Here is a 60,948-nt window from a genome sequence, read left to right as displayed (position 1 = left end):
TTTTGACAGATTGGCTAGAAACACAAAACCTACAGGGAGATCTGACTTACCAAGCAGAGCTGTCAACTTTGCGTGTGATTCGTGTGTGACTGAAGATTCTCAGAGATCCACATAGTTCATTCCCTTCACCTCAGAAGTGAGAATGAGTCTCCCAGGGCAGTTCTCACATTCTGTAGTATTTATGATATCAATCCATTATTGTGCAGTCAAGGTCATCACTGCTTTTTGAAGAAGTTGTTTGTGCCTGGCAGATTCTTTGATATTGCATATGAAAAGGGTACTCCATATGTTCTGAAAAAGTCTGCAGGAGCTGACAAAGCCTCCTTGGTACTACTAAATTGAGTAAGAAACCTTAACAGTAGTAAGCAGTTAGTTTACCCACAGAGAGCCCTGTGTGTTCCCAGGGCTCTACTCCACAAGCATATCCATCTACATCAGCCCTCAGTCCCCTGTCCACGCTGTGCCCTGACTTGCTGCTGACAGGCCACAGCAAACACTGAATTCCCTACTTTCCTTCTCAATCTCATCATATCCTTCTCTTTACCACATCCTTCCCCTCCTCCTGGCTTCCAGCCCTGTTTGTAACAGCATCAAAGACTGCAAAGTCTCAAAAATGAAAAGACGGGGCAATCGCAGCCTGAGGGGGCAAAGTCACAGGCAGTTGAGGGCTGAAGGAAAGGTTAGGGCTTGTCATGGGTGTGCGAAGATGCTCTCTACATGGCACTGCAGAGGTTGGAGCACCATGGAGGCTTGCAGTGCTCATGTTATTCTTGCCCAGGGCACTGCAGAAATTAGTGTCAGTCTCAAAGGAAATGTGCAGCCCTTAAAGATGCAGAACTACATTTTTTGCAAGAACAGTCTATATTTACTATGAATGAGCAATTTAGAAGTGGACATCACATCACTGATTTAAAGCAGATGTTAAAGAAGTGAATTTTAGAAGGTAATTCTGATCTTGCATTGTATCGCTGGGAACAGCAAAACAATGTTGAATTTCCTAATTAAAGCTGAATGAAGCTTTTCCATTTGTAGAATGATGTACCAGGATTATGCTGATACTGAGCATTCCATTCAGGGCGTGGAGCATGCTGGGTTTATCATAATGTCTGCTACTTCCAAGGCACCCTCGTCTCAAGTCCTTCTTCTGCTATGAGCAAAGCAGCATCAGGATGTTCCATAACGTCATGGTTTTATGTTTTTTGTTTTTTCGGGTTTCAGTACTCCACATCAAAACATCATGTAGTGTATGGGGCATAAAACCATGACACATCTACATCGCCAGGATCTGTATCAAAATGGAAATTACACTCAAAGACTATCTAGAGATGAAAATGTCAGTCTTGACATTTTGTGATCCATATGAAAAAAAAGGATTAAGTATAGTGCTTCTGTTGCTTTCTCTCTACTGAAGATGAAAGTAGTCTTGCCATTTTTGAGATTTCTGCAAGGTTTGTTTATATCTAGGTGGAAAAAAGACAAAAAACAAGCAACCCTTGTATGACTTGTCTGGTCTAAGCTGACAAGCATACTGCACAGATGATTTATATTTAGAGCAGAGCCCAGAGGTGTCTAAAACAATCTACTTTTAGAAGCTGTCATATTCTAAATCTGCTCTTAAAGAAAGCTGGACCTCAGTGCTACTCTGTCATTAAAATACATAACAGTTAGAAGAGAGGGCAATGCATGAGAACAAGCACATAATGTCCAGGTTAGTGAGGCACCTGTTTTCACTGCTTTATGCCTGTAGATTAATGACTAACAATTTTGTTCTAAGTATTCAGCTGTACGAATGGTATTTCTGCAACTGATAGACATTCTTACAAAAATTACTTCATTACTGTAGATAGCTGGATTTTTGCAAATTATCTCTGTCTCCTTGTGCTCCTCTGTCTCCTATGTGCTGCTCCTGCAGAGGTGCTGCACTGGGTGCTGTTTTGTAAGCTGATGTCTTCCTCACAGCTGCTGGAACTACACTATGTCCCCTGGGCAAGCTTTCTGCCCAGGCTGCTCTACCAACTCTTTATTACTTTGCTCCCCCTGTCATTTCAAAGAGTTCACATCACAGTGCAAGGGGAAGATGGGAAATGAAAAGGCCTCCTTGTGGGAGACTCAATTGCTTGAGGTGAAGGTTTTTATCTTTCTCAAGCAAATGTTTCTTCTCAACTGGAAGTGTGTTCATAGATGACCATGCTTCGTGACTGAGATATTCTGTTGATCTTCCAGTTACCTTTTCATGTAGATTTTTGAGGATTTTTCTCCACAGTAGCAAAGAAAATGTTCAAATTTTATGAGGATAGGTCAAAATAAATGAAGTTTATTTGTCTCTCCACACTACTTTGTGTAGCAAACTTGTAAGCATTTACAGCTTTCTTTATAAAAGACATGAAGCAGTCAGGTGCCATATCTTTTTCCCCCCAAGCTTTACTCAACACATACCAACATCATGACAACCACTGTGAAAGGTCTTCTTGTCAAACAGGTTCCTCTCCACTGCTTTGAGCTCCCTAGCAGTGAGCATTTGGGATCTATTATGATCAGCTACTGCCCTTACAGCACACTTGATGCTATGATATATGAATATTTGCTCAGAATATGTCTTCTCAAGAAGTCAGTATTTTTTTTTATCATTTCTCATTTAAAAATAAATACATACACATAGGAACAAATGATTTTCATCTGCACATACTTCTTTGCACTCCAACTTTCAGCTTGAAAAGAGAAAGCTTTTCTGAAATGAATGCCATGAGAAAACATCAGAGAATAGATCAAAATATTTTGTGTTCTTCCAGGATTTGGGAAAAGCTGGGGAGAAGCGTGGACTTCCCACTCTACGTCTTGGAAACAGTAACTAGGATTTTGGATAGAAGCCAAAAGAGGAAAATGATATATGTAGAAAAGAAAGAAAATGATATATGTAGAAAAGAAAAATAAATCAGCTATCCTTGGAAGAATTGTGCTCTATACTTATTCAGCTCCTGTGTTTCTGGCCCTTTAGTTTGCTTCCTGTGGTTCTGGCGTTTTGCTAATAGAGATTTTTATTTCAGGAAGGAAAAAAGAGAGAGAGAGTAGCACAAATTTATATTGAATTGCTTCACTAAAATGCCTGAGAGGAGCATTTGCTATGAAAAACAATTGTTTTAACTGTGTTTTTGGCAACACATATTGTCTTTCTGTTATGTTCCGTGGCACTTTTCCATTTACTGAAGATGTCTTAGTTAGACTTGTGCTGTAACCTCCCATCACACATGCCCTGTGTTACCTCTGAGAAACAGACCATTTAGCACATATCCCTGAAGCTGCATTTCAGCAACAGTCACCAGCCTGGCATGCCATTAGGACTCCCTGAAGAAGAAGATACACATTTCTTTTCAGTACACGCGACATCTTTTGTCTGCTTGGATGAATCTTTATGCATCTGGTAGTTAAGGAATTCATTCTTTCGATCATGCCATTTTGAGGTGCCATTACATTCACAAGCTCTGAATTTTTGTCAACATACCATGGAGCACTTCCTGCTATACAGGTTATCTCACAGTGACGCCTTTCTGAGCAACCACAAAAACCTGGCTGCCAGGGTGCTGCTGATTTTATAATCCTCCATGACAACAAAAGGCATAGCAGTGGGAGATGAGGACCGAAGCATATAGCATGAGCTTGCCCCTGCAATTGATGAGTGGATAAGGCTTTGGGGTATGGAGAGAACCTAGAAATTAATGGAAGATAGGATAAAATAAAATATGGATTGAATAAAATTTGACAAAAACAAGCTTTCAAGAAGTAAACTTATTAGCAAATTTGTTTTTCTTTTCTTCTTTAATATACCTGTCAGGGTCCCACATCTCTCACCCAGATGCTGCCACTAGCAAGGTGCCCATTCCTTGAGGTTTCCTTGTTTTGCAGCTGCTTTCATGAGGTAAAGACCTCAGGCAAAAATTCTGCAGCTATAGGGGTAAGCCACAGCCCCCAGGGAAGAAACTGAGGAATGGTGAGCTATTTTCACTCTCACATGTACCCTGAAACTTTCTTCAGCACACTTAAGCCCACCAGTCATGCCCAGACCTCCTCTCATGCCTCCAGCTCTCCTTTTTCTAGTGGATGCCCCACAGACAGGAGGACTCCAATCTTTACCCACTCTGACTCCTGGACAGGAGCAGCCCCATGGTGGCACAATATGGTGAGAGAGGGACCATGAGGACCCACAGACTCTTCATTAGCCAAAAGACAATGCTAAGAAAGCTAACAGACAATAAGAAGTCGTAAGCAAAAAGTTGGCTTAGGACATGACAGCATAAGTGGAAACAGCACTGATCAGAAAAAGACAGAAAAAGACAAAGGTCACACTACCATACCAGGAAGCTAATGCTAAAAAGTAAAAAATGATAATGATAATTGCTTTACAGTTTCACCCTCTGTATGTTGCTTTCTGTAATCTTTTTTTATTTTGTCTGTATATTGACTTCCTCTCTGAGATATTTACTGCCTGTGTTTCTGTGTGTTTTCTGTTTACACAAATAGATCATTAGCCTTTACAAACTGAGCCTCAAATCTATTTGAAAATACTCATTCTGGTTCCAAACCCTGACAAAAGCTACACATTGCTTGACTGGAAAGACAGAATGTGATTGTGCTGTATGCAATGTTCCAAAAAGATTTTTGTAAAAACTTCCCCTCTATTATGTCACAGTAATAGTCTTTTTTTTCTTTACTTCTTTAATTTCTGTTCTGTAACTCATCATATCTCTGGCCCAGTGAGTCCTGAATTCCTCTTTGCAGATGCAGAAGCTTGTAGCTTGTTGCACAACTTCAGAAGCTGAAGGACAGAGCAGCACTGACCTTTCCCAAATTAGTTCTTTTGCCATTAGCCTACTGTACAGAAGGGGAGTCTGTGATGACAGCAACATTTTCACTGAAAGAATATCCAGGTAGCACCTCTAGGAGATATTCCTGAGTTGACTATCTTGTGTAGATTGGAGGGTGAAGTCTCAGGGCTACTCCAGACATCTGTGGTTTGCACCTGTTTACTTTAACATCTCCTTACAGCATAGATTTCCAAGCACTGGAATGAGCACAGGCAGCTATTTTTCTGCCCCAATAACTGCCTCGTATGAGTTAGCCACTTTAGATGTACCCCCAAATGTTTAGCATTATCCATTTTTGTATGTAACTAAATCTCAGTTTATAAGGACTTACCTATAATTAGCAACTCCTACCTTTCTGCAAATTAAAAATAAGTTCAGAGCTAAGAAAATAATTTGTTCCCTAATTTAAAGCCTGAATCCTCATCACAGGTGGAACTACTTGTGAATGGTCCTTTTGAAGTCTCTGGGATTAATTTCATGAGTAAAGTAGCACACACACAGAAGAGTTCCCTTGGGCCTCCTTCTTCTTTTTCTCTATTTGTAGAACATCTATGGGAATTCTCCTTTGTTTATTTTCCAAATTATAGAGTGCTTTTATATTGCAATTTTCTGAATTAATAGTGAACTGCTTGTGTATTAATGTGTGTATTTATTCCTTTGGAAGGAGATTACAAATGATAATAGTGAGTTAAATCTTTCATTCCGTTCTCACATCACATATTTGCCGTTTTACTTCCTTCCATCTTCACACCTGAATACGTACACAGTCACCAAGTATTCACCCAGCAATCTAAGTGAGGGATCAGGTGGCTTAGGGTATTTTCAGACCAAAGGACCCGTAGTGAGGTACAGTGGAAATTATTAGGGAGTTCACTCTTAACTTTCCCCCCCCCAGTGTAAATATACGCTTGCACATCCCTTAATGTTGCTCAAATATCACTGCAACCACGACCCCTTGAAATACTTCTCACATGTTTGAGATGTGATTCTCTGAGCAATTCTAAGGCTCGTTATGGAAGTATTGTAACTATAGTGCATCCTATCCTTAGGAAGCATGGGTAGAGCTTCTCTTACTACACACGTTCAACAGACATTGTCTGCCTTTCCCACAGTGAGTCAGTGTGGGGCTTGCACCCTGTGAAATGGGGAACAGAAGAACTCCTCACAGCTGTCTGATACCTTCAGCTCCCAGCTTGAGGAGAGCTCGGTTTAACTAAGTACATCAGGTCAGTTCTTTTCTTGTTGCCCTAACAAACCCTGATTATATTTTAATGAGAAAGTTCTTTCCCAGCATGTAGCCTTAAATTTGCTTTTCAGCAGGTGGCACATGGTTTAACTCAAAAATCACCACGTAAATCCTGACAGTAGATTATACTAGTTAATAATATGACACTCAGGCCCTGGGACATCAACTTAATGATTCATTTTCCTTTTAATATTAATATATTCTGCCCAGTGCAAGCCTAGGTGAGGAAAAGAATTTAGCTATTTTTTTTTCTTTCTTCTGATTCTGAGTTCATCTGGCCCATTATCTTTTAATTATGTCTCATTTTTGTACTTTTGTGGAGTGGTGATTTAATGCTATTAATAAGCTTTGTTGCAAGTGAGTGAGATATGTAATTTCTCAATTTCAGTGCACCCTATGAGATACTGGGCTCCCTGTCACCAGAGAGTTGAAATCTCTCAGAATCTGATGGAATGAAGTCTCAGTTTCAATAAAACGCTGCTGTGGAGAGTAACTGGCTGCCATAAAGCCTTTAATGGTAAGTGTCTTACAGTTTTACATATGGAATTGCATGAGCAAAGGTTACCAGAGTTTCAACAGCCAGGACTAAGCCTGTGTGTGAACAGACACATTTGAAACGCCCACAATAAGCATGTGAAGGATTACACTGAGTTTCTGTATTGATCTTCAAGATGGTTAGGAAAGGAAGCCAAATTCAGAGAATGAAACGGGGTTTAATAACCTTGTAGTTTCTCTCCCAAATAGTTTGGTAGAAATCCTAATGATCAACTGCGTAGTAATCTTGCAGTGACAGTTATTTTTATAGGATTTCTTCAGGAAAGACCAACACTTGAGCAAGAGCCAGCGGTTCTAAATGATATCTTTGCACTTCTCACGTCTTCCTTCTTTGCATAGCTGGGGGAATGGAGGAGCTTCACAGGTGGGATGGAAGGGTCCACACAGGAAGAGCAGATGGCATGTATATTTCCTTCCTTTCTTGTTCCAAAGGTTTACTTTTTTTCTGGGTGCATACAGGAGTGTGTCAGTGACTAAAAAGAATCAGCGAGATTGGTTGTGTATTAATGCCACTTCACTGACTCCATCAGGATTACTTTGGCTATACAAGAATGGAAAACGAGAACCTTTTCCTCCCATTATGTGTGCTGCGAGTTTACACAAAGGAATAACGTTCTAACGAATATTAATATTAAAAGAATCCAGAAAGGATATAGAAAATAAATAATGTAGACACTTAGAAACCTTGGCATGGTCTGGGGAAAAGGGAAAACATTTTCCTTAATGTGTAATTTACCAGCAGTGAAATACAAATATATTGTGAGATAATTTCCTGCAAAGTAGCTGCATTAGCGTAAGAATAAAAAAACTACCATATGCTTGCAGATCAGAGTATCTTCACTGACCAATAAAACACCATTTCTTGTTTTAGTGTTGCAGTAGATGTAGTGACTTACATGTTTGTCAACAGCAGAAAGAGCAAATCTCTGAGCACAGAATAAAGCTTAGCCATGACAGAACATACACTGAAATAAAGGCCAACACAAATCTGAACCCAGCAAAACGGTTTAGCTTCACATATACTCATGTCAATATGAATATGTACTAGCAGTGATTCTCTGCTTGACTTGTGGCAGTGATTCTCTGCACTCTTGCTCTGAATAACCATTTTTTTATTATTGAAATACAATTTCATTTTAAGTTCCAGGTTGTGCTGGGATTTTTTTTTCTGCAGAGGGAGGAGAGAGGGAGGAATTGCAAGCCTTACTGGTGTACCATGCAGTGAAGAGCAAGTCTGAGTGCTAGCTGAGCCCCTACCTGTGTGCTTCCCATCTGTACTGTTTGCATTAGTAGATTGCAGTATTTTGTTCTCAAGTGCCTATGCTGTGCTCAGCTTGATTTGCTGAAAGACCACATTGTTGTATATTCAGCCCTGCTCATGCCCAAATTATCCACAACACATTAACGAGACCCTGGTGCCGATTATGTTCAGGCCCTTCTGAGGCAACCACTCACTAGGCTTAAGGGTTTTCTTTCAAAATACAGATTACTGGCTGAGAGAACATGCTTGGACCTATCTTTAATTGATGGTGAGACATATCCTAAGTGCTTTAATATTTCAAGCTCAGAATGCAAGGCCTACTTCACAAAAAAAAAAAAAAAAAAAAAAAAAAAAAAAAAAAAAAAAAGGGAAAATAACATATATTACAATGGCTTGGATTCTCCAACATTTTAAAAGAAGCTGAGAATGCAGATTCTCCTTCTTATGCAAATTCTGCCTAGAATGAGAGGATGAGAGAAGTGGGAAAAAAAAAAAAAGAGGCAAGACTTTCTGTGTTGTACACCAGAATATTTTTTCCCCACTTCCTCCATGCCCATCATATTTTTGAGTAGCCTTGCATTTGCTCAGTCTGCTTGTCATTTATCTACAACCAAAATAGCTACCTGTGCCAGGTGAGAACACTCAGAGCATGCCAAGCTGCTGAGCACCTGCTGCATCCGTCACTGTGGGAGCCCCCGAAGTCATCATCTGAGCTTTGGACACGCATGGCTGCCAGGAATTCCCTGGTGGCTGACCACACAAGTATTTGCTAATACCACAGCAGTGAAGATGCCAGGTGACTGACTGGCCAAATTCTCTTCCCTCACTGCATACCAAAGCCCCATATAATTAAACTCTAATCAGCATCACCTTAGAGAGGTAAAAAGATTGACATGGCTGGAGGGGGATGGAGGTGGGGGAAATTCACTGTGATGCTTAGGAGGTTCAGGTTGGATATTAGGAAAAATTTGTTCTCAGAAAAAGTGGTAAGGCATTGGAACAGGCTGCCCAGAGAAGTGGTGGAGTCACTGTACCTGGAGGTAGATGTGGCACTGAAGGCCATGGTTTAGTGGGCATGGTGCTGACAGGCGGACAGCTGGACTAGATGCTCTCAGTGGTCTTTTCCAACCTTTATGATTCTATGATTCTATGATGCAGCGCACTAATAGGACAATTAGATATGAACTGTGTCCCAAGGCACTCTGGCAAAGCAGACCTTGCTGACCCTTCACAGTTTGCTTGGAATTATTATATCTCGGTCACAAGGCAGAGCCTTAATCAAGGCAGAGCACATGAAACACAGCATGCTCTGTACTTCTCACTGTACTAGTGTATTATCTTCAATAATGCATTTTAATGTACTATGTGGGCAGGAATACTGTTAGATAAAGCTTTACAGATATGATGTTTTGTTCTAGACTATTTTGGTTCTTTTCTTCTTCTTTTTTTTTTTTTTTTAAATTGAATTTTAATTCTTACATTCAATGGCTGTGATTTAACCACTTTATTTTTACCGAGCGTTGCTAAGTTTTGTTCTAGAATGCTTTGTACAGTTTATCACCGGAAGGCAATACCTGTAACAGCCCACCTTAAGCCTCATCAGGACAGATGCTTGCTTGCTTTTCCCTTGCAGTGAGCAGCTTTGTGATCCCACCTGCAGCCCAGCTCCTTCCCCCTCTTCTTCAGGTGGCCACTGTGGTGAACAACCTGCGTCTGGTTGACGTAGCACCTTCCCATCTGTGGGGCTGCTTAGGTGCCAGTCTGGAAAAAAACTATTTCAAAACTATTTCTCTTAAAAACAAGTGTGTTGACAACACGGCTTTACAAGACACTTGCACACAGTCCAACACTCATCAATACTCAGTGCATTTATTTCCAATAAAGGGAAGACTGATTTTCTGTCATTAGGTATCAGTTCACACTCCTGGGTGATAAAAGCTGAGGTGGCAGGAAAATGGATCAAAAAAACCCTCATTCACTTCGCCCTCCAACTTCTCAGCACTGTATGCTTTCTCCTGCCAGGTGTCTAATAAATGTTTCTGCCCTGGGAACTAACGTCTGTTGAACTCATCTACAAGTAGCAGTGGTCTGGAAAGTGCTGATACGTTCAGTTGGCCAGCATCAAAAAGAAGAAAGTTTTGTGGCCACTCAGCGAGACATACTTCAGATTCCTGAGCATAACTTGGAATGAAAAAAATTAATCTTTGATTTGTCTTTGAGTATGTAGGCTTTTTTTTAATTATTTTTTTTCCCAGGTCTGTGTCTATGGTTTTGCAGAAGGCTGTTAAAGACATTGGTATTTGCAGCCTAGGTATTTTAAAATTAAATTAGCATGTTCTTCCTCTTTGTAAACCTAAATCCTGCATGGAAGAGGCTTTTTAATTGAAGATTCTTGTATTACATTTGGGGGAATCAAGAGGGCTTTGCCCTCCTTCTGAGTTTCCCTCCAGACTCTATCAGGTAGTACAATCCTTGATAGCAGATGCCAGAATGGATTGCAGATGGGAAATGAGAAAGAAGAGGGAGGCAACTAGGCAGGCCAAGGGCTTAAAGACTTGATGCTGAAAGCTTACCATGCACACAGCTTTAGAAAGGGAATAGCTGGACAGGTACCAATGCAATGTGTTCCCATTGACTTAATTAAGAGGTTGTTTATTACATGACAAACTCAGTTTTTCACATATTTTTCATAGTAGCTGAAGTTTGCTCGAACAAATCGTGTAAAGCAAATTGTGAATGGTGTACCTGACTGGAAGGAGTTTGAAACAGGTTGCAGGCTTTCTCTTATCTTGATGTTTAGGTGTAACTAATCCCAGAACATGCATGAAGATGTCTGTGGTTTCACAGTCAGAGACACACATCCTTTAAGATGGTGTAGTAAGAAATCCTGCAAGCCCTCTGAAGAGATTAATTGACATCAACTTCAGTTTTTCTTATCTAGCTGGAATGTGACCAAGGCTGTTCACCTTCCCTTCCTCAGGATAGCCAGAAAAGTACCTTTTCCTCCTCCAGTCCCTGAATGTTCCCAAGGAACACTGATGCTGCAAGTTATTTAGATACTTTTGATGCACACGTGCTGTTAGTGAAAAGAATGGGAAAATACCAAGAGATACCAGAAAACAGCACTTATAGCCCTGACAGTGAAGGGAAATTCGTGGTGCCTGGGTACATCTGGGGGTTATAGTGGGAAACAAAGCTTGTCTTCTGCTGCAGGGAAGGGAAAAGCTTGGGAGGGTGTGGGCGGGAAAAGGTAGGATTGTTTTCTCTCTGCGACAGGAGGGGCTGGGGAAAGTGTTTATTTCTTTGTACCAGCACAGGAAATGTCTTTGTTTACACATTTATCTGTGATACTGGAAAAGGCAAAGTCTTCCTCTCTGGCTGCGGGGATGGAATTCTTCTCCTCAGGCATAGGGAAAGGGGAGATTTATTTTTTTGCCTTTCTCTGTGGCAGGGGATGAAGAGAGGTCTGCCTGCAGACCCACCGGCTGCTTCAGAAGTGAAAATATACGCGATCCGAACAGATTTCCAAAAGGGTTGAGCGTAGGCAGGAGAGTTCATTTCGACGCCGTCCCGGGCTGAGCAAATGTTCAGCTATCTATTTTTGGCTCTCGTGACGTTCAAGCTGACAAACCAGGAATTCAAAGCATTGTACTCCACGAGGCGCGCAGAGCAGGGGCCGTAACTGCCCCCACCGCGCTCCCTCCCTCCGGCTGGGGGCACGGGGCCGCTCCGGCCCGACGCCCGGCGCTCTCTCAAGGCATCGCCATGTTTAAGTTTCGATCCCCTCGCACCGACCCTCCCACCGCCCGCGGTGCCACCTTTGTCCTCCCGCAGTCGCGGTGACCCCAAGATGGCTGTGGCCCCGGGGGCGACCAACGGCTCGGCCCCCTTACCCCACCCCCCGCGGGCGGCCGTTGGGCGGTTGCCGGGCGGCGACGGCGGCGGAACCGGGCGCGTCGCCACCCGGCGCCCGCGGGGAGCGGGCCGAGGCGAAGTGCGGGCGGACGCGGAGAGCGCACGGGGACGCGGGGGGGCGGAGGAGGGGCGCGGCGGCGGGGAGGAGCGGAGCGAGGGAGGCGGCCGGCGGGGCGGGCGCTGCCCCTCCGTGCGCTGTTTGTTCTCGTTCCGCCGCCCGAGGAGGAGGGCCCTGTCCGGCCGCCTTCTGCCGCCCCCTCCTCCGCGCGAGGGGACCGGGGCGACCGGGGCGGGGGCGGGGGAGGTGATGAGCTTGGGCCGGGGGCTGCGGCGGCGGCGCGGCTGCTGCTGCTGCGGCTGTGGCGGGAGGAGACGGCGGGCCGAGGGAGGCTCTGTCCGGCCGGCCCGGGGCCGGGGGGATGCGGCGGAGGACGCGTCGGGCGCCGGGTGTAGCTGATCGGCGAGGAGAAGCAGCCGCCGCCCAGAGAGGCCGAGGAGAAGCGGAGGAGAGCCGCCCTGACATGCATTTTCCTCTCCCTCCTCTCCAGCGGCCATGTTAACCAAGAAGCCCTCAGCGAGCGCCGCCGCCGGCGCTGCCTACCCGGCCGGTAAGGAGCGGACCGGGCGCCGCGGGGCCGGAACAATGCTGCGGCCCGGGGGAGGGGGAGCGGCGGGGGGTTCCGGCGGTCGGTGCGAGTGCGGGGCCGCGGTGGCCATCGGCTTCCGATGGCTTCTGCCCGAAGCGGGACGGGGCGGCGAGGGACCGCCGCCGCCCTCCGAGCTTATCCCTCTGCTCTCCGCAGGCAGGGCAGGGGACGGCGGCCGTCCGCTGCAGTGTTCCCCGGGCGCCGGAGCCGGGGTATCCCGGGCGGGAGCTGGGACCGGCCCGCCTTCGCCGCTCGCATTGCCGCCGCTCAGGGCCAGCAACGCCTCCCACACGGTGAGCCCGGGCGCGGGGAAGGGGTCGGGGTGGCGGTGTGGTGTGGTGGTGGCAGTGGTTGGGGGGGATCCACGGGGCGCCGCCGCCTGCCCCGTCCCGCGGGGCGCTCGGGGCCGGTTCTGGAAACTCGGAGCGGAGGAGCGTGTGGTTTGCGGGGCTGTAACCTGTAAGCAGCCCGTAACCGCGTTGCGGAGCGGCTCCCCCTCCCTGCGGCCCCGCTTCGCTCAGCTTTACGTCTCGTTGTCGGTAACAAATGAGATTTTGTGCACAGGCACCGAGGAGCTGTTCTGGCAAATGCCTTTTTGGGGATGACATTATTTCGGCAATGAGGTTAGTCACTGTGATTAAAGGGTCGCGTGAGCCTTGGAGAGAAATGCAGGCTGCTCTCCCCTGATGTCTCTGATTAGCTCAGGCCGATAGCCGTCTTCCCTGGAAACAGCTGTCGTTGTACTCAGGGGCGACGATTGGACGAATCTGACTTTATTGCTGCGGTAGTTTACCTAAAGAAATAAGCACCGATGCTATGTAAAGGATGTTATTTTCCGGTTCTGTGATATCTCACATTATCTCCCCCTCCCGGTTAATCTACTAGGAATGGAACTTCCCGAGTATGCCACTATATATGGATGAGAGAGAGTATCTCTGTCCTGAAGGCATGATGGGGTAGACAGAGGGGGCTGTGTGCTGTCGTGTTAATGCAAAATATCTGAAATTTTTATTGCATACATTTCCTTTTAAATGATGAAAAAATTCATAGTGACCCTGAAAAGCATTGATGGCATACTTGGCTTAGAATTAATGAGTTCTCCACGGATGCTCACGTACTATCTTTGTAAACATATGGCAGAGCTTTAAACTGTAATGTGATTATGGGCTAGTGGAAGGTGAAACTATGCATTTAGATATTAGTGTTTCAGTGACTTTCTATATAGCTTCAGGGGTAAAAGCATCTTATTCAAATCCAGTTACAGAAAGAATTGGCTTAAATTAGAAAAAAAATGCAAGTCTATGTAGGGTGTTTTCAAGAGGAATGATGAATATTCTGCAGATTTAAGGTGGAGCTGCATACTTGAGGTCAACATCACTGTGTCTTTATGTAGCTAGGATATATGTCTGAATTGTTTGTTACTGCCAAAGGTAGGTTTTTGCACATTTGCACTCCAGTTAAGTGCCGGTTGATTTGAGAAGTGAGAAAGTGGTCTACTTTTTCTTTTAAGCTAGAAAATAATCACAGTACCTAGGGCCTGGGTATGGATTGTGAAAATGCACATTCAAATGGGCCCCACTAATAGCAGGGGCTGATGTGTGACAAAGCCCAGACTTAATTTAGAATCTGTGAAAGCCCAGCGGTCCAGTCGTCTGTCTGGGACTGATGACTAATTTTGGAAGCACAGAACCATGGTATTTTTATAGATACATTTGTGTGTGTTATATATCTATCTACATACACTGTATATATGTACGTGCATAAAGATGAAGTCTTTATGAAAGCGTGCAAGGAATATTTGAGTATTGCATTTCTGTTTCCAGTATTTTTATAAATGTATCATCCTGTATGTATGCATATGTTGTATATAGCATATATGTGCCTGTGGATAGATGCAGACATATAGACAAAATAGTTACGGAAGCATAGAAAGATGAGCAAGCATTACCACTGTGTTTCAATTATAATTTCATTATATGGCTGTGTTTTGGTCTAGTATTAAATGGGCAGGTTGGTGGCCCTGCGTGTGGCAAGGGGGTTGGAAATTCATGATCCTCAAGGTCCCTTCCAACCCTGGCCGTTCTGTGATTCTGTGATTCAAATCCCTCTGGGTTCTGATTGCTGCAGACTCTGCTGTGCCTTTGTGACACAGATTCTACTCCTCAGTCTTTATTTTACCTTGAGTGCTATTACAGAAATACCTCCGACTGGCTCGCTGAATTTTGTAGGTTATTATTTTGTGGTTGCCTAACATAACTCTTTGTGGTAAGGATCAGATGTGACATCAGAATGCTGGATTTTAACCTAAAACAATGGTTATATATGGTATGGGAGCGTTCTATAAACTTCAGGCCTGCTGACCTCAGCTGACACTGACTGAAACTATTGGTTTTACCCACTACTTCCTCAAATGAAATGTATTTAAAAATAAACATTTCAGTTTTCTTAAACCATTTTCTTCCTCTGTATTCATTCACTTAACCTGTTTTCAACCCTGTTGTTTCTTTGCAACTTCTCCACTAGCTAAAATACAAAATGAATATTTCTCTTTGGTGTTGCAGACTTTCAGAAGGCATGGTTTACTTAGGTGGTTAAATTTCCCATGGCTGCCTGCAAACGTGTGCGTTGTGTGTACACTAATTGTAAAGGGACACTGTGGTGGAAGAGAAATTTTTGGCTAAGCCAGGAAGTTTTTTTCTAGTTCAGATGGAGAAGTCCACTACTTGTCCTATTTCTTGCAGCAGCTGTATAATCCTGCCTCTAGCAAATCTATTGGTTTCTGCTCTTTAGTGTAGCTGAGTTGTTGGCAGATTGCAGGAGCATGGAGGAACATGGAGGGAGAAGCAGGGAGATGCTGTCTTACACAGGCTTCACACAACGGGGCAGACGTTTTGGCTGCAGTCTTTGCAATCACAGCAACCTTTGTTGCTAAGCAGACTATTGTGTATTGTACCAGGGAAAGGTTTTGTTTGTTTTCAAAAATCCGTAGCTTCATCCTAGGCTTTTTCTTGTCTGTTTCCATCTTTGACTTTATCTTTTTGGATGCTTGTGATGGAAAACGTGAACTCTTTTCCAACCTCTTGTCCTTCTCGTTTTCCTTTCCAAGTCATTGCTTTCTCTTTTGAAGCCTTAAGTTTTTGCTTTGATGACTGGAAGCTTTTCCTGTTCACTCTTTCTTGTTTCATTACAGGGTTCTTGCAGCCACTTGACATACTGCAGTAGAGATTTATCTTGCTTGCCTGCTGCTGTGCTTGTGTAAATCCCCGCCCGTCTGTGAGTCTCTCTCCCAGACTTTTGTCTCCTGCCTACCTCCATCTCTGTTCTTTCTTATTTGGCACATATCCTTGCGTTCTGCACTCTTCCTGTTTCCCTTGTAATAAAGCCATCTTAATCTTTTTCTCCTCCTGTGTAGGGCTGTAACAACAGCCCATTTACAGTGCCTGATTCAGTGCCCTCTTTCTTCAAGGCCTTTCCAAGATTTTCCTGCAGTCAGGGCTGTGTTCTTTTGCCACCAATGATGAGTATCCACTTATATACTTTTGCATCATTTAGTCTTAATCTTAAAATTAAATAATAATAGAATGACTTGATAATGCAACAGAGAATCCCACACCCTGTTACCCAAAGATCTGCTCCAAGTTTTTATTGTATACAGCTGCTTTAAAGCACATAAGAAGGAAAATTCCTGCCCACTGTGCTGTTCTCATATAATAAGCTGCCACAGAAACGCTGTCATATTTGAGCAGAAGTAAGTATACAGTCCTGGCCTGGACTTTGCTGTATCTAGGTTTCTTTGTGTGTTTCTTTTTCTTCTTTATAAAACTTCTATGGAGGGGGAGTATGCAGCTAACTTTCCTAGGGCAACTGCAGTCCATCTGAGCACATCTCTTGTACACATCAGTGTATGAAGGTTCGGTTTAATGCGTGCTGACTGTCCTTGATCTCAGTGTACATGAAACTTGGGAGTGTCCCAGAAGTATTTGGGCTCACTGCACGTGCCCAACATAGTCCAGACAGGAGGAAAAGAATTTATCAATCAGTATCACTCTTCAAGCATAGTTCTGTCTCTGGATATATTTGCAATATAAAGCCAAGGTTAACTTTTGAAAAATAAGCTTATATTGTCTGTGTGTGACAGCAGCAAAATATCCATATGGTTTGTTTTTCTATAGCTCTTGTTGAGCACAAGCTCTTTAGGACAAGGGCTTAGTCTTTCTTGCTGTACAAAACCCAAACTCATAATAAAGCCATTATGATAATCCTTCATTATTGTTATTGTGCTAATTAGCAGCTATTTTTAGTTCTGAACAGAGGAATGCTGTTGAATTCATTTATCAAGGAAAAAGGGCCTTTTGTTCACATTTGTTTGGGCTCTAGTCAACAGAATAGGCAACAAAGTGTGCTACACCTGACACTGTATACCTCTAGCATGTTAGGTACAGTGGGGCTGAAACTGGCATATCTACAAGTACTGCAAAGACCACTGCTGTCATGTCCTGTAGTAACTGTAGTTCTTGTAGAAGGCTTTGAGACAGACCGTTGCATTGGCTGAGTGGTACCTCAGGGGAGCTTACCTTCTTTGTTAAAAGGATGGGGTCAGTTTTATGCTACCACTATGTTGTAATAACTTTGTAATCTAGACATGGTACTGTAGACTATTTCTGTCCTTAAGTCTACTTCTGGGGAGATAAAAAAGGAAAAAAATATATATATATATATATATTTCTGATTATGTTTTTGCTGGTGTCTCTCTCTGTGTTAAAATTAGGTGAATGTTTCTGGCAAACCATCTACTTCCATAAACTGAGCTAACTAAAGTTAAAGCAAAATCATGTATCTTCAAAACCAATTATGAAACACTCTAGAGAGAAAAAAAAAAAGCATTGTAACATCTCTGTTTTGCACTGGATGTTGCCAGATGATTCAGGATTAGTTCTTTGAATTCAAGCTTACCTAGTATTTCAGTACATTCTATTTGGAAGTGTATATGCATCAATAGGATTTTGAAGATGAGTGCTATACAAATACGTAAATCTTAGAAGGCATGGACTGATCTGAGCACAGGCAATAAAATATGATAGTAAGTACACTATGTTAGTGCCTGCAGGTTGCTGGTTCTGGAATTTACAGGCCCATGTGCATCAGCAGAAGGAAGATGCGTCATAAACCTCTTGGGTTTCTGGTTCTGGATAACAGTGGTGGAGCTTCTGTGTACAGTGGGCAGTTCGATAGGGGACTAGGAAGGCTTTAGCCCTGTGTAGCTTTCTCAAGCCCATTAGCTGTGGTTCAGAGAACTTACAGCGTCAACAGTAAAGCCTGTGGAGCTATAACAGTACAAGCCTGAACTTGACAGCAATCTTGGACAGCCGGTAGGTAGAAGTAGATTTGCAGAGCAAAGGTCTGGAGAGAATCCAACCCTCTGCTCATCCAGATAGGAAACAGAAGATAAGGTGGTGATTCCTCTGCCGCAGGACCCTGAGATATGGTGGTCCACTTTCTCATTTTGAATTTGTTGCCGTGATGCATCTGAAACCTCTGAAACTCCTGTGGGGGTTTTGAAAGAAAAATGAGCTCTGATCTCCCCCGCAAGTTCTGGAATAGAGCCTGCACTAATTTAGTGTTTTTTCATCTACAAAGAAAACCAGCGCTACTGTCTGCATCTGCATTTGCATTCCCAAGCAGCAGCTGACTGAAACTGGCCAAACCGGTCACTTTGAGGTGAAGCTGGGTAATGCTGGTGATTTCATTCTGCTGCTTGGAAGAAGAAAAAAAAAAAAAAAAAAAAGCCTGAGTAGAAAGAGAAACTGAGGCTGCCTGAAGGCAAGGAAGCAGAGGCACACAGTTTACACTTGAGAAATGTTTGCAAACATACTTTTTGGAGAAGAACAACAACAGACTTCTGCAGCAGTTAAGAGTACACACTTTTTTTTTTTTTTTTTTTTTTTTTTTTTTTTTTTTCAAAATCCTCATACAGAACAAATAACTGAAGTTTGCAGAATCTTGCAGTACATCTATTGAAACATGCAGTGCTTAGGAAGGGCAGAAGATAGGTTACTGTGAAAACAGGTGGCACAAGTGAAAAAGAATTAATCCAGTATGTGAAGTGTCAATGAGCACTTGAGCTAAGAAATTCTTAAAAGCAGTTTTCTCCCTTCTGCTGTTTCTTCCTGTACGTTCGTATTGTCTACTCACAGTTTGTCTGCTTTGCTGCAGAAGTAATGTTTGATTTTCCTGGCTTAGGTACTTGTAGTCCGTAGCATTACTCTGCTGCTTCATTGTGCATTTCTGAATTAGCACAGTTCTGCAATCCTACACATGCCGAGCCTCTATACACATCTTACCAACTAGATATGGTTCTTCTGAGTACGTTGTGTAGCAGTTCTTGGGGCAGAATTCTCTTCTGTTCAGTCACTGCTGCACATATAGGGTCAGGACAGCCTTCAGGAGACTGCTGCAGGAGTGCTGTTCAAACCTGACCCTGAAGGAATTCCCTGTAGGCATGACAGGCTCGTTAAGTCCCCCTGATGATTTAATTCTCAGTGCTTTGGGACATCAAACCAGGAAAGTGATTAATGTCAGCATCCACATATACGTTCACTGTGCTTGAAGGTTGCAAGTGCCTTTGCTCTGAATTGTCATTGTGTGGTAACACTTTCTATGAGATCAATCAAATTTGAGAGCGTGAGCAGAAATTGCTCCGCAAATAAACTGTGCAATCTGACTGCAGTGATGAAATAAAACGGACCAGTTATTCAACGTGAGTCAAAATGGAAACAGAAGAACAGTGAGCTCAGCAGAAACAGTCCTGAGAGCTCTTGTTGTTACACTGCACGAGCTTCAAAGCTGCTAATTTCAAAATATTATTCAAAGGTGAAGCTGGTGTCCAGCTGGCTATTCCTTGGGAATGAGTTACTGGGTTTACAAAAGCACATTTTTTCCATGTCAGAGTGATACCGTAACAGAAGCAAAAAGCGTGCTAGAGTCCTGGCTTTTTCATTAGGAAGTGTGTCTGCAGTTGCAGCACGGATTTCATTGCCTCATCACAGCATACAACTGTCATTTTCTGATTTAATTTCAGCAACCTTAAGTGAACATGGAACGTGTTTTCCTTAGCTACGTAGAAAAAATAAGGTTCAGATTAAATGTGCTCTCAACCCCAGCTTGATCATCTGTCTGAGAGTATTTGTGAACTTTGGGTTAGTAATTTGGCATAAATATTAAGGCTGGTGAATCAGCTGGAGAGACAGCAGGAAAATTCTTCCCACATTTGTATAAGACCAGGCAGAAAAGACAGACAGAGAGCAAATGAAGAATTTTAAGGACAGCTATTTTAGTGGCAAATATATGCTTGTAAATTTCTTAAAAGTAACAGGTTTCATGCAGTAGCTGTTTTCACACCCCAGTACTTCCAGTGTTCCTTTGCTTGAAAATGCTGAATGCTTTTTCTCCCTTGTGAAAACTGTCAAGAACTGCTGTCAACAAATACTCTTTCCATTCTTTAAAATAAAGTTGTGTGCATGATCTTCAAGGCAGAGATTTTTGTTCCATTCAAGTCTGTATCTGGTCCCAGATCTTATCTTGGTTAAAAGTCATTACAAGACTGGCTTGGCAAAGTGCTGGAGGATATACTTACACTTCACTGATTTGAATGCTTTGCCAAATAGTGACTGTCTCAATTGCAAGCAGTGAATGGCATCTCTTGAACTTCAGAAAGGCCCAGGTTCTTTTCCTCCTTGTGCATGTCACAGAACATTCCTTGTTGCTTAAAATTTTACCCGGCCCTTCTGGTATTCAGCAAATTTGGAACAAGTTAAAATCTTGATTTCTGAGAACAGGTGACAAGGAGAGCCTTAGCTAAGAGAACTTGTATAAGTTATACTTATAAAGATATTATATATCCATATCCAGCATAAATAAAAGTGATACTGTGAAGATCTGATATAATATCCCCTGAGCATGCTTGATGTAACAGGACTGTTGCTTTGAAGATTCCTTGGAGGAATTGCTAGCTTATCAGAGTAACACACCATGCTCTCTCTTGTTGCAATTGTTTCAGAGAGTCAGGAAAGAGACATTTGAGAAACATCATTTGAAAAAAGTAATGGCATCTGGCAGCATCGTAGTATAAAAGCTGTATTTTTAAATTGTGTAGATAACTGACTTCTAATAGCACAATTTTTAGGTAGTTTAGGGAGCATGGTGGGTTGCATAATTGATATGAAGCAAGATTCATGCCTTTATTGTTAACTGGGTGTGTATTTATTTTCAATTTTAGGTTGGAGGCAGTAAGCACACGATGAATGAGCACCTCCATGTTGGTAGCCATGGACAAATCCAGGTTCAACAACTGTTTGAAGATAATAGTAACAAGAGGACGGTTCTGACAACACAGCCGAACGGACTTACAACGTTAGGCAAATCTGGATTGCCAGTGGTTCAGGACAGACAGTCAGAGAGTGCTCACAGACGACAAGGGAGCTCCAGCTCTTTAAAATCTACGGATGGAACAGGGAAGGTGAAAGCCTCTGTTATGACACCAGAGCAGGCAATGAAGCAATACATGCAAAAACTAACAACTTTTGAACATAATGAGATTTTTGGCTACACTGAAATATACTTTCTGGGTCCAAATGCAAAGAAGCGGCAAGGTGTGATTGGTGGTCCAAACAATTGCGGGTATGATGATGACCAGGGGTCGTACATACAAGTACCCCACGATCATATTGCATACAGATATGAAGTCCTGAAAGTTATAGGGAAAGGAAGCTTTGGGCAGGTGGTGAAAGCCTACGATCACAAGATGCATCAACACGTGGCACTAAAAATGGTGAGAAATGAAAAGCGTTTCCACCGCCAAGCTGCGGAAGAAATTAGGATTCTGGAGCATCTCCGGAAACAAGATAAGGATAACAACATGAATGTTATTCACATGTTGGAAAACTTCACATTCCGCAGCCATATCTGCATGACATTTGAATTGCTGAGCATGAACCTGTACGAATTAATAAAGAAGAACAAGTTTCAGGGCTTCAGCCTGCCTTTGGTCCGTAAGTTTGCCCACTCCATTTTACAGTGCTTGGATGCTTTGCACAAAAACAGAATTATTCACTGTGACCTTAAACCTGAAAACATTCTGTTGAAGCAACAGGGCCGAAGTGGAATCAAAGTGATCGATTTTGGCTCAAGTTGTTATGAGCATCAGCGTGTCTACACTTACATTCAGTCACGTTTTTATCGTGCTCCTGAAGTCATCCTTGGTGCTCGTTATGGGATGCCCATCGATATGTGGAGCTTGGGGTGTATTCTAGCAGAGCTTCTCACCGGCTATCCACTTCTACCTGGAGAAGATGAAGGAGACCAGCTGGCTTGTATGATTGAGCTGTTGGGCATGCCTTCCCCAAAACTTTTAGATTCATCCAAGCGAGCCAAAAACTTTGTGAGCTCTAAGGGTTATCCCCGCTACTGCACCATCACAACCTTGTCTGATGGTTCTATAATACTGAACGGTGGACGCTCTCGGAGGGGGAAACTACGTGGCCCACCAGAGAGCAGAGAATGGGGTAACGCATTAAAGGGGTGTGACGATCCCCTGTTCCTTGACTTTTTAAAACAGTGTTTAGAATGGGATCCTGCTGTCCGAATGACACCCAGCCAGGCTTTGCGACATCCCTGGCTAAGGCGACGGTTGCCGAAGCCTCCAACTGGGGAGAAGGCCTCAGCAAAGAGAATTACAGAGAGCACTGGTGCTATAACGTCGATTTCCAAGTTACCTCCGACTTCAAGCTCAGCTTCAAAACTGAGGACTAATTTGGCACAGATGACAGATGCCAATGGGAATATTCAGCAAAGAACAGTGTTGCCAAAACTCGTTAGCTGAGTTTAAAAAACCCAATGCTGTTAATACGAGAGATACAATGTGGCTGAGCCTTATTTGTATGAAAAAAAAGTAGCTCAGATATACGTTTTTATTTGCTCAATAACTTTATTCATTTGTATCTTTCAGCACTCATTTTAAATGTAAGAAATGTTGATTTTGTTTTTATAAAAACATGGGGACAATGCTTTAAGTTTTTATACTTATTTTTTAAAATGTTTGTCTTCTACAGTACAAATAGCCTTACTGTAACTAGTGTGACACAGTAATAAACATCAGTGGCTGGCCACTGGTTACAACGTGACTGTCATGCATTGCAGCGTGGTGTCAAAGGTATTACCTTTCTCTTCCATGGTTCATAGTAAGTTTCAACTGGGGTAAATTTCTAAGACTCTAACTTTACGGGTATGGGTCTTGATCCTGCAAACAATAACACTTAGTCCTGACTGGACTCTGGGGAGAATGCAGTGAAGCACCTGTAAACTAGTTACCTGAAGTGGAGCCGTAGCATGAAATACTGTCGTTTTCTGTATGGTAGCCCAGAAAAAAAGTAGTGCTGTCACTTAGTAATGATGCAGAATGTTTCCTCTAATTCATAATAATGGTTTTGATTTAAACGAACATTTAAATATAATGCAAAAAATAATGCCAAAAAAAAAAAAATCCAGAAAAACAAAAAAAGAACTTCTAGGGCTACAGTGACTTTCTCCTTACATGCCATGTGCTAGAGTTTGAAGAACAGGCAGTCTCAGAATGGCGATGGAAGAGTGTCCATTCCTCTAAATCTGAAAGTTGTTTCTTAAACCTGAAGTCAGGCGAAGCAAAGCATTCTGGACTTCCTTTCAGGTATATAACACTGAGCATTCACACTGGGTTTCTCTCAATTTTTTTCCTCTTCTGTTTTCTCTCTTAATACACAGCTTTGCTTCCTAAATCACACAGACAGAAGTGCTTATTTTTTCAGTTTTATACTGTAACTTCCAGACTGTTAATGCTACATGAATTTCACAGGTTGTTTGTATTTCCTCTGACTGTCTGTCTGAGCGATTGTGACCTCTTTGGTACATTTACACTTCAGTTCAAATCTGTATGTGGAGACAAACACTATATTATTGTATGCTTTTCTGTAGAGAAGTACTTGTCATTAGCACAGCTGTAAATGCAGAGATCCTCTTTGGAAAGATGTTTAATTGACGGACACCATCTTAGATATTTACTAATACAGGCAAAGTATCAAAGGAAAGTTAAATGATTGGAATTTGGATTGATCTTTGATATTTGTAGCTGCAAATGACTTAGAAGGAGCAGTTAGAAATACGTGTGGATTTGTTCATGTGTGTGTGTGTGTGCTAATGTTTGGCTTTTCATTTTTTACTTTGAACTGTATTCATGGAAGAAAGATGGTCTTTACTGAGGAAAGGTGTCTAGGCCTACCAGAGATATATTCACGCATTGTAGCATGTTTTCAACAGGAATAGTTGGAAATCTAAGACCAATATTTCATCACATGCAATGGCTGTGGTCTACACTGGATGTCTCAAACAACATATGAAAAGGGAGTCTGAAAGAAAGTAGAATATAATCTGGAAGGGTTTGTGGATGTTACAACAAGAGACTAGAATGGGCTGCATAAAACCTCAGTAACTTTACTATAAGCAAACATTATATGCACAGATCTTAAGTTACATGTACAAATGATTAAAAACACTTAAAGCATGGTCCCCTAAGAGGCCAAGAAAGTTTCCGGTTTAAGTTCTACACGTTCATCAAGTTTTACCACTTACAGCCTGATTTTGTTTGTTTGTTTGTTTTAGTTTGTTTCTAATTTAATGTAAGACTGGGGGAAGGATATAAACATGAAATGACAGGATTCTCAGGAAACATATCACTCAACTTCTTGCCAAAAACTCAACACCTAAAGAAAAAATAGTTTCTGAGTATTTGTTGATTGATAACTGTAAAAAGTAGAGCGTCAATCAACCATTTTTAGTACTTTCTTTTTAATAAAAGAGTGTTTCCTGCCTCTAGTCAAATTAAATTATTGAGTGTTCAATGTTCACAACTTTATACAATGTGTGTAAGTGCAATATATAAACATGTATGAAATCATGTTAAAGATGAAATATAATACTACAACGAAGAGAAGTGGCTTTTGGAATATGAATATCCAATAAGTTATGGTCAGTGAATCCTAAGTCTGGAAAAGAGATATATTAATTTTCGTAACTGACTCCCATGACTGGGAACACAATACTGTGTATTTTTCTACAGTAGCTGGGATTCTTTACTTCCTCCACCAACTACTTGGCTTTACCAGTCCTTTCTACCTTAGATCTATCTGCAAAAGTTAAGAAGTAGGGTTACTAATGTTAGGGATGGAAAAAGAATCACCTCCCACTTACTATATTTTACAGAAAATCTTGATACATGTTCCTGCCTTTCATGACAATTGAAGGCGAAAGCATTCATAATGTTTGTGGGTCATTAACAGGCTAAAACCACTGAATTTTCCACCTAACCAGTTCTTAATGCCAATAACGCATTTATGACCAACCTTCTTCATAAATGCTACCGGAAACTTTAAGGCCAAAATATAGTGTGCAGAGCTATTTTTTTAACCCAGATATAGTGGAGTTTCCTCTATAATAAAGAAGGAGCTACATCAAGGTTTTTAAGTTATGTAGCTGCTTTTTATTGTAGCTTATTTATACCTGTAAAAAAGGAGGGAGGGGGGGAAGGAATGTTGCCTCTTGCTTTGGTGTGATTTTATGATAAGGGCTCTGATAATTAGGCTGATAGAAGTTGGCTTGGAAACAGTGCTTAGTCTCACATGTTACCATTGTCTGGAGATGTCTGAGCTATTTTCAGATTTAGTAATAGCACAGTGTTGTCTTGTCTTTGGTTGCAGTCTCACTTGGCTCAGTTTCTTGCACCACTGGAGTGTTCATTACCGATGAAGTGTATTGGAACAACAGAGTGATGCAAGATGTGTAGATCAACAGTAGAAGATGGATTGTGCCCTTGGTGTTAACAATGTGCCTTTTGTTCCAAATGCCATGTTGTAGGGCATGCATCTTGGCCTCTTTAACCCTTTGAACACTGGATAGTAGGGTTGAAATCTATTTTTAAATGCTATACCTGTCTTAAAACATCCTGTAGATTACTGAGGCCTTAATAGAAACAATAAGGCAATCACACTGCTAGGGTGGAAAGGACACTCTGGTCTTGTAGTACGTCTCATTAAGGGGTTAAAGATGGCCCTTCCACATTGGTTATACTTTAACATCAAATTGATTTTTTTATTTTCTAAGTACATTTCTGTTATGGTGACATTAGACAGAAATCAACTGTATTTGTAAAAATTTACCTCAAACTCTTTAGTTTTATAGTGTGATTTAATCCCAGGGCATTTGGTATGAACCAAAGTGCATTCCTTTTATATGTGCCTGGCTCTTATAAAGGCGGCCAGGGATTTTTACAATTTGGGTGCAAGGCACTTAAGCCACTTTTAACTTGGTGGGTGGTTTGGAGTTATAAATGACTTCATGGGAATGTTGGAAACTTTAGACATAAGTAGCATTGGGCAATATTAGAATCTTTAAGAAAGAGTGTGCATTATTGAATGCTCTCCATTTTTTAGTACTTTTTTTCCATCGATAATATTTGTGGTAAGTACAAAAAGAACTCTTTATTTTTTTTTTTCCAGCCATTAAAGATTAGAATATTGCCCATTTTTATGCTATGGTAGCATTGAAATAAAAAAAAAATAAATAAAAAAATTGTGAATTATTGTTTCTAGGGGCTTGTACATCTGTGCTACAAATTGTAATTACTCGGTTGAACTGCTACAATTACGTCTAAGCAGTAGCTTGGGTTTTTATTGGGCAACGACTTAGACACGTGACTGTAATATGCTGCAACTGTGTGTACTGAAAACGTGAAAAACGATTGAATGTGGACTGTGTATATATGTATGTATAATTTTCTGTGAGATGCTGCTGTTGCCACTTAACATTAAAGATGTTGTAGTGGGTTTTAATCCTAGTGGCCAGTTTTATGATACTGTATGTATTGTACAGCTGATGACAGGAGTTAAGACTGTTCTAGTGAATATTTGTTACATTTTATTGTTGTGGCCAGAGATCATTTCAGAATAAAATTTTATGTCCTACTTCTCTCCACTGTAGTTCAGATTATTATTATTATTATTATTATTATTATTATTATTATTATTATTATTATATGTTTTTCTGGTCATAAAGGTAATGGTTGGGAGTGCTGGCATTTCATTAACATAGGAAGGCCTTATCCCAGCCACTGAAGTCAGTGCCGGCAGTCCCTCAGAATGCTTCCTGATACCCTGTGTGTTATTATTTACCTGTTGCTGGAGGTGGTGTTTGTGCTGCCTTAGCTACCTTGACAGCCAGGAATACTGCCCACAGGCTGCTTCTGACCTCGTGTTTCTGAAGTTCTTCTCAGGACTTAGAAAGTAATGCTTGTTTTTCTTTGCGCTATGCTGTAGAGAAAACCATCCAGGAATTTCAGTATTGAAACGTAGATTGTTTTTGTCTTTAAGCTGCTTTAATTTCTTTTTAATTAAAAGTTAATATTTGTTCCTTTCAAAAAAAAAAAAAAAAAAAAACTTTTTAAAAAAACCTTACCAAAACCAACAAAACAGAATTCTGCACTGACTTCTGAATCAGATTGACCTGTCAGAGCTTGTCTCGCAGTACTGAGAATGTACTGCACAAAGCTGATGGGCTCTATTTTTCTAAACTTGCTTCACATATAAATCCAGAGTAATTTCACAACTTGATGCAAAACCATCTCTGAATCACGTCCACATTCTCTTCCTGGTAATGCCAATGAATGCCCAGAGTAGTTTTTTTTGAAAAGCTTTCTGATTCAAGAGAGCATAGGCCAAAATCAAGGGATTTTAGGAGCACTCCAGTGCCTGCTGCTTAACGCAGCTGGGAGATTTGATAGCACGAAAAGCATCAAGATTAAATGCAGATAAACACCGTTCACAGCCCTAAAAGTGTGGTGAGCTCAAAATTAAATCCTTGTGGATTAAAATTTCTTTGTTCCTCTGAGGAAAAGGGGCAGTTTTAAATTTTATTTTTATCTTTTCAGATGGATTTTTTTCATTCTAATCTGCATGTTCCACATTACCCTCTAGCTACCTGCCCTCTCACCAGTTCTTGTATGCTTCTGTTTCATCTATTTTTCCTTCTGAAGAAGGAAAGGAATTACTTCATTTGATTTCAGTTGTCTGGAATTTGGGCATGGGTCTCTTCTCTAAGTCTTTTTTAGGTCTAAAGTGCCTTTTCTCTAGGATTTTGTTTCAGAAGTGTAATTTATAATGGGAATATACTGCTAGCGTAGTCTTGTGCTTTTCATCCTAAAGTTTTAAGAGGAAGAAGATTCCTTGTTTTTGTCCTGAGTAGACAGCACTGGAAGTCTCCCAGCCCTGAAATATACTGTAGGAGAATAAAAGTGGCATTTATAGCATCGGTTTCTGCTCCTTCACAGAAATCCTCTGCAACTCTTGGAACTGGGGTTTCTCTGTGTCATTTTCCCTATTTGGTTTTGTGTCTGTTTGTTTATGTGCTTGTTCATTTGTTTGTGTTCAAGAAGTGCTTTCCAGCCTCTGACTGTGGCGAGCCTTGGATTTCTGCCTGCTGTCAAGCTCTTAGAATCTGTGATAGAGTACTGTAACTGTTAAAATAGGCTTTCTTCAGCTTTTTCCCAATGCTAAAAAAAAAATATCTAGGTTAGTACCAAACAGAAAAGACAGCAGATACACATTCATCTTCAACTACTGGACTCCAGTGTCCAAGCAGCCTTTAACCAGGTTCCTTAACCTTTGCACGAAGAACAAAAGAAATGCTAAGTAATTCAAAATTAAACAGCTTGTGTCCACCGATTGACAGAGAGAAAAGAAAGTGACTTCTAAAGCAAGGTCATGACATTTTTGTGGAGGTTTGGGACATAGCTGGAGTTAAGGAGAGGTCCTGCTGGGAAGTTTTTGGGCTGGCAGCTCCATACACTGCTGTGGGGGGTGGCAAACAGTGTTCCTGCTAACAGGGCTAGAATTGTTTTTCCCTTTTTGCAGATGGTATTTTCATTGCTTTGCTTTGCTTTGGTTATCTGCAAGTGGCACATGACCATGTATAACTTAACATACCTAAAGATATAGTGTGGAGTAGCTGCAAATGTCAAAGTTTTACATTATAGCTGATGTGAGCCCTGGGAAAATCAGAGGTTGTCATTCAGTGGCTGTCAGACCTGATGTGCCCTGTGCACAGCAACCACAGAGTACATGTGGGTATGCCTGTCTAACTGCAATGCATTGCAAGAGAGATGTGCAGTGAAGTATTAAACCTTGTTAAACATAACGTGGGAGAAAAGCAGTTATCAAAAAATTAAAACAATTGACAATTATATTCTGGAGTCTTTTCACTAAACTCAGCTTTCAAGTATAGTAGTGATGTGTTTTGTAAGAGGTAATACTAAGATTTACTTCAATTTCAATGTGGCAGCAGAGTTTGTAAAGCCCACACCAAAAATAAAAATGGATTTCTAAAGATCCCAGTACTCATCATGCCCAACTGTGATACTTCCAAAGCGGAATAAAAACGTGGAAGACCTTTTCAAAGGTCTTTGCAAACCAGCCTTTGCCCAGGACAGCCTGGCTGTAGTGAGGCAGGAGGCAGCTGGTGACTCTGCCTGCAGACTGCTTGCCAAAGGCTGCAAGTTCCTAGAAAAGGGCTTTGAAGATTGCTCTCATAGGGTGTGCCAGCAAGACCTGCCAGCCTGCCGATGGGAGCTGTGAGGAGCTGTGCACCTGATCAATATGACACTTTTCCTGCTGCCCTCGGGTGCTGCTGTCCCTGATGTGGGCATGGGGCAGGGATGCTTCAGTAAAGGTCAGGTGATGCTCTCACACGGGGGGAGGAAACTTGTCAAACAGGGGTGAGGGGCTGGAAGCATCAAGCAAAGTAGCTCAGAGCTTGTTGGGAGTGTGAGAAGACTGTTACATGCTGTGCTTCTGGAAAGGGTAATGTTTCCTCTCACAAGCGTTTGCAGATGGCCTGTCTTAATTAACTTTGACAAGCACCTAAGTTGCTGTAAGTTACACCACAAATGGGATTCTGAAACTTCCATTTTTGTCACTTCTGACTAAAGCATTTTCCCTCCTCCCTGTACAACATTTCCATTTTTCTTTCTATGTAAGGCTCTGGAGATGAAATGAGATCTTTGCATAGCTGTGGAGCTGTATTTGGATTGACTAAATGATTTATAATTAGGAGGTAACTCCTGCCAGTACTCCTCATATGCAGATTGAGAATTGCCTGCAGCAAATCAATGCAGGCAGGTCTGCCAGAAAGGCAATGCTGGTGTGTTTGCACAGCAGATAACTTTCAGCCCCAAATTTCCTTCTTCCTCTGATACTGACTCAGACAAATTATGGCCAGTGGCTCTCCAGGCATTACCAGGCTGTCTCCTATGAGGACCCGTTCAGTGATTTATGACCCTCTGTGTGGAAGCAGAGGTGCTGCCAGGCTTTTCAGAGCCTATGCAAAGTGTGTGTGTGAAACCAAGGTGAGGGCATGTGGGTTTTTTGGAGAATGTGAAGCAGAAACCTTTCCCCACCTTGTAGAGGCCTCTCAGCCTGCTCCCATCAAGTAGCCTCTCAGGTGGGCTCGCTTAGGCAAAGGTAGGAGAGAGCTGGGTGCTGCTGGGCTTCAAGGAGTTGCAAGAGGATTCTCCTCTCTGCCAAAACCACAGCAAAACAGGCAGCTGAGGTGTTCTGACCAGGCAGGAGCTGGGACCGTGCTCAATCCCCACGTATAGCAGAGAAGCAACTTGAGTGGGGCTGCCCACTCCTGTCTGGTCAGGTCCCTGCTGGCCGAGGCAGGCCGCCCTCTGCCTGGAGCTGAGGGCTTCCTTTGAGCCGTCTCCCTGGGCAAGTCGGGGAGCACAGCAGGCTCTTGGAGATGGCAGTCAGTGCTGAACAAGGGATTGCCTTCTTCTGTCACTGATTTCATGCAACCTGCTATTGTGCCGGGTTTGAATATCAGGGAACTTCCACCTGCCTGAGCCATAAGCACCTTGAAAAAAACAATTCAGGTGGCAGAAACTCCGGGGATTAAAAAAAGTTATCGTATTGCCTTAAGACATCTCAGCTTTCAGAGTTTATGTTTATCTATTTTTTTCCTTCCTTCCAACTGTGACAGCCAGAACCTATCCAGGATCATAAAGCCTACGGGACGCCCACTATTACTGCATGTCATAAATTCCCTTACATAAATTTACTATTTTTCTGCCTTAAAAGGATTGAGCTTACTAGCTCCTACTGCTCCTGTTAAAAAGCTTTTACAAAACACCATTTCTCTGATGGTCAGAAATGTGTTTTTAGCTTAAAATAGTTGATGACTTTTTTTTTTTTTTTTCACGCTATTTGTTCTTGTGCCAACATTGTCTTCCAGCTTCAATGATTCTTCAGCCCTGATGGTATTTGGGAACGTATTTATAAAGCGTAATTGTATCTCTCTCAGCCTGTATTTTGCTAGGCTAACCCCATTAAGCTATATTTGTCTCATCTATAAAACTGACTCCCCAGTCCCATCCTCCCTGGTCGCTGCACCTGTTCCAGTTTGAGCTGAGGCCGGCCTTCATGTTGCACTCCCACTGGGACTGCTTGTAGCACACAATGCGTGTCTCTCCCTGCTGCTGCTGCAGTGCTTCCCCATGTACCCTTGTGTCGTGTGGGCAGCACACAGCTGTTCCTCAGTCACTTTGCTGCCCCTTTCTTCTGTTGTTTGCCAGTGAGAAACAAATTACAGCAAAACATCACTTGGCTGGTTTGCTCTGTTCAGTTTCGATTGTCTTACTCTAAGAAGCTGATCCTCTCATGGGTACCTATCATTTGAGGAGCTGAGGTTTTTAGGAAAACATTGGAAATAATTTTGACTGAGAAAAGTCAGTCGTATTTGGCATTCTGTTTTCAAAGATATGCTTAAAGATGTGATGCAGTTGGCTCTAATCAACACTGAAGGATCAATGGGTTGCCACTACGCCAAAAGTTTTGACTACTATGATACCAGCTCTCATTTCAACTGATGTCTTTCTTCAGTTCCTCACTCCTAGAATTTTTGTGGCCTAGTGAAAGAAGCCAGAGAAAATAACTTTAAATCTAAAAGTGAAAATGCTGCAAAAATTGTGCATAATTTCTGATGCATAGAAAATTCACTGAAAAAAAGATCTGTAAAAAAATGAAACAGGTCTAGATTTGAGTGTTCTGTGCATAGAAGCTTTAGCTGGCTAAAACTCTAGTCCAATGAAGATTTTAGTTCCCATTTAGCTTAATACACATAGGCATTTTCTGTTGTCAGGGTAGATTAGGAGTGATGTTCAAAGTGCTTCTGTGAAGTTTTTAATTCTGAAAGACGTAACGTTCAGGACCCTAAGCCCAGAAGAACTCATCTTTTTGGTGACCAGAAAATATGAGAATATTGAGTCTGGCATTGGGTGAATGGCCAAGGAGAGGACAACCAGGGCCTTTGCTGGATAGATGCACACTTATAGCCAAGTTTTAGCTCTATTTTTTAAGGAAGGCTTAAGGAGCTTGCAGTAAGTTTGCTACCTTGAGAATGACATATGAATTCACTCAGTTGAGGAGAATGCAATTGTTTCTACCTGGCAATGAGCATAGTCAGGTACAACTCTATTCTGACCTGAGGCTGGGATAGATTTTTATTTTGACATTTGCCCCTCCAGACACAGTAGCGTCCATCTGATCTAAGGGCCAACACCAGCAGCCATGCGCTGCCATGGAGTGGTGCGGGGCTGCACTCCCCCCTGAGGGGCTTTGGCCTTACACAGTGAGGGCAGTGACTACAGAATGTCCTTGGAGACCACTGTGCTAGAATGGGGAAAGACACTGAGCTTCCTGAGACAACAACAAAGCTTAAATTGAAAAAATGTCAGGTCAGTGCTCCGTGACTCCATGCACAAATGCCCTTTGGTGAAGCTCCGATTTGCTCGCTCAACTCAAGCTGACTATTTTTCCACATACTGGACTGTAATCCTGCAGCTATTTGTGTTTGGGTTTTGTTCACCTTAGTTTGTGAACTTTAGCTATTCAAATAGCAATATTCTGCCTGCAAGGGGGTATTTTCGTCATATTTGAAAGGCAGTTGGCTTAGGAGTAAGTTGTTATAAGCTCGCGAAAATGGCACGTTGCTTATGCACAGTGTAAAACTTTCCACTCAGGCTCATATTTTCAAAAACTGTCTCTAATTTAGGGGATCCAAATTTAGACAGCCAGTGGCTGGCTGCCTTGTGGATACCACTGCCCACGAGTCCGGGCATGAACACTTCCCAGCCCCCAGAATAGCTCCTTCATGCAGCATGGCCAGCTCTCCCAGCTAAAACCTTTGCCATGGCAGTGAGCTTTGTGCTCCCTAAGTCTAGGAAATTTTGTTTTGTTTTATTTTGCTTTGCTTTTCCCCAGAGTCTTGGATATTGCCCTAGTGGAAAGTGTCCTTCCCACATGAATGGCACACATCCAGGTAACCACTTACAGGTAACAGCTGTGAGGCCAAAAAGAGACACTGGAAGCACATCAAGTGTTTTAAAGCAGAAAGGGCGATCCCTTATCACAACAACCCATGTATGTTTGTTGTGCTGTGACAGGAGTGGCTGGTACCTCACCATACACCGTCTGTTCAATGTTCACTTTGGTGCTTCTTCGTCCTATGTAGCAGAGAAATCCAGAGGAATTCTCCTTTGAACATAATGGGCAGACAAGAACAGGGTGAAAAATAATCAGTATTTTAAATATTTCATGTTTGTTTGTTTGCTTGTTTTTGTGTTAACCTTGCAAAAGGCAGGGAGCTTACTGCTTTCTCACTGCGTTTTCCCCTTGCCTGCTTGCACTTCTTCACAAGGAAGCTTTTCTCATCTTCTGATCTAATAACAAGTTAAAATGTGATATTCATTCTTAAGTGCAGAGGTTTTACTATGATTTAGGAAAAAGTTGTGCATGTGGTAATGCACCAGTTTCCAAAAATAAATGGAAGAACACGCTGGCGAGTTGTGGTGATCATAGGATTAATGCTGTCTCATTACTGAATGCAGGTAGCATTAAAGGGGGCTGAAAAACCACAGGGGATTCTGTAGGGTGTTTTTATGTTCTCAAGACAAAAAAAGAAAGCCTCCTTTCAGTCACACTGCAATTTCCAGAGCCAGATGAGAAGCACTGGCATCATAAGTAAGTGCCCTGTCTCACAGAATAGGGCTGGCAATGTCTGGATGCTGGTACTTCTCCCAGCTGCTCCTATAGTCAGGGTGCTTCAAAATGCTCATAGAAAATGAGGTTAAATGCTTATAATTATTGGTGTTATGTTTGTGGTGGTATAGCCCAGAAAATAAGGACATGGGAAAATCTCTGTACCTCTTTTCAGACTGAAAGAGGAGGTCAAGCCCTGTGCAAGAGACTGCTGCCACAGCTGAGGAGGGCATGTTCTGGTCCACGGATGCAGCAGAGTGAGGAGCAGAGCACTGCACAATGCTGTGTGCTGGGAACACACCAGCGAGCTCCTCTCACATCCTCTTGTGCAACAAACCCAGCACTGATTGACAATTTTGCAGATGTGCATGAGGAAAAAGAATGGAAACTTTCAGCTCTGGTGCCATGAGGCACTGCAGCACCAGCTTTTGCCCATCTCCTGTGATACTGCTGTCTAGTGCTGTCTGCCTTGCTCTCCCTTCAAAGAAACAAGTGATGAGGTTGGAAAGGACTACCTGGTCCTGCTAGGGTATGGGAAGGTGGCGTGACCCTGCTATGCATAGGGTAGGGGCCATTTCCTGTTTTACTTCTCTATTGTTGAACAATCTTTGCTGCCCTCATGGTGGGGACATGTGAGGCTGTTCAACACTTGGTGTTGGCACAGAGATGGCAGCAGGTCCCACTGTCCCCACTAGGGTTGCCTGGTGTTACCCACATGAAATGCCCCTGATGTGAAGGGACTTCAGAGTGTCCATGGGAGACTGCCTATCTCAAACGTGGCAACCCTGCCAAAGAAACCTCCCCTATGGCACCCGTTCTTGCCCAAGGAAGCTAAGCACTAGGGTGTCACAAGCCCTCTTTCTGTTTGTGGTTTATACCAGCTGTCCACCTGCTCTCAGGTAATGTCCAGATATCTACTAAGCAACTTGTTACATATGTGGGCATATGTAGATAGTGACAAGATAGTGACAAGACAAGGGGGAGTGACCTTAAAGTAAAAGAGGGAAGACTGAGGTTAGATGTGAGGAGGAAATTCTTTATTCAGGGTGATGAGGCCCCAGAACAGCTGCCCAGAGAAGCTGTGGGTGCCCCATCCCTGGAGGCATTCAAGACCAAACTGGATTTGGCCCTGGGAAGCCTGAGTTGATAGGTGGTTCCCCCCCTTAGCAGGGGTTGGAACTGGTTGGGCTTCAAGTTTCCTTCCAACCTAAACCATTCTGTGATTCTCTGGTCTTCTGATAAGTAATTTTGCTTGTCTAATTCTCTGGAGAGCAAGCTTCTTTGGTATTTACTTAATAAGTTAGTGCTAAAAATGTGTATTCACTTTGATTTCTGTGTGCTGAGACTATGGCAACCACTCTACAAATTGTTGAGTATTGCAGTAATTTTTATGAATGTTGCTCATGCATGTGTATTTGTGAGGTTAATGTTTCCATGACTTCCTCTGAAATCGAGGATTAACCTGTAGCAAAGTGCTGTATCCAGATTTCACTCCAAAATGGGGATATCTGCTGGATTGAACTGGAATGTGTTACCAGTGCAACATTATTGATCCTGGGAGTGACAAGTTCCAAATAAGGAAGGCAGAGCTTTGAGATTTTAAAGGGTAATTATGGATCCCTTTACTAGGGTTCCAGAATTGATTTCCTTAAATGTTACACAGCATCTCTGATGCAGATCCCTTGAGATTTGGTACAATATTGTAAAATACCATCAATTTCTAGTTCCCTTCATAATCATTTAATGAAGCTAAGGTGTCCTTTGTTAAATGGGCCCTTTCTTCCTCTGGGTGAATTAGGTGCAATTATAATTAAACTTCAGTTTAGAATTTGAACTAAATTAAAATCACACAAATAAGTGAATCTTCAGTATTGCCTTTCCTAATTAATTTCCTCTTGCAGGAATAGTCTTTTTATGACGCATTAATAACTCCCAATTCCTATTGCGTATTTATCTAAGGCAATAGATTATATTTCCAGTGTTTAACAGAAGATTCCCATAAGGAAAGATCTAATAAAGTGCTCTATTAGATATTGAGTGGTTTTAACTGTGCTGCAGATTCTCACAGCGAATCCAGCTGCTTCTGAACGAGGAGACAATAAATCCGTACTGCAGCATGGTGTCACATTTCATCTGAAACTCTGTGAGATTCTTGGTGTGCCATGCAGAATTCTAGTACGCCGGCTTGGGTAACCTGAGTGCTCACCAGCACCAACAAATAGCATCACTTGGTTACATTTTTACCCCAGGACTGGTTTGATATGTATTTTGGAAGCTTTGAATATAATTCTGGTAGGCAGTAAAAGCCTAGCATTGGGGATTTGAGTTGCATTCAGAGTAGTGCAAGCATTACCCTACTATGTGAATTCTTGCCAGCTACAAACCCCAGGTCTCTGGTCCTATGCATTGGGTTATCTTGTTTTCAGAAGTTACTAAGTGGAGGTAAGCTATTAGGAATGATACAAGATTATGAAGTTCATCGTGTTAAATGTTTTCACTGATCAAACCAATTTTAAATAGGTGAACTTCAAACCTTCTTGATGGATCGGTATAATTTAAGGTGATACAGTTCAAAGAAGATGTTAGTATGAATAATGGGTGGAACTGGAACAGTGTATGACACAGTGGCACAGAGCAACTTTTGTTTCTAAGAGCCTTTAATTGCAGAGGAAAAAAAGATGTTCTCATCCATTGAGTACTGTAATAATTTTGGCAACTGGATTGAATCATTTGAGGGTGCTGAATGCAATAAAACTATTCTGTGGTCTGCTTTAACTGCTTAGATTAAGATCCTAGTTAGCTTTCTGGCTCAGCCCTGCTAGAATGGATTTCATCATCTAGGAACTCTTCATGCTGTATTTTGTAATCAAGGCATTTAGTAACCGTAACTCTTTGAGTCCTATATATAATTTCATGTACGCTATTGTAATGCTTGCATTGCTGATCCTTAACTTGGGTTGTGATAGGCACTGACTGTGAGGAATAGAGAGCAATGGACAGTAGGGATAAAAAATCACTTCGTCAAAACTGCATGGCATTTTTCACTGCATGGCTTTCTGCATAGATGTCTATAAATTGTATTTGCACACAAAGGCTTGAATCAAGGCACCATTTGTTTTGTTTGAAAGGGCACCTTCAAAATTAAGTTCTTGTCTCTAATCACTAATGGTATGCAACAAACAGAGTCAGTACATTAGTCACTTCATGTCAAGATGTACCAGACTTGAAACAAATTTTATCATTTCCCTCTCATTTTTAGTAATTCCTTCTCTCCTCCCTCCCTTATTGTGGAAAATGGCAAATATCAGAGTCTGTTTCATATTCTGTAAGATTCTTTTCCAAACTAAATACTACAAGATGTTGATTCTCCAGAGGTGCTGAGTGACTATATTTTGGCAGAATTTGCCCTTGGTCAAATTTCTTGACAATCACTTTGGAGTGGGAGGAAGAGGTGCACACCTTATTGGTGGGTGGCCTGTTAAATGTCCTGTCCTGCAGAGTCCCGTCTCAGCATTCCAAATACAATATCTGAAGTAATTTCCTCCCTTTATGAACCTCTCCTTTCTACTCTTTTTGTAACGAAAGGCATTTCAAGCAATAAATATAACACTGAAGATAGCACCCCATCAGTGCTCAAACTCTATAACAGCGTATTTTAACAAAATACTTGATTCTCTCAAGTGGCATAATTTTTGTTTTACTACAATCATTTTACCACAGACCTTCTCATTGTATAACTGCCTTTGGGATGGATAAGCATTCGCTGAGGCTGAATCTATTAAAAGGAGACAAGGGATGCACCACTATCCCCAAGCATTCAACTTCAAGCATAGGCAATTTTATCATGATTCTTCAAGAAATCCTAGAAGAATCACACAATAACAGAATCTTTTAGGTTGGATGGGATCTCTGGAGACCACCTGATCCAATTCTTGCCTGGAGCTGGGAAAATTTCCATCACAGCTTAGGGCTGTGTTTAGTTGCATTTTGAATATCTCCAAGGAAGGAGACTCCCCAGCCTCTCTGGTCACTTGCTCCACTGTTTGTTTGTACCAGTTGTTCATCGTCATTTTTTTTCCCCCTAATGCCTAATTGGAATTTCTTTTGTGGCAGCTCATGTACACAGCCTGGATAAATTTGCTGGATGAAAGATCTTCACACAATATGATATCAGGCTCCATTTGCTGTTTCTGTGCCAGTGAAATTAGAGGCTTTATAACTATAAAGGCTTCTTGGACGGTTTGAAGTTAATGGTTGGTCTCAGTCCAGTGATGGCACCTGTACCCCAGAGCCGCCAAGGTCATTTGAACAGCTTGTCCAACTTTCTAGCAGGCTGAACAAAGATGATAAGGGCTGCACAGAGCAGCAAAACAAGCCCCTTCTGGGCCAGTAGTGCTCCTTCCAGACAGGCTCAAAGGATGCTGGCCAGTAGCCACAAGTGCTTTGCTGTGCCTGCCCTGAGTTCCACTTCTCACTAAGGAGAGAGGAGGCCTTTGCCAGCACAGTTGTCACAGCACCTTCTGTGAGCACCAGAGACTGGCTCTTTGCACTCACCAAGCTCCAGCGACTGCTGCCAAACAAGTGCTCCATGACACAGACTCCTCTCCCAGCCCATCTGTCTCATCCATCAGGCCCAACACGAGCCCTAAGTTAGCATGGTGCAGGCAATACATTCCCTATCCCATCATACACACTTCTGTGCAGTCAAAGGAACAGAACAGTTGCAGACCTGGTGTGAAAGCCAACTACCCACTAGCCCACCTTCTGCAGAGCACAAGTATTCTCATTTCCTCTTTGGAAGAGTGCCACCAATAACATACCACCAAATTTTGACCTGTTTTAACGATAGCACACACCTCATCTTGCAGGTTATTGAACCTGCCTTCTTGGACCAAACTTCACCACAATAGTTTCACCTTAATCATGTGGACATGCGCGGCCTATAGAGACTCCCCCAGGACGGATGCCAGTGCAGATTCTGCAGTCCGACTGTTTTTTCTCTTCATTTGGGGGCACTCCTGTTGCCATAGACCTGTCTTTAAAGGCCAGAGGGAGACTCGGCTGCTGGCTTGTCAACCTCCAATATAAAAAATAAGCAACCATCTTCAGTCGAAAGAAAAGCATTTTTTGTCTCTGTAAGAAATACTTCCTCAAGTGGGAAGGGGGGAATTTTTCCCCTTATTGAGTGTAATTTTTTCTGACAGCAGGGAGGGCATATAATTGGAGGTAGATCTTTTCAAGATCGTTTTTGGGGGGTGAAAAACCCACTTTCTGTGATGTAAATATATGGCTAGTCTTGCTTGATAGATGCCTGATTTCTCTTTGTCAGTACTTCAGCTGGTGAAATTCCAGCTTCCCCCTTCCTAATCACACCCTCTGTTTCTAGAGTCCCAGGATCAAGTCCACGTATTCATCTGAAATATTAATGGAGAATGAACCCTATGGGCTGATTGGCAGCGGAGGTGGATGTCCTCAGGAAAGCAGGGGCAGAGGAAAGCCACAGCACTCTTTTCACTGAAACGCTTCTTGTACCAGGGAGGGAATTAAAACATGATGGTTGCCCAAGGTATGGCTAGGATTTTCAGCTAAGGCCTCCTGCATGCTTCTGAAACACTGATGAGCATTCTGGACATCTTGGCTGTGCTGCCAGTACATGGCTCCTGTGTAACTGCTCTGACTTCCAGCACACTTGGAATGTGCACCGACTTCAGTGGTGTTGGTAGGTTGACAATCCAGCTGCACTTCTGAAGCTTAACCACAGACTCAGGAATCCAACTTGAGCATTGATTTTTTTGGAAAAGTATGCCTTCAGTCAACAAAGCAGTACAGGACTCGGCCTGGCTTTCCTTAAAAGCTAGCAGCGTGTTATACATCTTGTGCAGCCCGAACTCTGCTTCAAAAGGCTGCTGCTCTCTCAGATAAACAGAGCCTTATCTAATTAGTTATTTATATATCAACTGTAACCACAGAGTGCTGAATGCTGCAAAATTATATCAGAGGTGCAAGAAGGAAATTGAGCTTCATGCTTCAAAATGGAAACAGGCATTAACAATTTTGATGATAACTTGCTACTTGCAATGTTCCTTCACAAGGCTCTTTCTGTGGTGCTGTTTGATGTCGAGACTGAGCTCAGGGAAATAAATGCCAAAGCTCCAGCTCTGCATTTCTAAGCAATGCCTTCCAGTTTCTTGCTCAGCCCTCCAGTCCCCTGCAGTAGAGCTAGCCATGCAGCTTCAGCAATACTCAGAGCTGTCCCTCCCCAGGAATGAGCAAGCAAGAGGACAATTGCAGCCCTTTACAGCTCCTGTAAGGTGCCTGCTGCAATGCAGGCAGCTGCTGCCACAGATCTGGCTGTTTTCAGCAAGCCCTCTGCCTTCATTTTAGATGGCAGTCCAAAAGGTAAAGGCTTCTGTCCTGTTTGCAGTCTGGTGTGCCATTTAAGCTTTCCCCCCTTTCTTTAAAGATCAGAATTAAATTCCTACTTTACAGGCAAATGCTTTGATAATTGAGTGCTCAAAAGCCCTGGGGATGAAAATAGAGCATAGTAAATACCCTGATCGACAGATAAGATTTTTAAAATATAGGATTGTGCTCGCTATATGGAAGGGGAGTTGTTGGATTTGGCAGGAGTGGCTCTCTTCTCTACAAGTTATTATCCTCTGCACAGAATGAGTGCTGACAGTAGAGTCAGGCTGCACAGCACGTGAAGCATTAATTAAACAGACATGCTTGCTGCTCCCAAGCCCCGTCATTCTGCAGTGAAAGCCTTCCCCTTGCCCCAAGCAGGCTGCAGCTGCAGTGCTGACAGCCAGAGCCAGAGGTGAGGTCAAGGCACAGCCTGAGGCCCGCCTGCTCCCAGGTGAGGGAGGCTTCCCAGGATACGTGAATGCCTTTTCCCCTGGGAAGGCTTCTTTCCCATATGTGGAAAGATATGTGTTCCCCCTCTCTACCCACAGGCAGCCTCAATGGAAGAAGTAAGCTCGTCACTCAGCAACATCACAGGACAACTCAAATGCCCTGCAGAGATGAAGGCCTTGCTGGCTTCCTGCCAGACTGCCTCAGCCCTCCCAGAGTCCTGGATTTTGAAAGAAAGAGGAAAGAAAATTGAATTTAGAAAAATAACTGACAAACCATTTTTGTAAATCTAATGAGACGCTTTGGTGCATACGCTAATTGAGTAATGCAGCTGCAAGCACACCTGAGCCAGGCTGATAGCAGGATGTCCGTGAATCTTGCTGGAACCAGCATCACGTGTATGGCTTCTGGAGCCTTGCTTGCACAGAACAGCTCGATGCCAAAGCCTTTATCCTTCCTTTCCCTTGTTGCTTTTTGGAGACCGGGAAAATTCTGCAAGTTGTTTTTCTTTCATTCTGGAAAAGCCTCTTTTCATTCTGTGTAGCCTATAGGTCGGTCACCATACTCAGTTTCTGCACTAAACCATATTTATTGCATTCTACTGTATTGCAATTTACTGTACCCTCCCATTCCTCATCTTTATAACAACAATAAACCCTTAAAATTAAAGCAATTTCATTTTAGATAGAAAAATGTAATAAGCCCTTAAGTGAACCTCAGAAAGGTCACAGTTCTTTCAAATTAATATTAAAATTGATGCGTAATCTTGGAGAATTCTCATGAGAGATTTTTATTAAAACCAGGTCTTATTTTTTAGTAAAAGAATCTGTGAGATTAAATATTGAGTCTAAATATGTGCATACAGGTGAACATACACACATGTGCCACTGATGTGTCATAGCATTGGTTGTAACTTCAAATGCTGAATTTTTCACAGGCACTAGTTAAAGAAAATAAAAATTCTTAATAGGAATTAGATCAAGGTAGAAAGATGATGTAAAAAGCGAGGGGTATTTTTTCTTAGCCTACACCTCTTTACTAGAAATATTCTACCAGCAACAGTTTCACTCAGCAGTGCTTACCTGCAAAGATGCTCATGGTAGAGGACTCATTGTGCGATGTGTAGAAAACCATACACTCAGTCTAGAAGTATGTGCAATGTGTGGAGTAAGAGGAAGCAGGAAGAGGGGCAGCACCAACACCTTCTTCCTCTCTTGGGAGTGGAAGAGCCTGCTCGCTGCATGACCATCCTTCCTCAGATTGTTTCCTCTGGATAGTTTGAGGTGACAGCACGTTCTGAGGCGTGTAGGGGAAAGCTGCCTCAGTAAGCACTGGATGCAGTTTTGCCCACTGAGAGGGGAAAAGGAGGAAAAAGCAAATGAGGGCTTGGGGGAGGAATGGAGGTTTGGGTGACTGGGGTGCTCCTGGTTATGGTGTGGCCATAACAATCCTGTGTGTGAGATAATGTGACAGGGGGTTAGGGAGAGAGGACAGAAAGCTGTGTCTGATGTGGTGGAAGGTGAAACCAGTGAGGTCATTTGCAGAGTTAGGAAGGAAGTTTGGAAAAAAATGGTCCTAGTAGTGATATTTCTTATATTAGTGCTACTATGCTTATGGTGGACATGATATTGAAGGAAGGGACAGCAGTATTCCAGGCCTATGTTGTGCTGAGGTCTTATTATTTCACTGTGCATTTCTAATCAGCAACCTCAAATATTTCTCATTAAAACCGCTCTTTGCCTTTTCTTTACTCAGAATGTTGCTGAAGTAAAATACATCTTTAGTTATCTTCCCTTTCTGATAGCCTTCCTGCTCCTGCAATAGTGTAAATTGCACCACAATTTACACGATATAATGAGGGTTATCACTTGGGTGATTAAATCATTGTGTTTAACCACCCTGTTGGGCCTTAATGCCATTGTGCGGCTGCTGACATTTTCATAATGGATAATGTAAAATTGCCTGGTCTTCCTGTGTTTCTGGTCTTCTAAACCTGTGAACAGTGGATTATGTGCTCAAAATGTGCATTTTGTTACAGGCAAAATAAGGACATCATTCCATCCCCCATAGGCTGAAGAGAATGCCCAGCAATGAGAGATGCAGCTCTGAGGTTGAGTCTTGGAACAATCAGCCTGCATGCAATGGCACATAGTGTGCAGCACACCCCATTACCTGCCCCATATATTAAATTACAGAGCAGAAATTGATCTCATTATCAATCTCTGATTAGGCTACTTGCTTTAGTTATGTGCAGAAGAAGGAGAGTAACTGCTGCTTCTTTATTAAGCATTTCTTTATGGAGCACTCTTCTTGCCAGGAGCATAAACAAAGGACCAGTTGTATCCCTGCTGTGGGAGACAGCTGACCTGACGGATGTATCTGAAGTTCATGTGAGATGTGATTTCTTCCTAGAGATGGGGTGGGGAGTATGGCTCTGTGGCCACACCGTTTTGGGAAAGGGTCCCACAAGCTGAGAGGGGCCTCCATCTGCTTCTCAGCCCTTCTGCAGGGGCTTGCTGTTGTGGGGCAGCAAATGCTGGCCCCATCAACATTCCTCTTGTACAGCTCTTGGTTCCCTTGCTGTTTTCACTTACTAAGAAGCCTCTTCAGAATTGTTTTCTTGCTCTGCTTCTGCCTCCTGGGACAGCCCTCTGACTTGTAAGACTAATTTGCTGAGTCTCTGGTGTCTTGAAGTTGAAGGAGCAGAGCTGATGTTTCCTTCCTTGTACTTTCCACCTCCACTCTCCCAGCAGGGAGCCGAGGAATCTGTCAATAAGGAATGAACCATCTGCTTCAATGTTTATTTTTTTATATACAAAATTTTTGTATATATATATAAAGCAAACCGCAAACTCTTTATTTCTCAATAAGTGGTACAAAATACAGTATAAAAACATAGCCTCTGGTATGACACTCACAGTTGCAGCAGCAGCTTTTAGAACACAGCATCCAAGGCAAGCTCCTGCATGAAGCAGTAAGAAAGTGAAGCAGTAAGAAAGTAAGAAAGTCCAGCCAAGCTAAGGGGCCATGAGGAAACAGGCCTGGGCAAGGCCATTGTGAGCTCTTCTCTTGAGTGCAACAGTCTCATTGTTTTTGTGTTCTTTGGGGAGATATATAAAACAGTTCAGCCTCTCCTTGGAGCATTAATAATTGTTTGGGATGTTGCTTTAAAAAAAAATAAATGGAATAATGGCTAGCTAGAACATCCAAATAACTTCTAAATTGGAGTGATTGGTGCCAAGCAGATCAGTATTAAGCCAAAAATCCAAGCCTTGGAAAACAGATCGCTCAGCTAGTTTATGTATATTCATTAATTTTTATGGGAGTAGTACGACAGTGCACAAATGGAAGTGAATTTTTGGTTTTGGTTTACAAATACAAATATTGAAATGGGGTTGGTTTTGTTTCATTGTTAAATTCCAGGCTTTTTTTCAAAAACACACTCTTAGTCCCAGCAAAGATTTGGAGAAACAATAGCTAACTTGATTTATCATCTTTTGCATGCACAGCTGTGGATGGGAAGGGAAGCTCTGTTTTGGCATCGAAGACCTTGAGCTCTGCTAACTTTAAGCCATTTTAAGAATAATTCCTGGTTACTAATCTGTGTGTGAGTAAATTCAGAGCTCCTCGAAAGTTGGAAAGGTTGAGTTCAGCCTGGGAGTCGCTTCCAACCTTGGGACTGCCTCACTGTGTGTTGTCTTCCTGTTGCTTAGCGCTGCCTTTTTCACAGCACTTCATGGCAGGATTGCAGGACCACATGTAGAGCAGGCTGCAAATAGCAACTCGCAGAGAATAAGTCATCCTCAGAAGGGTTTTCCCTGTTTTCTGAAAGCCTTCACTGCAGAGTGACACACGTGTTTTGTGTAGTGGCTGTACCTTCATCTCCTGTGAAGTGACCATGGGAGCAGGAGGGAGGTTCCCAATCCACCTCGTGTACAGGGAAATGCAAAGAGGTGTGACCCAGCTCTCCCAGGCCTAGAGAAGTGGGGATGCTGCCTTCAGCACCCAGCACAGTCTGCCTCCAGAGCTCCTTCCCCAGCAGCAGCTGCAGGGACAGACAGACAGCAAGGACAGATGCAATATGTGAAGAGTGCTGCTCAGCTCTGCTAGCTTGCAACAGATCAGAAATAGCAATGCACAAAAAGAGCAGGGATGATTTTGGATGCTGTGGGTAGGTCGTAAGAGAAGCACGACCAAAAATTTCCTGATGCTTTTTTGCTGCTTTGAATTTTACTGAAATGTTGTGCACGCCTGGTTGGCTTGGGGCTGCCACAGAAGGAGAGATTCAGTTCCTAGGGAATGCAAGCCATCAGCCCAGCTGTGCTCAGCCTTTTACAGCTGCATGCGTTGGAAAGCAAACAGTGCATCCAGCTAGAAACTGCAGCTGGCAAAAGGCTGAGTGAAAGGAACACTACAGTGCCTAGAAAGCCTAGAAATCCACGTGGAGATCACTGCAGATATGATTTTACTTTCTGGAGGTGGCTTCTTCTTTACTTTATACGGCAGGATATGGGTAGCAAGAGGTAGCTGTTTTGTTTGGGACGAAGCTGACTAGAAATGAAAAGATGAGCGGGAGAACTGCAGATTTTATTTCCAAGAGTTTTAATCATAAGTAGAGACCTTTGGATAAAAACTAAACACAAACATTTGATATTGTGGGCTATTCTTTTTCAATACTCTTCAAAATATTTCTGCTGAACAGATTCCCAGAGCTGTGTCCAGATCTCCTTCGGTTATATTAGCAAAGGCTTTAAAAAAGAACAGACCAGTTATTATTTAATAGTGTTTTAATTGTGATCTCTTTTTAAAACTGTTTTAAAAGCTGATTTGTTTATAGTAAAGAGAACCACTTACTCTGTTTCCACCCAGCAGCATGATTCAAGAAAGCACGAAAACAGAATATTGTATTCCAATACAAAGTATTTATTAGCAAGGCATGGGAGTTACGTGTTTTTCCTTCAGAAGCAAAACCAAATAAATCAGTAGAACAGGGGTGTGAAACCAATCCCTGTGCACTGCAGATGCCCCAACATATGCTGTCCAGGCTCTGCGATGCTGTCCCATGCCTCCTCACTGTCTGAGTCCATCTACCCTTCTGTAGCTGGAGGCTGCTGGAAGGCACTGGGAAATGATAGCTGTGAACACAGCAAGCGGGTTTCCAGCCCATGTGAGAGAAGGGCTCCATTTCAATTGTCTTATCCAATGGTGCAGGTAAAAAGTTTAGCTTCGCTGGCAGTTTAGCTTTGTGTATGGAGGGAGCCAGGTGGGAGGAACACGGTCTCTAAGTGACTACATGACCTTAAGCTTCCTGCAGGTGTTCAGAACATTTTCCTCAAGGTTCTCCCTTTAAGCTAATGCAGAAGCATCCAAATAATTTCAAGGACTCTTTGCACAAGACTCTACATGTTGTGCTCATTCTCATGGAGAGGAAAATCTCACTTGAAAATTCCTGGGGTTCAAATTGTCCTGTAATGATATTCAATTTTTTCCCCTTAGACCTTCCTACTCTTGTCCTGTTTTTCACTACTTACCAAACAGACTTTTGCTGCTTTCAGAAGGAAGACTTCAACCTGTGATTAAGTGGCTGGCTTGGGATGGGTTATGTCTATTGCATGCTGCTGTACCTGAGATTTTATGCAAACCAAATGCTTCAATGAAATGGCAACTCTGCAATAGGGTAAAGAAAAGGAAATTATGTTATTCCAGGGAAACCAAGTCCACAAGATCTTAAGGACTGATCTGACACCACACTCAGTTGTTTATGTAATGCAAACAATGAGGTCGTGACTTCATAGCAGGGCATTTCTGTGCTTGCTAATCTCAGGAATGTTTACCAGCAGCTGGAATGCTATCCACCAAATCTGCGACAGTGTTTTGTCTGTGGACGAACCAGCCCTCCTGTATGTGCAAATCTGTACCTTCCTTGCACAGGGATCTGTGTGCTGCTATTCTCAAAGTGCCTCGTAGAGGCATGAGGTTTGTGGGTGACAGTTGGTGGGGAAACTGTGCACTGTTACTCTTCACTGTCTGTCTCTGTTTTTGCGATGAGCTCATATTTAACCACCTCCGTAATCAGTTGTTGCACTTTCACCTTCAGATCCTCTTGGCCTGACTAAAATAATATGAACATGCTATACCAATAGTCTTTTTTCTGTTCCCTTTTGATCCTGGACTCTGATTTGCACTTAGCTAGTTCCTAATTTAAGGTTTATTCAGCTACCATCTAGAAATTGCCTCCTGCCTGCAGTACAGTTTTTCTAATCTGCCTGTCATTTCCTGAGCCAATCTTCAACAAATTACCCAATTTTTATTCTTGTAGCTAGTGGATACAGTGCCAATTTAAGTTGCTTTTACCCATTTTTTGTGTGAAATGGACAGCTTGTGTAATCTGTGGAAAACAATTTTAATCGGCTTGTGCCTCATTTTTAAAAACATATCAAAATGTACTTTTAAAACTGAACCAAATGAAGATTAACCTTCTGGTTAAAGTAATAGCCTACCTTTGCTGCAATGTAGTTACACTGAAACAGATTAAAAAGTGTGTTCTGGTCCTTAAGCCTCGCTTGTGTTGATATTTTTGCATATGGCAAGAGGAAGCAGTTATTACATCCAATAAATGTAATGTCTGTGGCTTGGTACAAAAGAGCACTATATTTACAGAACTTCCCTAGAGAGCAGAATAAAATAGGGAGAAATCTCTTATTACTTTCTTATTCATTCAGTTACATCATTGGTATTTATACAAATGCCTTAAGCTTATCTCAAATTCTCTTTTATTAAAGACATTTTTGAACTCACCCTAAGAAATGTTTGTTTGCTCTTCTTTGGAAGCAAAAGTTAGTTGTGATGAGCAAAAGGGTTAGCTGGAAAGATACATTACTTATCAGCATGTAAGGACAAATACAAGGTAGGCTACTCTTCTATCAACAGCCATGCAAAGGTTTACTTTTGAATGGGGCTTTAAAAAGTTTGTAATGAGTACAAAACAAACATTTTTGAGTATGAGTACAAAACAAACAAAAAACTCAAAACAGTGTATGTTTGTTGGCCCTGCTAGGCAGGGGGGTTGGAACTACATGATCCTTGAGGTGGTCCCTTCCACCCCGGGTGATTCTGTGATTCTGTGATTTGCCCTTGCAAGATTTTCTGTTGGGATAATCCTTTCAGCCAGCCCTGGAACGATGTTGCCAATGCCATACAGCAATACTCTGCAGATCTCAGGAGGTTTTCTCAAGGACAGCCTTGTTCCTTGGAATGAGCCCACAGGGTCACATTTCCAGGTTCTTCCCAGCACTCCTGATGGCAGGAAGGTTTCCTTGCTTTTCTAACAGTTCCAGCAGGAGCCATGTATCTTGCTTCTCAGGGCGTTAGTGGGTGCCAAACAGGGAGTGCCGCCCTGTTTTACTGCCCTGAGCAGATGCCAAGCATGTCCTCACCCTCTCTTAGACCTTATTCATGTAGTATCCACCTTAGAGAACCATTTGCATAAGGCTTTGCATGGCTTTGAACAGCAGCACTAAGTTTTCCAAAGGAAACAGGAGGGCCACTTGCATCAATCCCAGTGCTGGGCTGCCTTGGCTGACGCCAGCCCCACTGCCTTGGTGCCTTGGCTGGGACAAGAACCGCTGCTCTGCACCTGGCCTCTAGATCTGCCTTCATATCATAAGAGCAGCACATTAGGGCTGCTGAGAGGACGGCATTGTTTGCTCAAGAGTCTGAGGTAAGCTTGTACACATGTAAAGTAGCAAGGCGTAGTTTTTAATTGGGATTAAATTTAAATCATGTATGGATGCAAATTCAAAGTTTTGCAGTGAGTAACACTCTCATTTTTGATGTTAAAAATGATTGGCCTGACTGCATTAGGGGAGTAATTTGAAATAATCTTTCGTATCTACAAAGAGAAAGTACAATTCTCTGAGCTCCTCATACAAAAAACAGTGCCTTGTATCAGCTATATGAACAGCTGCAGTTCCTCTGGTCCCACATCTGCCCATGTGGAGTTGCACAGCCAGTTCTCTGAGGCAGCATTCAAACCATTTTGATCTGAAGTCTAGCATGCACAGAAGTCATGCCAGGTTAACCACAACAGTCAGTCGGAGAGAGAGAGCCCAATCTGTGCTGCTGCTTTTTGCCGCAAAACAGAATTACAGCATCACTCGTGGCTGGAAGGGCTCTGGGAAAGGCACCTCACCTAAATGGCTGCTGTGACTGGCTCTGTCACCAGCATGTGCTGAACTGATGGTGCTGGTGAGGGAAGAGGACCTGCTGCTCCTGAATAATGCATATCTTAGACTATGGACTAGAGCCCAGAGGGTGAAAGTCCAAGTAAGTCAGGTTAGTGAGTTCCCGGTCACTGTGGGTGGTTTTTCCATGACAAAAATAAATCACATTTGCACACATGGAAGGCAAATGTGCACTGCTTGGTGCCATGCTTCACTGCCCTGTAACAAGAACTTGTTTACAAGGTCTTTCCCACAAACACCATGCTGCTCTAAAATGAGCACAAGCAGAAAAAAACAGCCTGATGAGTGTAAGTTTTACAAGTGATAGCATATGAAGGAGAGATCTGCTTCATCTTGTAACTGTTCTTTGAGATGGGAAAGGAACAAAGAAAGACCAAATTAATCTCTTTAAACTACTTTTTTCTGTTGGGCTAATTGGAAATTGTCAGACTAACTTCCGCAAGATTGTTAAACAATTGTAATAGAACAGTGATATAGCACCAAGCACGCGCACACGTGCTGGGGTCTGTTTCTCTTACCATACACTTTAAGACTCCTTGATTTACTCTGTTCATGACCCTGAAGACTGAAATTAGAGTGATCAGCTATAAGGTTAAGTGTCTGCCAGTCCCCTGTCTCCCAGCTGAGTCTCATCAGCGAATACACTGGATTTCTCTTCATTTATGAATCCCAGAAGTGAGACTGCCAGTTGCAGGCTGTGAGTGTATGAAACAATTTATCCCTAAGATGGTAACAAGACAAACTGGCACCTTTTTTTCTAGGATTATCTACCTTCATCAGTCATATATCTTACTTGCAAAATAAATGAACAATTTTCCATATCAACTGACTTCTTGTTGCCCAAGCTCAGCTGTGATCGCAGAGAAACAATGGAAATATTTGCACACATAAACACAAAGCACCTAGGCAACAAAATAGAGGAACCTGACCTACTTGTGCAGGATGTGAAACCAGCTATTACAGAGAAGACAAACACGACGGAGCAGCTAAAGATACTAGAAGACAAATATTAGAGGGTAAGAATTTCTGAAAATTGGTGTAAATGCAGAAGTAGTGACTGTCAATGAATATCATGGATATGAGAGTAGAAGTATTAACTAACAGAAAGTTGATTTGATCCAGATCTTTCGAAGGAAGTAAAACCTCTGTTGAGACGGTGTAGAGAACTTGCTAAAGCACTTCTCCTCTCATCACCAAACCCAAAGGTTTTGCCTTAGTAGAACGGTAGAAATTTAGGATAAATTACTGTTTAAAATATATACATAGGCTAAATCTGAGAAGGAAAAATGAGGCTAACTGCATGAATGGCTTTCACTGGCCATGAATACACCGTGGCTTGAAATTAGAAAACTGTCCCTTGTCATTAGAAGAAGTAAATTCTGGAAGTGCCTCCTATTGTCAACCTATTTATCCCTTCTCCATCTTCTCAGATGACAGAACACTTGAGTTGCTAGAGCTGTGCCATGGACTGGCAGACAGGGATACCGCAGTAAAGCTTCCTTAGCTCCATTTCTTCTCCTTCCCCCTCCTTTGCTGCCTCATAAATCTGTACCTGAACTCATCTGTCCATTTCTGTTACCGGGTTTCTCTTTGTCTTTCACTCCTCAGCCTCAGCAGCCTTTCATTAGTCTTCAGGTTATAAATAATGCATCACAAATTTTCACTGTTAGTTTGCAAAATCTTGGAGCTGGCTGGCAGCACCTGCATTTCCTGTAGTCAGAGTAATTGCCCAGTTTATTAAAAAATATGCCCAAATTTCACATTTCAGGAATGCAAATCTTGGGAAACAGCTCTGGAGAGAATGGGAAGCCAAGTCTATCAGATAAAAAATGGTCCCTCACGCAAGCATCCCTGTGGCCCCACACACACCCTCCTTTCTCCATGGCATTGCAAGTGTTGGTGTGGATTCTCAGTGTGCCAATCCAGCTGTATGTCATGTCTCAAAGGTGAGAATTGACCGAGGGCTACTGCAAAAAGAGCTTGACCATCTCTTTGGGCAATCTGCAAAAAGAGCTTGACCATCTCTTTGGGCAATCAGCGTGGCCTTCCTCATGCTCCATGATCCTCCTCGCAGGAAATATCTGAGCTGACGGGGCAGAGAATCTAGCCTCACAGACGGGCTGAGGATTTTTATTCCAGTATTTACATGATTCTTCACAATAAAGGTCTCAGCTCATCTGAATGGGATAGAAGGAATAGTTGGTGATTAGAAATCTCCCATCCTTAGAAGTCTTCCAGAATAACGGGGGGCTAAGGCATCATAAACACATATCCCTGGGAGATTACACAGATTGATAATGGTTTATCCATCCTGTCTGGAACCAGATAGATGGCATTATACCTAACATGGCTCATTTGCTTGAACATCCTCCAGAAGTCCTTATATACATAAAAGTTACTTGTCAGGCTCTACATCCATTTGTCAGGACCATTTCCTACCGCTGAGGTTGGCAAAGGACAGCTTTCTGTGTCACAGTGTAAGAAAATCCATGAAAATCCCTTTCTTGATTTAGATTATATTTCTTCAATTGAAAATTCAGTATTTAAACAAAAAAGGGGCCAGATACATTATTCATCTAATATTAGAGAATATAACACTTCCAGGAGTTAAGAGAGGCCTGTGAGAATAAAGGAGTGATCTATGTTGCAAAGAAATATAGTGTGCTGGTGTTGTCTGTGTGATCAGGGTAAATGAGCAGTTTTTAAATATCTTAGTAAAGATGGAATTGAGATGAATTGCCTTAATTTTCAAGGACAGCCTGTCTCTGGCATGGAAAAAGCCAGACTGTACATCCATCCAAATGCAAGAATTTGGGAGTTTGTGTATTCAGGCCTTTACCAAGGGCTCCTTAACACAAGGTGTCTTTTATGCTTCAGAGGTAAGGGTGGAATAGAATCAAGGTCAAAATGCTCAGCTGCTTCATGAACGAGGATTCAGTGCTTATCTTTCTTGCAGCAGCCCTGTGGGGTGCTGCCCCACTGAGCCTTCATCCAACAGTTCTGTGCTGGGCAAGGTGTTCAACTCATGCCAAGCTGTGCATTTCTGCAGCCACACTGGTACCAGGATCTCCTTCATGCTGGTTCAGCCTGCAGAACTGAAGATGTGGGGGGAATGGGAAGCAGTGGGTTGAGCACATTTTCCTTGTAAAAGCAGAGAGATAACTGTAAACTCCTTGATCTGCTATGGATGGGAACTGTCAATGTTTGCAGAGGCACATTTAAACAAGCCCTATTTAGGCCTCTGCTCAATATGTCTTGATCATCCTCTAATTACTGCCCCAGTGTCATCACGCCTGCTCAGGAGAGGCTACAGAGCTGCAGCAGCACTGCTCAGAATTGAGCTGCCGTTTCTGTCCTCCTGCGGTCATGTTTAGACACAGAGGTGTCAGTGCTCTTTGAGCGAGGCTTCTTGCCACAGGTGATGACTTAAGTCAAAATGGCAAACAGCTGTGTTCTCAGCCAACAACTTTGGATGAAACTGACCACAGAGTTCCCCCTGCCTTCACTGACAGGACCTAGCAAGACTTGCTCATTAACTCAGTTTTTTCCTTGTCAGTAAAGTGAGAGGTTCATCCCACCGGCCTCGCTGTGTCACAGCTTCTGCTGAGTGTGTGCGTGGCAGCTGTGGCTCGGCTGCTGTGCCATCAGTATGCCAGTGACATTCTGCTCTACGTCTTTGTTTCATCAGATCCAGATGGTGTAATTTCCTCTCCTCCTCTGAATCTGGCCAGGACAAAGTGCTGGATAAGAATCAGCTGGCAGGCCACCTGGCAGAGGGGTGTGAGGAGAAAGGCAAGAGGAGCAACCCGAGGTGCAGCCACAGGCCACAATTGCACAGCCATGGCCTGACAGCACCCACCTTTGCCAATGAGGTTGGCTGTTCTCAAGAATTTCCAGAATCCATCAGCTCATTTCCACATGATGAATTTTCCAGACAGCATCTTCCAAAGCAGTGCCTTGAGCAAGATGCTGGACCCTGATGTTTCTCAGTCTTACCTAATCCAAGATGCATGCCTGGTGCGGCCTGGGGGCTGTGTACAGGGCATGGCCAGCATCTCACTCACTGCTATCTGCTCCTGGGAACCCTTCTGCCTAAAATTTCTGTCTGCTTCTGGGATCTGTGCTGCCTAATCTATCTCATCACCCATTTGGGCAGCTCCTGGTAGCAATGTGAAGCACTGTAACCTGAGCCTGGGACCTGGAAAGAAACAGATCAGGCTGACGTTTAAATCTGTCTTTTCTGTATAGTTCAGGTTCAGCATTGCCATCATATTTCATCTTTTGTGTTTGTTTGTTTGTTTTAAATTGCCTAATTTTTTGAGGAAGAAAACAAGAATGAAATGAAGTACTCGGAGGCTCAGAGTTTTTGCTTAAATGTGCTCAAAAGTACACTGAGCTGAATTTTTATACTTACGGAGGTTTTATCTAAGCAAAATAAACACCTCAAATCCAACAAAATACTATTTTATGTGATATATAGATATCTGTGGTTTATATAACTATGAAGTTAGACTTTTCTGACCTGCCAGGAATCCTGAGTATGTAGGCATTCACATGAGAATGCAATGATGGTGTACAGCACAATGAAGGCAAGCTGCTGAGATATTGATCAACAGAAAGATTCTGCATGAGGCTATATTTGTGTTTTCTAGCTTACATGCTCTGATTTGCCTTAGTTCATATCTAAACTAGCTTGAAGCAGATAGGGTGATTTCCATCAGTGCGCATTTCCCAGAAATATGAGTATAGCATTTCATATCAGAGCAATACCTCCAATCTGCACCTTTTTTTCTGATGGCCCATTTCAGTTTACCTTCTGAGGGCAGGTGTTCTAGATCACTCTTCTAATTTATTATTGATGAGTACTAGGGTGGTTGATTGGATCAATGTATGAAGAGGAGTTTGCTGCAGTGAGGCTTAACAAGACAGTGCAGGGCAGTGTATTTATTCAGTTTACAGTGATGGAAACATACACAGTAACTACAGGCTTATTCTGATTATACATAACATGTATTTGTCAATTGCAGTAATGAGGGAACCTGAGCAACAGGAAACCAGTGTTTATCAGCATTTTTAGCTTGCTTCATGCATCACTAATCGTGGAAATGAAACACATCAAAAAAAGATGAGAGCTCTGCCATCAGATTCACTGGAGCTCTAACATGCTGTGAGATGTTCCTGTGGGAAGCTTCCATCCGCCTTTACCTCGCAGAGATCCAGGAGCTTATCCACCCACAACAGCCACAAAGACAGAACTGTTTTCAAGATGTAAATTCTTTCCTGTGTATTAGATCCTACTAGAGATGTCGTTGGTTCAAAGATTTTAGAATTTGGGATGTTCCATCTCCTCTACTGCAATCTGAATAAATGACTTCGGTTTTCTGTGCATTGTTGGTTCTTCCCCTACATCAATAGAAAGGAATGAGTGGTTACAATATGCTATAAATGACTCATTTCTAAACAGTATATGTTTTGCCAAACAAGTTCTTTCTCCTTCTCCTCCCCACTTTTGTGCTAATAACAAGTTACACGTCGCTACTTCTTTAAATTTTCTTTCTCCATGTCTTTTCCATCATGAATTCTGCTTAGACTGGCCTTTGTGCACTACAGCTTTATAAAATATATTTCCCTGTGAAGTTCCAAAGAGCTGGAATTGTGTAAATGAGTGCTTCTGCATGCCCAAAGGGCTATTTTATGGTTTGAGTAACCACTGCCCTGGGACTGAAAGTCCATCGCACACACACTGCTGAGCTCCTGGTGTCTGAAGCTTGATGTCAGAGGGAGCAGAGATGCATAAGGAGCTGGAGGTGCTTGGCTCTTTGCAGAGTAGGCTTTGCAGCAAAAATGCACAGTGAATGGGAGAGGGCTAGCAGGACTGTGCCACATTTATAGCTTTTTGCAAGGAAATCTGTACAGAGGCCGGTTTCCTCCCTGCAGCTCTGTTGATGGAGTTCCAAAATTTGTCGCTTTGGGGACTCCTGCTAAACTAATACAGTCATGCAGGAAAGATTTTAAAATTAGTAATAAAAACATTGGCAAATAGTCACAGATGAAATCAACTGTTGCTCTCTGGAATAATCTCCCAGGCTCTGCCTCCATGGCCCTCACAGCTCAGCACCCTGCAGAGATGTATAAGCCAGCACTGTGCTCAGGGTTTGTCCTGCTCATAAAAGTGGGATGGGAGGGTGACTGCCATGACCTCCATGTTGCTTTACATTTCCATTTATGAGCCTATAACGCATCCACAGCAAACACTGCCAGCTCTTTATCCTTTCTGGTCCTGAAGCAGATGTTTCTGTGCGGCTTGCGGCTTTGTGAGAGACAGGGGACAAGTGAGAACATTTGACACAAGTGTCAACTGGACATCGGCCACTCAGTATCGCACACTCGTGCGCTTTCGTGAGAAGCCGGCTGGCTTCACTGACAGCTGACCCGCAGCCAAGACACCGAGAGGTTACAGCACAGCCTCACTGCAGCTGCTACATTTCCCATAATGTTGGCAGGGATGCGGGGAAGAGCCCCCTTCACCCACCCAGCTCCTCCCCGAGCGCACACCCAACTGCGGTGCTCAGCCATATTAGGAGTGCAGAGAGCAAGAAGCAGGAGCCAGGAGCAGGAGCTCTCTCCACCAGCCTGCTGCAGGCTGCTATATTTAGCAGTGGGCACATGGGAATAGCAGCTTCGCATGGGAGAAGGGTGCTGGAACACAGAGACCTGTCTGAATCTACTTAACTCTAATGGGAGCTCTGACTGCATGCTACCTTTAGAGGGTCCTGTATGGAAATTAATTGCATTTTCCTATTTTTGCGATAAAAAGAAAAGTAATTTAGCTGACATATACCTCCACCATAACAGTTCTGATGAACCGCAATTACTGCACAGCAAAATAAAGCTCTTGTTAAGTGTTTATTTACCCTCTTGTTTAGGTAAAAGGAAAACTAATCCGCAAGAGCGCATTGCATTTCAATGCAATTATGGCAGCATTTATAATACGAACAACACCTCCACTGTTTGTTGGTTTTTTTTCTTATTTTCTTGAAGTCTTATTTGAAGATGAGAGAAGGATTCACCTTGTGTTTTAAAAGCCCAAATACAAAAGTAAACACGTACTGTTAGGAGCTGCTGGCCTTTCACTTGCAATTATAAACTATATTTATAATTATAAATTATAATCTATAAACCAACAATCCCCCTCACACTGAGTGACTATAAAACAAGAGAAAGCATCTTAAATGATTAAATCAATAGTTTGGTAGCAGCCAAATTCATCTAGTCAGCCCCACTTGTTTTAACAGAAATATACAGCTGTTCTTGATCCAGAAGAGCAGGTTTTCTGTGCTCTGAACACCAATGTCCTGTGTTTTTCCTCCCCCATTTTCCACCTGGGCTGAGCTCTCTCCGAAGGTCAAGTGACTCCTGCAAGGCATAGTTCTGATTCAGGAGCTAAATTGGGATCTGGGATTCCCCTCGTTCCCCTCATCTACCAGTCACTCAGTGGTACAATGTCTAGGAAGAGCACATGGGGCAGAATCACTGCAAGGATATCTGATGAGAGAACTTTGGCTAAAATCCCCTTGTGGAGATTGATTGCCTCAGCCCATCAAGGAGAGGCAGGCAGAAATTTAGCACGAATGACCCACAGAAGAGGTGATGTTTATTTTTTTCCTGAACCAGGAAAAAAGAGGGTCTAGCTGTGGGTCTGTGTTTCTTTTCTGGGTCTTGAATGCCCAAGCCTGTTATGCCTATTAGCAGCACCACGTTATGGTGGTCTTGGCCAATGACTTCATTCTCCAGTCCTGTGTGCAATGTGCAGAGCACAAGCAGGAGATGCAGCACAAGGCAAATGATCCTTGTTTTTCTTCCAGTGCTGGTCAGCTTCTCACTAGACATAGCCGGAGCACACATAATGATATATATATACATGTATTTTGAAGATATATGCATGCACACATCTTCGTATGCCCTTGCTCTAGCACAACTGGTGCCCTTTAGTGAGATTTTTATATTTATTCAATCTTCAATAACAGAAATACCTCTTAATGAGAGTACAGTTTGATAACGGTATTATCAGAGCAGTATTTCCTTCACATCATTGTAATCCCAAGCCTGGACACCACTCCTGCTCAATATGCTACAGGCAGAGTGCACAGCTCAGGTTAGGTAATGCGTAGAAAGTCGCCTCGTCCTGAGGTACACACAGTCACTGTCATTTGGAAATGACTGGAAATAATGGTAATTCCCACCCACACCTGAAGTGAAATAATGCCTGGGTACAGAACTGCCATGGAGAAGTTCTTGCATGTGAGTTCTGGGTTGTTTTTTTTTTTATTGGACTCCCCTTTCAGTTACAACAGACACTCCAGCACTATGAGGCAAAGCTGTTTTCTAATGTAAATTACTTTCTCTGCCTTCCACCACTATTTACTTAGCATTTTGTGAGCATGGTGTTATGTTGACATAGAATTTTCCTGAAAACGTGGAGGTAAATGTACCAAAACAGTGAGGAGACATCAGAGCTTCTTCAGAAGGAGTGATCTATATATAACTCTGTATAAAAATTAATTTTTATTTTATTTATTGATTAATTTTTTTTTTTCATGAGTCTACCCAGTGCTCACCCTGGCATTTTTTCTTGCCCTGTACCTGGAAACACAAAGTCATTCAATGATGAAAACTTTGTAGCAGCCAGCTATGCTAAGTGGCTTTCAAGAACAGTGTTTTGATCTACAAGGCTGAACAGAGGCATCAACGTTTCCAGAGCAGGAAAACCTTTAGTCTGGTGCATGGTGATTTATGGTTCAGAGGCCTTGATCAGTGAGATATGAATGAGAGATGAGGGAGGGATGATTCAGGGAGGTTAGAGAAGTTCCTTCCTTTGTCACTGTTCAGCTTTCATTTCCCTTGGCGCATTGACTCAGATCAGAAACTGCCCTGCTCAGAAGTGTTGGCTTGTGTCAGGTATCCAGCTGCTCCTCTCTTTGATCTCTCTCTGTATCTGTCTGGGTTTCCATGTCACTTGCATTGCTATTATCCCTGCAGATAAGTGAACAAATGCAATCACAACTTCCATTTCTCTATCAAGGAAATAAAATCTGAAATTTGTTCCCTTATCAGATAACTGCCACTGGAAGAGCTGTTAAAAGTGCCATACTGGGCAACACTTGTTTCCAGTTCAGGCAAAGATTTGAGAGGTTTCTCAGCTCTGGAAGAAAAGTATGTCACTGATCTGTTCTCCTCTGAGGCCTTTGTCAATCAGTGTTAGCCTTGCTTTGCTCACAATGGCCCAGGGCGCCTAAAAACAGTCTTTGTTTAGCACACTGAATTGCATTTTTGTAATTGAGAGGAGGTATAATAGAAATACTTGCTGAGAAAATGTAGGTCTTTGAGATATTATTTTTGGTCACTTATGTTAGAAAGAAATCAAGAGAAAGACTGCATTATTTCCAGAGGCCTTCAATTGTAGTTAAAAGCATCACACTTGAAAATGTGTTTGTTTTTTTTTTAATTCTACTATATGTAGAACTGATCTGAGGAGAGAACAATCCCTTTTCCACATCTCCCCTTGCCAGCTAAGAGGACACTCTAGGTTTATCATCCCTTGTTTGGCTGACAAATGATGCTTCAAACAATCAGTCATAAAAAGTTTGAAGCCAATGAACCCATCTGCTCTTTACTCTGGTGGGTGCAAGAGCCTATGCGTCTAGACAAAACACAACACACCTGTATATGCTTTTCTACATAGTTTTTTTTTGTTTGTTTGTTTGTTTGTTTGTTTGTTTTTGGGGGGGGGGGTGTTTTTCTTTTTTTTTGCTTACAGATGTTTCAGGGGATCACTCCAGTGAGGCAATCTGCACCTAAGTTATTTCCACTTGAACGGATCTCTCATGGAAAAAACACAATGTAAATGTAAAGGTTTTCTCTAAGTGCTAGAAAGAAATGTCCTGGTCAGGGACCTGGTCAAGCTCTAGGTTGAAATTTAATGTGCCTTCAGCTATCGGCTGCTTGTCTTGCTCTGAGCCCCAGGTGGAAAATCAAGCTGGTATGGCAATGTCAAACCAGCAAATATTTAGGTGGGATCTGAACTCCTTGACAGAACTAAGGGCTTCCAGAAACTAACCAGCTGTAAAAAATGTGTCGGTGGGGACAAGGGAGAGAGAAGCAGAGCTGACTAGAGAAAAAAGGTGATGTCATGTGGGTTTGAGTGGATGTGAACTGCTCAGTCTCAAAGGTGACGAATGAGGCTGGAGAAATTTGTTGTTTCCTGTGAAGCTGCTTTGGATTTCACCAGCAGTCACTAATTCCCTCTGTGTTGAGGAGGGAAAGTTTTGGGTTTCAGGTATAGACAGATGATTCAGGGAGGAAGGTCCTTGTTTGAGAGGCATGAATGATAGCTGAAGTCCTGGGAGCCAGAGTCATCTGTTTCCAGAAAGCTTCCCCAGAGTGCACTAAGCTAGATTTCTGCCTTCATAAATATTGTTCTTTCAGGACACATTTACTAAATCATGTCTAGTTCACAATCATTTGCCAGCCCCGTTTTACTTCATTAGCTCAAGTCCAGTTCATACTGTTTAAAACGCACAGTGTTTCTTGGGAACGGCACACACAGAATTATGCAAACTGTTCAGAATAGCTTCACCCTGAGCATTTAGCATGGATAAGTTGGAAGGAATTTGAGAGAACTGCATTGTACTGACATGTTTCATTAAGGTCAGTAATAAAGTAATGTGTGTGCATGAATACATGTGCTTGACAGTAAGAGAAGCACACTAGCTCCCAGCAGGGTGTAGCCATGCTAGCCCACACTCCTTGCTGTGCTGCTGCCTGGGCTGGCAGAGGTACAGCAGGGCTCAATTTGCCTTTTTTTATTTCCTGTTGCAATGACAGACATATGCATGCGCTGAAAACATACATAGCATTGGAAGGTCAGCTACAATTTTGGGGAATTCAGCAGGGCTGTATGTATTGAGCTCTCATTTCATCTGACCAAACACTCAATAGTTGTTTCATATTAGCATCTGGGGGAGATTTATCCTTTGTTCCTTTCAAAGTGAGGATCGCACCACCTCTTCAGTGAGGTGCAATCGCTTTGGAGTAAGAAGCTCCCATTTAATTTGCTTATTGTTAAATACTTTTAATTGCCCTCTAACCTTTCTCTTCCTTCTTTTCCCCTCCCTATTAGCTCATTCTTTGCTACAATGCTATTAATCCAGGAACTTACCAGGGAGTGACTCAGTTTCTCCTGGATCAAGAACCTCCCTGCAACTTGCATGGTGTGGTGCAGAAGTATAGGTGTTACAGAAACAGACTGTACTCATCCTAAAAGGTTATGCTTTAGGTCAAAGGGTAAGCATGGTGCTGTGAAGACTGATGAATAATGATTAGTAACTCTGGAAAACTAATTGTTTATCCAATGATGCAGAAGCTGTGGGGCCAGGTGGCCTGCACCTGCCGGTGGGAGCTCACAGGAGGGAGTGCAGCACAACAGCACTTCCAGGGTGCTCTGCTATTCTAAGAGGCTTCCTCCTTTGAAAAGACATGGCAACACAGTGGGATCCCCTTGGCAAAGTACCACAAGCTGGAGTTGGAGGGGGAGACTTTCCTTCCTCAAGCCACTCTACAGACTGGGCGCTATACAGCCCTAAATAATGTCTTATTCCACCAACTGACACTTCCCATCTTTTTCTTTAAATGCCTTATTTCTAAGGAGGTACTGGTGACTGGGATAAATTGCATGGTATAATACTTTTCTCGTTCCACACAAAAGACCCTACTTACATTTCCGATATCTGCCTGCACGTGAAATGTTTTGGATGCCTTCTTGTTGGTGATTTATAAAGCAATAAATAGAATTAAAAAAAAAGAAGAAAAAAAAAAAAAGTGGAACTGTCACAGATGCCCATTCTACATCTCTCTCTCTCTTTCTGGCTGTCTCTCACAGTTTATTGGTGTAATTATAGCTCGTCTCCTCGTGTTCCCTTAGCAACAGATGAAGAGGTGGCTGGCTGCCCATCCAAATTGTTGCCACGCTGAGAGGATGTGGACACAATTGGTGCCATTGCCCCCTGATGGGACCAGTCCCAGAAAGATCTATGGCTACAGGCAGGGCAAGGTGCTTGAAGGCACTGCCTTGAAGTACCAGGTGAGACTCAGGCAAGTTTTTCAGATGATACACCAAAATTTTCTTGATATTGTTTTGT

At 42.6% G+C, this 60,948-nt stretch overlaps 1 protein-coding gene across 1 annotated transcript; it reads left to right on the top strand.

Moving 5' to 3' along the window:
• Window positions 1-12,389: 12,389 nt before the first annotated feature.
• Window positions 12,390-22,360, top strand: DYRK2 (dual specificity tyrosine phosphorylation regulated kinase 2; the record flags this gene model as incomplete). The annotated part of the gene is made up of 3 exons (XM_079549588.1): window positions 12,390-12,444; window positions 12,640-12,776; window positions 20,759-22,360. The coding sequence occupies 3 exons, from the start codon at window positions 12,390-12,392 to the stop codon at window positions 22,358-22,360; spliced, it is 1,794 nt and encodes a 597-aa protein (XP_079405714.1).
• Window positions 22,361-60,948: the final 38,588 nt, after the last annotated feature.

Source organism: Tetrao urogallus, assembly GCF_951394365.1.
Source record: "Tetrao urogallus genome assembly, chromosome: 1".
NCBI lineage: Eukaryota > Metazoa > Chordata > Aves > Galliformes > Phasianidae > Tetrao > Tetrao urogallus.
Note: the sequence above shows the minus strand (reverse complement) of the source record. Positions and strands in the feature narration are given on the sequence as shown.